This window comes from Gigantopelta aegis, chromosome 10, assembly GCF_016097555.1.
Source record: "Gigantopelta aegis isolate Gae_Host chromosome 10, Gae_host_genome, whole genome shotgun sequence".
Taxonomy (NCBI): Eukaryota; Metazoa; Mollusca; class Gastropoda; order Neomphalida; family Peltospiridae; genus Gigantopelta; species Gigantopelta aegis.
The window spans coordinates 32,598,343-32,670,431 of NC_054708.1; the positions used below are offsets into that span (position 1 = coordinate 32,598,343).

The 72,089-nt window shown below is 39.3% G+C and overlaps 1 protein-coding gene across 1 annotated transcript; it reads left to right on the top strand.

The window, feature by feature from the left end:
• The first annotated feature begins 6,055 nt into the window (after window positions 1–6,055).
• On the top strand, window positions 6,056–57,666 carry LOC121384261. Its single transcript, XM_041514575.1, has 12 exons — window positions 6,056–6,548; window positions 15,877–16,002; window positions 19,450–19,580; window positions 32,214–32,323; window positions 40,654–40,714; window positions 44,940–45,068; window positions 47,769–47,953; window positions 49,248–49,384; window positions 50,253–50,842; window positions 54,859–55,156; window positions 55,935–56,028; window positions 56,693–57,666. The coding sequence occupies exons 1-12, from the start codon at window positions 6,509–6,511 to the stop codon at window positions 57,429–57,431; spliced, it is 2,640 nt and encodes an 879-aa protein (XP_041370509.1). The 5' UTR covers window positions 6,056–6,508; the 3' UTR covers window positions 57,432–57,666.
• Window positions 57,667–72,089: the final 14,423 nt, after the last annotated feature.

Below are 72,089 nucleotides of genomic sequence, written 5' to 3' on the forward strand. Positions count from 1 at the left end.
TGTCTAGTTTACACAATATGCTAATCACTTCACCGTGACACAACACCCACACGTGTGATAATTGAGAAACGCTAACACACACACGTGCGATAATGGAGAAACGCTTCCAGGGGAACTTAATTAATAAAGGAATTACAACACTATTCCTAACTGGTTAATGTTTAATTAACCCTAACTACTCATTCAATAACCTTGTAATACAGAATTAATACTGGTACCTATCACAATAAAGACAATAACCTACAGTTTACCTAGGTCCTCTAGGATTACTGGCTAAGCTTTATATATATATATATATATCAGAACGGTGAGCCTACAGAATACTGCGTCAGATGACCGGCAGCACCGTCTAAATAATAATGGTATAATACAGTATTAAAATATTTAAAGTCACATCAATCACATCAAGGTTATACACAGAGCAGAAAATATATATTTACCAAAGTCCCGTCTGAACTAATATAGATCGTTCAGTGGACGGACAGCGATCCCCTGGAGCCTTCCAATATGTTTCTCCCCGATCTCTCTAAAACCCTAGCTATTTATTCAAAACTCTCAGAGACAGCGGATATCGCCTGGGGGTACAAGGCTGTACCTCACGTATCATGTGGATTTTCCACAACCACCACGCCGGCATATTTTTCTCTGATCGTCAGACTGGCTGTTGCCATTCCGCGAGCAATCCCCTGGCCATAAACAGCACTACCGGAGATATTACGTAACTACTAGCCACATGGCCTCCACACCTGCTCTGGGTGTGTATTAGGCGTACAGCTCGACGACCGTCGCGCAAAGGTATTACGTAACATTTTGCCCATCTGGGCTAAGTGCATTTGGAACTGCACACGGCCTTCTAAAACAATTAGTATCGCCACAGGCGAAAAGAAATTAAGAGCATGTACCGTCACAAAGGGCCACATCTAGACCTGCTCTCTCGTTCTCGCTTTATCTCTCTTTCGTTCTCTCTCTCTCTCTCTCTCTCTCTCTCTCTCTCTCTCTCTCTCTCTCTCTCTCTCTCTCTCTCTCTCTCTCTCTCTCTCTCTCTCTCTCTCTCTCTCTCTCATGAACAATCTTCAAGTCAATACGTTTTCTTTGTGTTGCAGGTGATCGTGTAATGGGAACCAGATGCGGACTTACTTTGGCAGCAGGAACGGACCAGAAATATTTCACTGGTTTCATAGACAACGTAAGTATTTCTATCATACACCAGTCAAAGTGGTCGTTGTTATGATCATCGTCATCATCGCTATCACCACCACCAGCACCATCATCAGTATCATCAACATCAGCAGAATTATCATCATCATCAACATCATCACCATCATCTATAACACATATACAGTGTGTTTATAATTTAATTACACACATCATTATCACCGTCGTCGTCGATATCATCATCACCACCATCATCATCATTATCATCATCATCACACCATTTCTTACACACGGTGCCTTAATTGTAAAATACTGTATATAATCACTATTTTCACCATCATCATTATTAATATCACCTGTCATCATCAGTGTATTTTTTATTATTATTTTATTAAAAACTTAATATTAATCACATGTAATTGCACGTATGTTCAACTATAAAGTAGTTATTTAGCCTGCTGCCTTTTATATCATTTTAATGTCCTTTCTGTAACGTTTCAGCTGAGAGTGATGAAGTTCTGCCCTAAACTCCGGAGGTAATGCGCATGTGCCGAGGACACCAACTCTCGTGATTTCTATACTAGTCCTTTAACATGTTGACGCCCAGACATCAACATCTGTATATATGTGGAAGTACACAAAACATACAATCGTTTGGATGTCATTACTGCATCAACATTCTCGGAACCCTCCAAAATTAGCCTGAAGTTACATACAGTTGCCTAAAGTATGCGAATTTTTCAGAACCTTTGTTTTAGAGTTGTTTCATAGAGGAAATAAATAGAATATTGGGAGAAAAAAATATTTCAAAAGAAGTCAGTTATGTTTTCTCAAACCTTTTTATCTGCGACGTATTCTAAATAGTTCCATTTGTTCCTGAAGTAAATAAATGGAGAAAATATAACGTCCATGTAAACCTGCCCCAAATGTGTAAATACTTTATTTTTAACGACACTTATACAGGCGACTTATACTACATATATTGACGACAAGGTTTTATTCCTGGAAACTTTTACTCACCTCATATAATGAAATCATATCATAATGTTGACAACCTGAAAAGTACGAAGGAATAACACGTTTTGCCTCGTGTCAATAAAGTTATACTACAAGTAGATGTCTTCATGTTTTTTGTTGTTTTTGTTTTTCGTTTTCCTACCGGAGGGGACTATAGGTTTCATCTTCGTCCTTCTGTCTCTCTGTCTGTCCGTCTGTCTGTCCGTACACCTGTCCTATATATAGTTTTCCGGAAATGTTTTTCGCAATGTTCCGAGATACTGAGCTGAACGTTGTGTATAGTTTATCATACACTATTATACCGGCCTCGGTGGCGTCGTTATAGGCCATCGGTCTACAGGCTGGTAGGTACTGGGTTCGGATCCCAGTCGAGGCATGGGATTTTTAATCCAGATACCGACTCCAAACCCTGAGTGAGTGCTCCGTAAGGCTCAGTGGGTAGGTGTAAACCACTTGCACCGACCAGTGATCCATAACTGGTTCAACAAAGGCCATGGTTTGTGCTATCCTGCCTGTGGGAAGCGCAAATAAAAGATCCCTTGCTGCTAATCGGAAAGAGTAGCCCACGTAGTGGCGACAGCGGGTTTCCTCTCAAAATCTGTGCAGTCCTTAACCATATGTCTGACGCCATATAACCGTAAATAAAAAAAAATGTGTTGAGTGCGTCGTTAAATAAAACATTTCTTTCATATACTATTACAGATCAAGTTTGACTCCCATGGAAATTGAGGGCGGGACATAGTCTAGTGGGGAAACACTCGCTTGCTGCGCGGTCGGTCTAGGATCGATCGCCGTCGGTGAGCCTATTGTGCTATTTCTCGCTCTAGCCACGACTGGTATATCAAAGGCCGTGGAATGTGCTATCCTGTCTGTGGGATGGTGCATATAAAATATCCCTTGCTACTAATGGAAAAATGGAGCGGGTTTCTTCTCTATGACTGTGTCAAAATGACCATATGTTTGACATCCAATATCCGATGATTAATAAATCAATGTGCTCTAGTGGTGTCGTTAAACAAAACAAAACAAAAAACCCGAAACTCATGACGATTTACCCATTTGGGACAGTTACGGCCCTTGAACTCAGGAGATACGAAAATGTGTTTTCGGAACATTTTGTTTTGTAATGTAATGTTACAGATGAAGTTTAACTTTCTTGGCGATTTACTCCTTTTTTCACAGAGCTATGTGGCTAAGCCATCGGACTACAGGCTGGTAGGTACAGGGTTCGCAACCCGGTACCGGCTCCAACCCAGAGCGAGTTCTTAAGGGCTCAATGGGTAGGTGTAAGGCCACTACACCCTCTTCCCTCTCACTAACCACTAACCAACTAACAATTAACCCACTGTCCTCGACAGACAGCCAAGATAGCTGAGATGTGTGCCCAGGACAGCATGCTTGGACCTTAATTGGATATAAAGCACGAAAATAAGTTGGAATTAAAACGAAATTGCTTTAGCAGTATTATCAGAATGCTTGTTAATACAATCATGTTTCCAACAGTCATCTGGAATAGACAAAGTATGTGATAGTTTAGATTAACGACCCTACTAGGACACATAACTTAATTAATCATAAGGGGTGGGACGTAGCCCAGTGATACAGCGCTCGCTTGATGCGCGGTCGGTCTGAGATCGATCCCCGTCGGTGGGCCCATTGGGCTATTTCTCGTTCCAACCAGTGCTTCACAACTGGTGTAACAAAGGCCGTGGTATATATTATCCTGTCTGTGGGATGGTGCATATACAAGATCCCTTGCTGCTAATCGAAAAGAGTGGCCCATGAAGTGGCAACAGCGGGTTTAACTCTCTTAATATCTGTATGGTCCTTAACCATATGTCTGACGCCATATAACAGTAAATAAAATGTGCTGAGTGCGTCATTAAATAAAACTTTTTTTTTTCTTTTTTTTTAATTAATCATCGGCTAGTGGATGTCAAACATGATTACGCAGTATTCAGAAAAAAACCCTCTACATTTGTTTTCATTAGCAACAAGGCAATACAGACTAAACTTATAGAAGGAAGGAAGGAGGGAAGGAAGGAATTTTATATTTAACGACGCACTCAAAGCATATTAATTACGGTTGTATAGCGTCACAGATAATGAGAGAGGAAACACGCTGCCGCCGCACAATTGGCCACTCTTTGCCATTATATTATTAATTAGCTACAAGCGATCTTATACATGCAGCATCCCACAGACAGGATAGTACACAAAAGGGCCTTTATTACACAGATTGTGGAGTACCAATGGGCCCAGCGATGGACATCGATCCTAGACCGACCGCGTATCTGGCGAACGCTTTACCACTGGACTACCCCCCCCCCCCCCCCCCCCCCAACAATAGCAGCAAAAGGTATTTCGTGTTGCCTAAGATGTACAACTATTGGAACACTGGTTAAGACGGGGAAAATAGCCATACAATATTGTCAAATGATTTCCGAATTCTCATTTTAAAAATCGAAATTAAGCATACAAATATGTTTCTGAGCTGTAATGGCATGGCATTATTTGAAACCAGTATTAAACACAGTGGAATGGGTCAATCCAGTGTTAAGGGTCCATCCTACGCCCCTTCAGCAAAAGCCCTACTACTAAAGCTGCACCCCGCTACTTAATGGCCCCAATACTGAGTTTAAAACTGGCTATTTGTTTTAAAACGGCATCCCAGCACGTTTTAAGCTGCGACCTTTTGATTGGATGAATGGATGACTGCATGGATGAATCACTGAGTCTTTAACGACATCCAAGCACGACAAACATATCGGCTAATGGGTGGTATCAAGTCAAGTAAACATATGAACGAACTGATGACCAATTTCAATATCAAAATTCAAAAGTTAAATGAAACATAAGCCCTTGATTATTTCAGCTCTTGGTTTAGTCTGTGATAGAAGAATCTCGAACACTGCGCACACATAGGCTACTTGAGTAGATTAACAGCAATGAATGAATCAATGAATGTCTAATGACACCCCAACACGAAAAATGCATCGGCTATTGGGTGTCAAACTATGGTAAATGCAAAACGTAAGTGATGACCATCAAGATAAAAATTCAACAGGTAAATAACAGCAATGAACGTTTGTCAAATAACAGCAATGAGTCTGATACATACTTTTCCATACATAGACAGGACACCACGATCTTTGGATACTGCCAAGAACAGAAAAAAATCCCGACCCGACCGGTAAACCGGGTGCGATCGATCCTACGATTTATCGCAGCTCTGGGACAGTCCTTGTGTACTTAATGACATGTTGTTGTTTTTGTAAGATCAGGTCAAAAGTTAAATTGGAAATTTAACAAACATTTTGTGTGGCTTTTTTTTCATTTGTTGGTGTGTTTGATTATCTACAAAGATACACAATATAAAAGCTTTAAAATGACACTATAGTCACATCTCTACAAAAGTAGTGATGATGATAATGATGATGATGATGATGATGGTGATGGTGGTGATGCTAATGATGATGGTGGTGGTGGTTGTGGTTGTGGCGGTGGTGATGATGATGATGGTAATGGTGATGGTCGTGGTGGTGGTGATCCTAATGATTATGGTGGTGATGGTTGTGGTGGTGATGATGATGATATTGGTGGTGGTGGTGGCATTGATGATCCTTATGATGTTAGTGATAATGGTGAATGAAGTATTCCACAGTAACTACACATTCCCTGTATGTCGGCTAGGACGTGACAATGGCATACATTTAGTTCAGCTGACAGCAACTGTTGACGAGAGTCACAGGACATTAATTATGTATGCATATATATCATATCTTAACGTGTCGCCCTGTTGCTTCCTTGGAAACCAACAAAAACAAAGAGAAAAGAAATAACCATCAACACATACAACACAACGTCACCAGGGAAGTAAAGCCGTTACTACGGCGTCGCTGAATGGCACCAACGTGTCCATCAACTGCCTGACTTCTGCCGTAGTCACCTGCGACCGTTTATGACCAACATATCATCGACACAATCAGCGAACACTAGCCACGGATCAATACCGGAGAACGAAAAGCCCAGCATCGTCATACATCATCAGAGTTTAGTACAAGAACCATTCTCTAATTACACCCAGTGCAGATGGTTATCGACCAGCAGTCCTAAACGGCGCGAGTTTCTGACGTGACGTCTGCTTCTGTTGATCGTGTCGTCTGCCGTGCATTATTATTGTTTTTTTACGTTTTGTTGTTTTTTTTCACCTTTTTTACCGAAGAGTCGAGGTGGCTGATGTGAGTTTACAGACTGGCTAAGAAACTGGGACGTACGGGTAGATGACGTTGTTCGTTCACACAACAAAAATCCACACGCGGATTCCCAAAGCATTATGGATTTCGGCGAAAACTACTACACTGATAAATACCAAGGTATACATGCGTTATCATTTATCATTGGCGACAAGTGTATTTGCATACCTCACTATTGTCTGTTGTATTTTCCATACTGTTTAATATGTATTCGTATATATAACAATATTATTTATAATATCCATTATTCTTATTTTCTAACAATCTGCAATGTTTATATTCTACTATATCAAAAACTTTTTTTTCATCATTTATGTTAACAAAATGCTTAATATCCCGAATTAAATATACATGTGCTTCCAAAGGTTTGCATAAACTATTGACTTAATATTTTAAAAATCTTTCACCTTCTGATTCTTGCATATTCAGAATGACAATTATAACTATAAACTTGTCTCGTTAGTCGTGTGTGACACCAATATATACTCTTCAAAAAAAAAAGTAGGAGAACCTGAAATATTAATGTTAGTATCAACTATTAGACCGAACATACGTTTTGACAACAGATATCTTAGTAAAGAACGTTCAGATCTGTTTATCAACACACCGAGACACATTCCATAGTTTGCACGTGATTCGCGCAGTTGCCCCGTACGTGTGCGTGGGGTGTCATTCTCGATTTTGACCATTTCCAGGAAGGTCGATTAATCACTGTGGAACATTATTTCCGTCAATCTTTTTCATTCAGTTGTTATTGTTTTGTTTTTAGTCATTTTTATTGTTTGAAGTTGCGATTTACTGATATAAAAAAAACCCGTCAACTTTCATATTTCACTTCTGACCCCTATCATCCTTCAAGATCTTTGGTGGTCATAAAACCTACTGTAATACTGAACTACTGGTTGTAATGTATGCCCAATTAATTCACTATTATCATATAACCATTCCCCACAGCTAATATGCCTTACAATTTTGGCAATTGTAAATTGTTATTACAGTTCCCCTACTTTTTGTGAAGAGTATAGTTGGTCAAACCGGAAAGAAAATCAATGTCAGTCCTGGTTCCCATAAAGTCTATAGCAGGTCGGCTTCGGATCTTTGACGCATCTGTTCGAAAAAGACTGTCTGCGACCAGTGGCGGATCCAGAAAATCTAGGGGGGGGGGGGCAATGACATGAGGCGGAATGCCAATGGAACTTTGGGGGAGGTTTGGAGGGGATCGTAAAAAAAATAAAATATATATATATATATATATATATATAATAAAATTGTAACTGTTGCAAAATTTAGTGGGAGCCGCTACCCCCGATCCGCCTCTGGCGACATTATTGTCGCAAAATAGTTCTTTCGTCTGCGTCGGTCGGCGACCAGCACCAGAGTTTATGGAAACCAGCCTTCACGAACACATCAAAGATTGTTTATACAACGGCTATTAATGATGCATTCATAATAGATCATCCACTTCTGTTTTGTTTCCCATGGCGTATAATTCTTCGATTTCCTTTCAGACTTTCAGTCACGTTCTAGCGGTTTTTTGGGTGGGTGGGTGGAGGGAGTATATTTAGTTATTTATTAAAGTTTTACCTAAAATTAATTAGTTATAAATTTTAACAAAATATAAAAATAAATAGCCAAAGAAAGATATAAAGCACATGGACTCACTCCTACCACGGCACACACAAATAGGTATTGCAATCGTAACTCATATACTCACTCTATTTTTATTATACGCAAAGAAAAAAGAAATGTGTTATTTAACGACGCCACTCAAAACATTTTATTTACGGTTATATGGCGTCAGACATATGGTTAAGGACTACACACATATACAGAGACAGGAAACCCGCTGTCGCCACCTCATGGGCTACTCTTTTCGATTAGCAGTAAGGGATCTTTTATGTGCACCATCCCACATACAGGATAGTACATACCATGGCCTTTGTTACACCAGTTGTGGAGCACTGGCTAGAACTAGAAATAGCCCAATGGGGCCACCGACGGGGATCGATCCTAAACCGACCCCGCATCAAGCGAGCGCTTTACCATTGGGCTACGTCCCACCCCCATTAGTATACGCAATCATCTATATTAACCGGCCTCGGTGGCGTCGTGTTTAGGCCATCGGTCTACAGGCTGGTAGGTACTGGGTTCGAATCCCAGTCGAGGCATGGGATTTTTAATCCAGATACCGACTCTAAACCCTGAGTGAGTGCTCCGCAAGGCTCAATGGGTAGGTGTAAACCACTTGCACCGACCAGTGATCCATAACTGGTTCAACAAAGGCCATGGTTTGTGCTATCCTGCCTGTGGGAAGCGCAAATAAAAGATCCCTTGCTGCTAATCGGAAAGAGTAGCCCATGTAGTGGCGACAGCGGGTTTCCTCTCAAAATCTGTGTGGTCCTTAACCATATGTCTGACGCCATATAACCGTAAATAAAATGTGTTGAGTGCGTCGTTAAATAAAACATTCCTTTCTTTCATCTATATTATACAGGGCGGGACGTCTTCTCTTTCTGAATAAATTTCTGTTGTCTTCAAATGTCAAAATGTCAAATGTCAAAATGTGTGTCACACACCAAATTGCCGTAGTTTAAACTGTGCTGAGGTGTCTTTAAACATACATACCTTTCCCTTTGTTTCTGTTAGGGGTCATCCAAAGTTTTCAACATTTTCACAGTAGTACAAAGAGTACTACCCCCACCCCCCCCCCCCCCCCCCCCCCCCCCCCCCCCCTCCCCCCCCCCCCCCCCCCCCCCCCCCCCCCCCCCCCCCCCCCCCCCTCACCCCCCCCCCCCCCCAGTACTACTTTTCCAGACCCCCCCCCCCCCCCCCTCCCCCCAAAGTAGTACATATCAACATTTTATCATGGGACATGAGATTGATCTAGATTATATGACTAACCACAGACATAAAAACAAGAATATGGAATATGTAGAAATTTATTAAAATTTGTTCAGAATTAAATTAAAATGTCATCATTCATAAATCACTGTGTGTGTCAGAAGGTGAAAACACTATGGTCATATCATCACAGGCATTCAGTCATGGATCCAGGCAATTTTACAGTAAATATTCACATCTTAGAATTAGAAGGCCTTCCTTTTTACAGCTTGTGCTGAGTGATTTGCTGGTGTTTCTGAAGTTGGTATCTCGTGGGAAACAACATACTGCATACAGGGCACTGGTGTGTTTTTTCTCCATTGTTTTTATTGTCATTATTTCCTCGTTTTCCTCCATGGACAAGCGAGATTGACAGTACTAAACATTATGGTTTCTTTCAATCCTTGGGGCTGGGAAATCATCATTTTATTAAAACGATAAAAGTCGTACATAACTGACAACCCCCCTCCCCTCTGTCGTACGACCGTGAAAATGTTGAAAACTTTGGAAGACCCCTTATCTTGGTTTATTAAACATTATTTGTAAATAGAGGAAGAGTTCTTGGTATAGGTCATTGCCCGTTGGCCAAATTTGAAATTGTTCCACGCCATTAGATTAAAACTTGCAGATTAAAACAGTTTTAAATTACCAATAAATAGGCATTTTTATTTTTTTATTTTTTATTAGTATTATTGTGGGTTTTTTTTCAATAAACAATTTACACTCTTAATTAAAATTCAAATGAATAATAATATTCTGTCTACTGTGAAAATGCTTAATTGTTTTTTTTATTAAACATGAGTAACATAATCTCTTTAATAGATTTTATTTTTTGCTTAAAAAGAGAAACTAACAACATAAAAAAAGAATCTAAAAAAGATTAAATGTTTACAGAAATCATGACGCGGTAAAAAACGATTATCCCTCAATTGTGATGGAATTACAATGAACAGTTTTCCCAACACAGCGTGCGCTTTAAAACATACGGTGGGCGGGACGTAGTCCAGTGGTAATGCACTCGCTTGATGCGCTGTCGGTATGGGATCGATCCCCGTCAGTGGGTCCATTGGGCTATTTCTCGTTCCAGTCAGTGCACCACGACTGGTATATCAAAGCCGTGGTATGTGTTATCCTGTCTGTGGGATGATGCATCATGGACAAATGTTGTGGGCTTCCTCTCTTAAATTATATGTAAAAAATTACCAAATGTTTGACATCCAATAGCCGATGGTTAATAAATCAATGTGCTCTAGTGGTGTCGTTAAACAAAACAAACTTTAAAGGGACATTCCCGAGTTTGCTGCATTGTAAGACGTTTCCCACTAATAAAATATTTCTACGATTAAACTTACATATTAAATATATTTTCTTGTTTAGAATGTCAGTGTCTGTATATTCAATGTCTTCTGGTCGTCTTAATATTTGTAAGAAGCCAAAACTGGAATTTGTCTTCAAATAATTTCGTACGTACTAAAAAATCCTTTTTAGGAAATAAAATTAAATTTAACCTAATACAAATATTAGAACTATCAGAAACACGTTTAATATACAGCCACTAATATTTTATGCAGAAAAATATATTTGATATGTAATTACAGTCGTCAAAAAGTCTCCGATAGTCGATAACATCCTAAAAATTGCAACAAACTCAGGAATGTCCCTTTAACAGTCTATGTTATACGCATCATAATACATATAGACACTACTTACAACGAATTGTTTTAAAAGGAATCTTAACGAGCGAAAGCGTTTGGGTTTACAGTTAATTTTTTTGTCAAAGAGCAATCAATTTCGTGCTAATTTCATTAGATCGTGTGGTTTTTGCGGCCTGCTCATCACATTAGAGCTGCCAAGCGGATGCCAATTCAATATATCCCACATACGAATATGATACGCGATGTTCTCTTCAATGGTATGGAAGAAAATTTAATAATAGTATATCGTATTACATTACATTACATTTGTTTTGTAGATATATGTATAATTAAAATGTGTGGAACAACATGGCACTAGGATACTTTGGGTGGGCCTTGTCCCTGCGTCCCCTGTCCCAGCCGGCCCAAACACGCGCCTCTTGGATTAAAATATGCCTCTTTTATTTGGTCGAGTTAATAGTATGAGAAATTCACAAAACATCGCAACTTTACGCCTGCATGTGGTTTGTATCCATTTCATGTAGAAAAGTATGTAATTACGAAATATGGATCACGAAAAAGGGAAGGAAATTATGTAAGCGATTACAAGAATTAATAATAATAATAATTATTATTAGTGGATTTGCACGTAAAAGCAAATGTATGACTGAAAAAACATTGCTATAATTACAAATAGTGTAGAAATACAGTTCGAAATATGTATAAAACAACATTTCTTTTCATTTCAACTTATCTTCGTGCTTATATCCAATCAAGGTTCAATCACGCTGTCTTCTGCACATACCTCAGCTATCTGGGCTGTCTGTCCAGGACAGTGGGTTAGTTTGTTAGTGGTTAGTGGTTAGTGGGAGAGAAGAAGGTGTAGTGGCCTTACACCTAACCATTGAGTCGTTAAAGCTTGCTCTTGGTTAAAGCCGGTACCGGGTTGCGAACCCTGTACCTATCAGCCTTATGTCCGATGACTTGACCACGACACCACCGAGGCCGGTATAACACAACTTTTGTTTGTCTTTACCGTTATCCTTGCAAGTCGCATATTGACATAATTTTCTGCGTGATGTAGATTCTAAATATTTGTGAATGTACTATTGCTACATGTATATTTAAAGTTACGATGGCTCCAGGACTTTACCCCCCACCCCCACCCCCTTAAAAAAAAAAAAAAAAAAAGAAGAAGAAAAAGAAAAGAAAAAAAGATAGAACAGAGTATGTACCTCTTCAACCTTTTAATTTTAATTTCCATTTTGACAGAAAGGAAATGTTTTATTGGTTATATGGCGGTCAGACATATGGTTAAGGACCACACATATATTGAGAGAGGAAACCCGCTGTCGTCACTTCATGGGCTACTCTTTTCGATTGGCAGCAAGGGATCTTTTATATGCACCTTCCCACAGACAGGATAGTACATACCACGGCCTTTGTTATACCAGTTGTGGAGCACTGGCTGCCCCATTTTGACAGAAGTCTTTTTTTTGAGTGTAACCGTCATGTAATTTGTGTTTCAACGACCTGCGGCCACGATTACCATCAATTTACTCAGATAACAGTGATCGTAGCCGTATTCGTCAGGTTGCGACACATCTCTATTGACACACCTCTAGCCAACGCAAACACGGCTGTTTTAGTCCATGCGAGATAAAAAAACGACATACGTTGTCTCTTGATACCGACAAACACGAACATGGTATAATCGATATTGTATTATACTTAAAAATTAATTATTTAGAATAACATAATATACAGGCAAATGTGCAGGAATTTATGCTGTGTGTGGGTGACTAGCCTGTGGCAAGGGAAGTTTTAAGGGGGGTGGGGGGGTCGAGCCATGCTCCCCGCCACAATTATTTAAAAAAAAAGGAGAAACTTAGAGTTGCAGTAGACGGGGTTTTCATCACCGAAATGTTCCCTTCCATACGTGCCTGATATATAACATGTACCCTGTCTGTGGGATGGTTCATATAAAAGATCCCTTGCTGCTAATCGAAAAGAGTAGCCCATGAAGTGGCGACAGCGGGTTTCCTCTCTCAATATCTGTGTGGTCCTTAACCATATGTCTGACGCCATATAACATTAAATACAATGTGTTGAGTGCGTCGTTAAATAACACATTTCTTTATTTCTTTCTTTCCCGTAAGTGTACCAGTGGTGCATCTTGGGTCAACGTAGATGTTGGGGTGGCGTCTAAATATTAAAGATACCTTTTCAAAAGATAGGTCAGGCCAGGTCATAGTCATAAGAATTTTACGTGCACATGCAGCATTAGCTGTTGTAGCGAACGCCTGTCCTGGACGCAGGTTCCGACGGTCGGCCAGCTGCTCCGTCCAGGACAGGAAAAGGGTTGAGGTGGGTGGGAGAGGGGGTTGGCCCGCGCTGGCAAATGCAAGGGAGCACCAGCAGCCCGACCGGAAACGGTAGCGGGCGGGGAGTGGGGTGGGGTGGGTGTGGGGTGAGGGGTGGGTGGGTGTCTGGGTGGGCGGAGGGGTGGGTGGGGTTAGGGGCAATTGTGGTGCTATTGAATATGTCATATGATTAAGTTAAAGAGGAAAGTAGTGCGCAATTTCTTGAAGGAATTTTGGCGCATTTTTGAACGGTTCATCGAAAGAAAAAAATTCAAAAGGTATCATAAATACTACTTATAAATGGTCATTAGCGAAAGAGATTTATTAATATGTCAAATGTACATAATTCACTAACTGCTCACAGCTGCTCAAAAGTGAAATGAATGCCAATATTCTGTTTCTGTGAGCAGTGATCAAGGATAAACACGCGAAAAATCTAATTTTTCTAATAGAAAATTTATTATATCAATTTCTTCCCGTCTTACTGTCATCATTATGAACTAATTTGACATAATTTGACAATCACAGATACATCGGTGCCTATCTAATGAAGAATACATTACTCGAAAAAGAGGCTTTTGAGAAGGTCTATGAGAAATACTTTGTTGTCATAGCAGCCCCGCCACACTAATGCACAGTATCGGTGGATATTGCTTACAAATGAAGACAGATTTTAATATATATTCTACTTACAGAACAAAAATATACTAATAAAATCGTATGTTTTTAAAGAACAATACACGAGTGACTTCTTTTTCAACATATTAAAATATGTATCCAGTTAACAGAAAACATCATATTTAATCACCTTGGTTTTGGCACATTAAAAAAATGACGGTTCAAAGACAATAAAACGTAATAATTCAAGTTAAATATAATGTTAGTATATTAAAACTGTGCTTTTAAAACAGCATGTAATGATAACGTCCTCTCGTGTGTGGGCTAGAGTGACTTGGTGTTAATTAATTAAAAGCCATGATCCCTATTCAAAACCAAGAGTATTTGTTTCAGAAGGAGATATCGGGATTTTGTTTGTAGTTAATGGATTGCGAAAACGCATAGGGTGTCGCTTGATTACGAAAATGCCCAACCGTGTACATGTGTAAATGGATTGCGGAAACGCACGAAAATTATTCGGTGAATATCGGAAACACGCGACAGTGAATCGATAGATACCGGAAATGCACGACCATGAGTCGATGCATACCGGAAATTACAAGGATTGTTAATTGGTTCCAGAAATGGACAGATTGGGTGTACTTAGCGTTTATTTTCATGTTATTATCTCATAAGCAATCTCATTAGAGACCAGTTTAATTATTTGTCATAACAGTAATATCATCAATAATCAGTGATACAGTGTTTCATTACCAAGTTTAACGCCTATTACCAAGTTTAACGCCTATGTCCTATGTCATGATATAGACAGGTGCACATATCGCAGGGTTTGAGCCTACTGCGCAGATTCGCCAAACATTTGTAAAGCCTTTCATAGAGAAGGCAAAACGTTTTATGAAGAAGGTACAGAGAAGCAGTAACATTTTACCAATTGTTTCACACCACTGTCAATGTGAAATGACTGGGTTGTAGGCCGTTAATACTAACACTATCTGTAAATATTGTATATACATATCTAACCTGCCCTTGGATACCAATTTATTTAACTCTACTTCAGTGTAGCGATGTCTCAATAGAATCAGATGCTCTGTTTTCTCGCTTCGATAATAATTTTAAATATTAAATAATAGTAAATTAATAATCACTCTTACTTCGGCATTTTGAAAACGTATTTTGCCAGGGCCATTAACCTGTATTTTTGTTTTCATTTGTTTCAACTTATTTTTGTGATTATATCCAATTAAAGTTCAAGCACGCTGTCCTGGGCACGCACATCAGCTATTTTGACTGTCTGTCCAGGACAGTGGGTTAGTTGTTAGTGGTTAATGAGAGAGAAGAGGGAGGAGTTGTCTTACACCTACCCATTGAGTCGTTAAAACTCGCTTTGGGTGGGAGTCATGGGCTGCGAACCCTGTGCCTACCAGCCTTCTTATGTCCGATGGCTTAACCACGACACCACCGAGGCCGGTTAACCTGTATTTAAGTTCACTACAATGTGGCGTGTTTACACTTGTCGCTATTGCTATGGAACTCTGTACACGACAATGGGCCTCGCGAGTCCTTTGTATCTGCATTGAGATCGGTTAAATTAGTTCTCATTAATATCTGTCTTCATATTTCTCGCAATTTTCACGAAGATCGCGATTATGATGATTGACGATGATTTTGACCATGATAGGGATGAAGATAATAATGACGATGATGATTACGATCCTAGTGATAATGACGATGTCGATGATCACCATGGTAGGGATGATGGTGATGATGAAGATGATGATGAATATGATGAAGAAGATGATGATGATGATGATGATGATAATGATGATGAATATGATGATGAAGAAGATGATGATGATAATAATAATGAGATGATGATGATAATGAGATAATGATGATGATGATGATGAATATTATGCTGATGATGCTGATATTGTTTTGAATATTTTGCCACAGACAGTGAAGATGACACGGAGTGTGATGTGCCTGTTGTACACAGGGCGGCCGCCAGGGGGGACATCGAGACCCTCGTGCAGATAGTGCAACATGACCCGAGCGTCTTGGAGCTGCAAAAAGCAGATGGTAAGAACACTCGGTCGTCAAATAATATAAGGCTTGTCCCAGATACGATTACAGGTCAGACTGATAGCAGAATGCATATGGTAAGAACACTGGGTTGTCACATAAGGCTTGTTCCAGATACGATTACAAGTCAGACTGATAGCAAAAGGCAGATGGTAAGAACACTGGGTTGTCACATAAGGCTTGTTCCAGATACGATTACAAGTCAGACTGATAGCAAAAGGCAGATGGTAAGAACACTGGGTTGTCACATAAGGCTTGTTCCAGATACGATTACAAGTCAGATTGATAGCAAAAGGCAGATGGTAAGAACACTGGGTTGTCACATAAGGCTTGTTCCAGATACGAAAACAAGTCAGGGTGATAGCAGAAAGCAGATGGTAAGAACACTGGGTTGTCACATAAGGCTTGTTCCAGATACGATTACAAGTCAGACTGATAGCAAAAGGCGGATGGTAAGAACACTGGGTTGTCACATAAGACTTGTTCCAGATACGATTACAAGTCAGACTGATAGCAAAAGGCAGATGGTAAGAACACTGGGTTGTCACATAAGGCTTGTTCCAGATACGAAAACAAGTCAGGATGATAGCAGAAAGCAGATGGTAAGAACACTGGGTTGTCACATAAGGTTTGTTCCAAATACGATTAAAAGTCAGAGTGACAGACACTCTAGTCTTTGTTTCATCACTGGTGGGTTTGCTCATATTTGTTCACACTGAACGTAGGACCACGTTATTCCATAATTGCTACAGTATGTAATCGTTTCTGGAACAACAACTGTGATGTTCTACACGTTGTTCTCGCGTGGGCTATATTAAAATGCATATTATAAATCAAGTGTTTTATTTAAAACTACCAAGTCTTGAAAGTTGCAGCCCTCTTACAGATGAAGTATGAAGGACGTATCGCCTGGGAAATAAGTTTCCTACTGTAGGCAAAACCCTTAAGAGTGAATCAAAGGAGCTGTCATGACATTGTTAAAACATCCTCTTTTTTTTTTTTTTTTAAGTCGGTAGAGCTCTCTTCTGGGATGCTTGGATCATAGGATTGAACGTCCTCGTCGGACTCATTGGATTTTCCCACGTCCTGACTAGAACCCCACGACTGGCATATCAAAGGTCATGGTGTTTACTGTCCTGTCTGTGGCACAATGCATATAGACGATTCCTTGATACTAATGACAAAATGTAGCGGGCAAACATCGCTATCATGACAACCGCATCAACTCATTGACACCCCTCATCGCCTCGTTCACATACACGCAATAATGCTATTCCTTGCACTGTAATCTTCTCAACCATAAATAACATCACGATAGCAGCTACTACATTGTCAATAGCACAACACTGATCTACTATATTAAGTCCGCAATCACTAAAATCATCACCAATGCATTACATATTTCTTCTTATATATAGACATAGCGCAATGGGTCCACCGACTGGGATCGATCACTGGCCGACCGCGCATCAGGCGATCGCTTTACCACCGAGCTACGATCCGCCCCTCCTACCGTCTGATGAGCGGTCGGTCAGTGATCGATCCCCGTCGATAGACCCATTGCACTATTTCTCGTTTGAGTCAGAGCAACACGAATGATATATATGAAAGGCCGTGGTATGTGCTATCCTGTCTGTGGGATGGTGCATATAAAAGATCCTTTGCTACTAATGGAAAAATGTAGCGGGTTCCCTCTAAGACTATGCCAAAATTACCAAATGTCTGACATCCAATAGCCGAAGATTAATAAAGCAATGTGTTCTAGTGAACTTTAACGATCACCGATACCACCCACTTATCATCCATTAAAGGCTTTTGTAAGAGATATTCTCGCTGGCACTATAATTTGCGATATCTCCTGCGATATTCTCCTGAGAGATATCGCTTCTTTTGTTATGTCACCGTGTATGTTCCAGCGCTAAACCTATCATTGGTGAAGTTACGTCAATATCGTTTTGCTAGTAAACGAGTTTACTGCTGCCAAACATAATGACATTCAACCCACATTACAATCTAATTAAAGTTAGCTCCACTATTACATGTGGATCTAAAGACAGCCAGTTGGAGCTCATGTCCACCAATCAAAACCTTACTTGCAGAATCATGCCAGTGATTTAAAAATAATTTGAAAACATTCCGAATTATCCTGAGGGTATACGACATGTTTCGTGTGAATTACGAATGCCTTAAAACATGTTTTATTTTATAAAATAAATAATTTGTAATGTAAAACTGAAGACTGATTTAGTTTTTTTAAATTTTATAAATAAATAAATAATTTTTAATGTAAAATTGAAGACTGATAACCCACCCCGTACGTATTGGTATGGTTCGCTGTACTGCGGCCACTAAAATAGACTCGCCCGATATTTTTAGAATTTGTATGCTCCCAAATAACGTTATAAAAGACGAAGTGTGATTGGTCAATATTTAAATTATTATTTACAGACGAAATGTTACCTGGACATTGGGGACTACGCAGTGTTGTTAGTTTTAAATCACTGGCAGGATTCTGCAAGTAATGTTTTGATTGGTGGACATGAGCTCCAACTGGCTTTCTTTAGATCCACATGTAATAGTGGAGCTAATTTTAATTAGATTGCCCACATTACTGACATTGTTTACAATAATTGTCGCAAATGAAAAGAATGATAATGGAGGAGGATAAAAAGAATACCCCCCCCCCCCCCATTGTCTTGTAATATCATAATTTATCAGCACTCGTTGATAAACGTATTAAAATCATTGGCAAGCTTCGGATTTCATACTTGTGCTGATAAATTGTATGATATCACAAGACACTCGGTGAGTAATTTCTATATCCCCATCACGTCAACAGCTGTCTCCATTGTCATAACCATAACAATCACAATCACCGCCGTGATAACAACGGGATGATGTCAGCACACCATTACGTCATTGCTCGACCTCATTATTACCACTACCCTTCCATACACCTAAAACGCATACCACCATCACCACCACTAGTATCACTGCCACCTCCACCATAAAACAACTACCATAACCACCAAGATCCCAAAATCACAATAACAACAATGAATTAATGCCCCAGAGATACTAAATGTTATTATCGGTCTTGTGATATAGCATTTCAGGCTTCGCGTGGGGCAGGACGTAGCTCAGTGGTGCAGCGCTCGCCTGATGCTCGATCGATCTAGGATCGATTCCCGTCAGTGGGCCCATTGGGCTACTTCTCGTTCCAGCCAGTGCTCCACAACTGGTGTAACAAAGGCCGTGATATGTACTATTCTGTCTGTGGGATGGTTCATACAAAAGATCCCTTGCTTCTAATCGAAAAGAGTAGCCCATGAAGTGGCGGCAGCGGGTTTCCTCTCTCAATATCTGTGTGGTCCGACGCCATATAAATGTAAATAAAATGTGTTGTGTGCGTCGTCAAATAAACATTTTTTCTTCCTTCTTCAGGCTTTACGCCTCTGGCCGAGGCGGTCCAGGCTCAGCAGATTTGCGCCGTAAAACGCCTGGTAAAGATGGGAGCCAACATAAACGCCCAGGACAATCTGGGTCGAACCAGTTTGTCCATAGCAGCTTATCAGGTGGGTGACATCGTGGATAGATAGTTTTCCGGTATGCTGAGTTTAGCATTAGTTGCGTTTAATTAGTTTAAATAGTAGGCTTAGCCTCAGTGATAGGATATAGTTGTTCACAACTTATGTGATATATGTATGCTGCTAAAATATATCTTGCCCAATCTTTTATTTTTCGCTATTTTTCACATCCTTTATTTCTTTTTCTTCTCCTTCCTCTACTCCTTCGCTTGGTTTTTCGCTATTTTTCATTCTCTTTTCTTCTTAATCGTCCTTCTTGTTGTTCTTTTCTTTTCTTGTTTATTCATCATCATCATCATCATCATCATCATCATCATCATCACCATCACCATCGTCATCATAACTATCATCATCATTATCACCATCACTATCATCATCACTACCACCAACATCATCATCATCACAACCATCATCATCACCATCATCATCACTATCACCACCACCATCATCATCATCACCATCACTATCATCATCATCGTCGTCGTCACCACCACCACTACCAAAACTATCATCATCATGATCATTATCATAAATCATCATTATGATCGACGTCGTGATTACCATCATCACCATAACCCCTATCAGCATCAGCATCATCAACAACAGCATCATCATCAGCATCATCATCATCATCATAATCATCATCATAATCTTCAACATCATATTTTTCTCTGTTCATTATCATTATCATCAGCGTTATCATTACCGTTTCTTTTCCTCCGTTATCCTTTGTAAACATCATAGATTCTAACTCCGATGACATAACGACCAAGGGTCGATTCCCGTCGGTGGGCCTATTGGGCTATTTCTTGTGCCAGCCTGTGCCCCACAATGGTTTAACAAAGGCCGTTGTATTTAGTATCCTGTTTATGGGATGGTGCAAATAAGATCCTTTGCTGCTAATCGAAAAATAGTAGCCCATGAAGTGGCGACAGCGGATTTCCTCTCTCAATACCTGTGTGGTCCTTAACCATATGTCCGACGCCATATAACCGTAAATAAAATGTGTTGAGAGTGTCGTTCATTAAAACATTTCCTTCTTTCCTTCCGATGACATAACTGAACAAACTCAGATGCCTTGTATTACTATTGTATTTTGTCGTCCTTTAGCAAATTTACATTGTACATTATGTAACATATAAGGGATCGGCTGAAAACTGACGAGCAAAACATATTAACATTTTATCATTTCCGTTCGGCTATAAACTACTGCAGGAAACCTTTCCATACATTAGACGTCCTCACAATACATTACCATCTCGACCGTATAAAGACATCTCATTAGCGACAGCATAAAACGTACCGTATGTGGAAAAGGATGATCATTATATTGAACTAATAGGCTATACTGCTATTAAGGGTGTAACCAAGCTTCTTTTTCATCATATAAGTATATTAGCATCAAGGCTAAATGCATATAAACATGCTTGTTTAGAATGAAATTCTGTGCAGTTTATGGCCTCTGACACGTGGGACTTTAATAATCACTTACCACTAATGCGTGTACACAAAAGTACAGACTAGAACGTAGTCGTGGACTGACAGCGGGCAACATACAACACGGGATCAGAGTAATAAATAATGCTCACGTCAGACGTAAAAAACCACAAAAACAAACAAACAAAAACGGTATCAGAAGTAATAACCTATGGTCAAGTCAGACCAAAAGGGAAAAAAAACAAAACAAAAAAAAACAGACAAATACACACACACACACCCCACCCCCAAAAAAAACAACAAACAACAACAACACCCCAACAAACAATCCCCCCAAAACAACAAAAACAAAACAAAACAACAAAAACAACAACAAAAACACACACAAAAAAACAAAACACTACAAACCTCAAAAAACCCAAGCCCCCCCAACCCCCCCCAAAAGACAAAACAAAACCGACAGCACACGCACGCACGCACACACACACACACACACACACACACGCACACACGCACGCACACACGCACGTAAATTCATTAACGATATAAAACGATATAAAACAGTGGTATGTTCATTATTGCGAACGTTCGCTAACAGGTTGTATGGATTTCATTTCATAAAACTAGCGAAGAAATGCGAGCACTCGACTTTCAGAATACGCTTCAGGTTTCCAAAAGAAAGGAAGTTTGAAGAACCTGTCAAGCAAAACGTTTAATCAGCGGCTGTTAGGTAAACAATGGTAATCTTAAGGCAAAAAGAAGGAAGGAAATGTTTTATTTACGGTTATATGGCGTCAGACATATGACTAAGAACCACACAGATATTGAGAGAGGAAACCCGCTGACGCCACTCCATAGGCTACGCTTTTCGATTAGCAGCAAGGGATCTTTTATATGCACCATCTCACAGACAGGATAGTACATGCCACAGCCTTTGTTATACCAGTTGTGGTACACTGGCTGGAACGAGAAATAACCCAACGGGTCATAAGGCAATGTCTGCAATGTTGGTGTAAGGACTACTCAGCATATTTTAAACTACAACTCCTTGACGTCTAACAAATGGTTGAAGGTTCTATTGATACTTGGTCTGGAGAATGAGGAAAACCAACCGCCTCCATATAGGTGAATCTGTCGAAATGCAGCAATGGGTCTTGTATATGCATTTTCGCATAGCCAAGACAACAGATCAGGTCACGTCATAGATCTCAACGTGCACATTCAGAGCAGGTTGTTTTAGCGCACGTCTGTCTAGGACAGGAAAGGTTTGGGGTGGGTGGGAGAAGGCACCGCCTGCACTGACAGGTGCAAGAGAGCACCAGCAGCCCGACTGGGGTCGGTAACAGACGGGGGCCAAGACAGCACATTCCACAGCCTTTTATAGGTTACAGGATACTGAAATACCGAGTCCACCGAATGCTATTGGTGTTACAAACCGTTGCGTGCGCTCTATGCGGAAGTGTATATAAAAAAGACTCCATGTGCTAAAATGTTTAGCAGGGGATGGGAGTTTAAACTGTGTGCAAGCGAAGTTTATAAGGGGGTCGAGACGTACTTCCATAGAAAATGTATTGGGAAAAATAAAACATCTGCTTGAGAGAGAGAGAGAGAGAGAGAGAGAGAGAGAGAGAGAGAGAGAGAGAGAGAGAGAGAGAGAGAGAGAGAGAGAGAGAGAGAGAGAGGGGTGTTTGAGGGGGGTGGGTGTTCAACCATACTCCTGCACACACGCCTGCACAAAATCGTCTCTTGATAATTGAAAATAAGTACAGGGGGCGGGACGTAGCCCAGTGTTAAAGCGTTCGCTTGATGCGCAGTCGGTTTGGGATCAATACCCGTCGGTGGGCCCATTGGGCTATTTCTCGTTCCAGCCAGTGCACCACGACTGGTATATTACAAAGGATGTAATATGTGTTATCCTGTCTGTGGGATGATGCATATAAAAGATCCCTTGCAACTAATGAAAACAAAATATAGCGGGTTTCCTCTTTAAGACTATATATCAAAATTACCAAATGTTTTATATTCAATAGCCGATGATTAATATATCAATATGCTCTAGTGGTGCCTTTAAACAAAATAAACTCTCTCTCTCTTTTTTTTTTTTTTTTTTTTTTTTTTTTTTTTTTAAATAAGTACACGTTTGTGTTGTCAGGAAGCTTATCACGAGTAAAATGATTATCAATATCACTTTCTGTGATGAATTTCTCTTTAATGGTTGCACCACGGTATTAGATCGATCAGCTTAGCGTACGATGCACCGTCAGTCACGTTCTGCCGTCGAGAGAAATTCAACTCATTCTAACTCATGAGATCGCTAACCACCCACCCAACCCCCACACCCACCCTCGGTCGACCCGTATAATTATAAGTATGCACTATTCACTGTTGCAAATTCACAATTATTTGCGGCTGCTATTTCCATAGACATGTACAGCTAATACTAGATGATAAAGTCCATTCTTTATCCAAGCGTCATCTATATAACGACCTTCGATATTCGCTCTTTTCCAGCGGCTACTTTCTTAATTAAAGGGACATTCCTAAGTTTGCTGCAATTTTTAAGATGTTATCGACTGACAGAGACTTTTTAACGATTGTAATTACATATCAAATGTATTTTACTGCATAAAATATTAGTGTCTGTATATTAAACGTGTTTCTGATCGTTATATTTGCATTAGGTTATATTTTATTTTTTTTCCTTTTTTTTTTTTCGTACTTACGAAATTATTTGAAGACAAAATCCAGTTTGGGCTACTTACAAATATTAAGACGACCAGAAACACTTTGAATATACAGACACTGATATTCTAAACAAGAAAATTTATTTAATATGTAATATTTAATATTTAACGGTAGAAATATTTTATTAGTAGGAAACATCTTACAATGCAAAAAACTCAGGAATGTCCCTTTAATGGTTTTTATCAGATATCGGAAGAAAACAAATTTTGTGCGCTTTTCAACGATTCTCGTATTTCTGTTTTATGCGCCAAAACATGTTACTCTTTTTGAAAATATGTACTATAGTCCTGTTGAATTGTTTAGACCCAAAGTTTTTTGTAAATGTTACGTTTAATTCCTATTCAATCCTTGTTTTCTTTACATTTGCATGAAAACAAACGCAAACCCCGACAGATTGTATATACAATTCATCATCTAAAATGCACGAAGTTGACTTATTTCCATGTTACGAAAATCTCTGTATGTTTTGAATACAGGTTCGTTCTCCTAGGCTATTTGCATAACAGAAGATTAGGATACGAGGCTACGTGAAGGACATTATAGCTTGTTTCATTGAATCAAGGTTATGCATGTTTTGGAATGTAAAATGTGTACCAACTTTGTTTAACCTTTTTTTTTTTTTAAACAACCATATACGTAAAAATACATGTAACAATTCCATGTACATGCAGTATATTGAATAGATTTTGCCAAAACATTAATTATTTTATTTTTATTTTATAAATTATATATTTACATACCGTGCTTAACAAATGGGGTGTAGTGACCAAAACAAATTTAAAAATCAGCTTTCACAAGGTCGGGGTTTACAGAGTCCAGAGTCTGGTAGACCCTCTTCTTTCCACAATTGTTTTCTTTTAATAGGGATCCCTTGTGGTCAAATCTATAGTATTTATGGTGGTGTTTGGAGGTGGGGAGGTGTACGTTTGTAATGCGCAAAGCAATTTTGTAAACAAAAAAAGCCATTGTTCAGACTTTTTCGGGGGTTTACCTGCCTCGGTGGCGTCGTGGTTAGGCCATCGGTCATCAGGCTGGTAGGTACTGGGTTCGGATCCCAGTCGAGGCATGGGATTTTTTATCCAGATACCGACTCCAAACCCTGAGTGAGTGCTCCGCAAGGCTCAATGGGTAGGTGTAAACCACTTGCACCGACCAGTGATCCATAACTGGTTCAACAAAGGCCATGGTTTGTGCTATCCTGCCTGTGGGAAGTGCAAATAAAAGATCCCTTGCTGCTAATCGGAAGAGTAGCCCATGACGTGGCGACAGCGGGTTTCCTCTTAAAATCTGTGTGGTCCTTAACCATATGTCTGACGCCATATAACCGTAAATAAAATGTGTTGAGTGCGTCGTTAAATAAAACATTTCTTTCTTTCTTTCTTTTCGGGGCTTCCACCACTTGCCCATCCCATAAACACGGCCCTGGATGTCCAAAATACGATGACATTGCTTGTACATATCAAGTCGATGGTCAATAACATATTATTTTCGAAGTATAATCTATGATTGCACGTGCTGTGGTAGCATTGTGTAAACCACATGAAATACAAGTATAGTAGGGTATATAATTACACAGAAAATGTGTTATTGGACATTCAATACATTATTGTTATTTGAGTGAAATATGGGTAAATCGAAAATTGCTTCTCTCTACCCAATCAAGCATATAACGTTAAATGTATTTATTAACTCTTTAACACTGAAAACACTTTATTCCCATGACATTCATTATCAGTCACTATGAAACAACCTATCAATTAGACAAATATAAACGTGTATTACAAAACACGGACAATCAATATAAAACCATATAAAATACACCTACATACGAAGCAAGAGGTGGGTGTGGGGTTGAGCAGAGGGCCACGCCTCCACCAATCGCGGGTATACAATATTCGGGCCACGTGAACTTCACGAGATTAAGACCTCACCCCAACCCCACTCACTAAAAGGTATGCGTGGCCTTCAAATGAACACTTTCCCGTGCATTAGTAAATAATAAATATTATATATTATTCATGGACATACAACCTGACAGTCATAATGTATCAACCTATCTTATAGTTACTGTACAGTGTTTTATCCCCAACAGCACCCAAACTTATTTATTTTTGTGCCAGTACATTACATTAATGACATAGCAGGCGCGGATCCAGAAGGATTTTTTTTTTTGATAGCGGGGGACCAAAACCCGTTGTTGCTTTTGAACAGGTGCATGGGATACGTTTTCATTTTTTGTGTATTCTGTAATATATATTGTTTGACAGAAATAGAGTGGGGTGTGTCACCTGTTTATTGACTTAGTTTCCAAATTGTTTCTTAAATATATACTATACTACTCAAAAGAATTTAAGGGTCAAAAATTATAACCAAATAAGTTTCAGAGTGTATTAGATTGATGATGTAAACTACACCAAAAATTTAATTTATTGTTCCATATTTACAAAAAAACACAAATAAACGTCACTGTATACAAGAAAGTCACATGACATGCTGTCAAAGTTGAAGGTTGTCAAACATGGATTTTACACATTAGAACATTCGTTTAATAGTGTGTGAATCCACCCCTGGCGCGAATACACTCGACACATCGTTGCCTCATGCTGTTGATTAGACGTCTGAAGAACTCTTGGGGAATGGCCTGCCACTCTGCCATAAGAAGTTGACCCAGATCATGAAGGTTGGCCGGAGGGGCATGGTTATCCCGAACTCTCCTGCCTAATTCGTCCCAGGCGTTCTCTATTGGGGCCAAGTCAGGCGAATATGCTGGCCAATCCATCCTGGCGATACCTTGTTGTCTGAGAAAGTCCGTTACCACCCTGGCGCGGTGGGGTCTGGCATTGTCATCCTGCAGAACTGCCCCACCGCCAATCTGCTGAAGGCCTGGGAGAACCAACGGCCGGATAATCTCATTCAGATAGCGGATTCCATTCAGATTGCCATCCACCACATAGAGGGGGGTCCTGTGGTAGATAGAGATGCCGCCCCACACCATGACGCTGCCACCACCGAACCGGTGACGTTGTCTAACGTTAACGTCAGCGAAGCGCTCCCCAGGACGTCTGTAGACACGAACCCGACCGTTGTTGAACTGGAGACTAAACCTGGACTCATCAGTGAACATCACTCGACCCCACTGAACACGTTGCCACCGCAGATGAAGTGTGCACCAGTGACGTCTGGCCGTTCTGTGACGTGGTAGGAGTGGTGGTCGAACAGCCTGGCGAAGGCAGCGTAGATTATTGGCTCTCAGACGATTGCGTATGGTTTGATCAGACACTCGAGTTCCAGTCGCAGTCCGCAGATTGTCACGTAATCGGCGTGCAGTGGTTGTGCGTTGACGTAGAGCCATATTGGTGATGTAGCGGTCCTCTCTATTTGTAGTGCTTCGGGGTCTTCCCGAACGTGGACGATTTCGAACAGAATTCGTTGCTTGGTACCGTTGCCACAGTCGGCTAACGACACTCTGACTGACAACAAGTCTCAGAGCAACATTTCTTTGCGTATTGCCATCCTGAAGCCAAGCAATAGCCCTTCCTCGATCTTCGATAGTCAGTTGACGTCGTACCATTGTCGAATTTGGAGTGTGCATCGTACACGAACGCAAGCTCCAATTATACGGAAATTCAGCATTGGGAACATGGAATACACATGCAAAGCGTGCAAATGAAGCGCTTTGTCAAAAAGCAAGTTATGGGCACTTGGCAGACCTTTCGCTTTCGCCCTAATTTACGTTCAAATGTAAGCATGTTTTCGCCATTAGAACTAGTCGACAGTGTCAATGACAGTGGATTTTAATTCATTTATGGGTTGCTTAGTCCCACTTTCGTCAAAATGGAACAATACCATGCGTGACATTATGGTCTAGCTAATATAATTGACATTCAGAAAATAATGTCGAAAATATCGTCTGACCCTTAAATTCTTGTGAGTAGTACAATATATTCCGCTAGGAAGGTGGAAAAGAACATTAGTTTGAAACACACTGTAGAGTGATGCTTTTGTTATGCAAATAACCTTAGTTATTTGTAGAAGAACGAACCTGCATTCAAAACATACAGAGAATTTTGTAAAATGGAAAAAAGTCATTTCGTGCATTTTAGATGATGAATTGTATATACAACCTGTAGGGATTTTGGTTTGTTTTCATGCCAACGTAAAATAAACAAGGATTGACTAGGACTTAAACGTAACCTTTGCTAAAAACCCCACTTAGGCCCATATTTATAAAGGGGTTTTAGGTAAAACATGTTCTAACCTAAAACACGTTTTAAATCCATATTATAAAAACTGTTTTAATATAAAACACTGTTTCATTTACCATGGTGTTTTAAGGCTCCGTTTTAAATCCATATTATAAAAACTGTTTTAATATAAAACACTGTTTCATTTACCACGCTGTTTTAAGGCTCCGTTTTAAATTTAAAACATGTTTTATGTCATAGATAAGCATGTAGTGCAGACCCGTATGAAGGATATTTGATATATAGTTGAAGCTGATAGATATAGGGCGTGAGTAGGCATGCTATCTTCAATCTTTTTTATCCTTGCATGGGTTCAAACACGATTTCCTAGCATAAACAACTAAATAGTAATATTTACCGGTCAATTTATCGGTGTTTTAAAGTTATTATTTTGTTTTGCACATCCCTCACCCTTCACCTCCCACAACCCCATCCTATCAGCATAAGGGGAAATGAACCATACATTTTTGTTTTCACTGCAGATGCATGTAGTAGCAAAATTATGGGAAATGCATGCATTGCATGCAACCTGTCAGATTTCAGTGAAATGGAATGCACACACAGAACGTATATATAGGTTAAGACACTACTCAATTCATCATTGTAAAATCACCTAACAATCACAAAGCTATTACATTATTGAGATAGACTGGTTTGAACATTCTATAATTAATGTCATGTCTGACAATTTTTCGAATGGAGAAAAGGCATTCTTAGTGCAATCTATAAAGCAGAGAGCTCGCATAATTGAAGACGAACGGAATGACATTAATTTCAATAAGAAAAAGAAGACGGCATGGGAAGATGTACTTAAAGATTATCATGAACAATACCCGGGACACACAGGAAAAACAATAGTGCAGCTACGAGACTGGTGGCGCCGTGCCAAATGTCAGGCCAAAAAAGAACATGCTAAACATAAACGTGACATAAACAAAACAGGTGGTGGAGAAAAGCCATCATCTCCACAAGGCATTTCCACGGATATTTGCGAAACAATACATGATGATCTGGTATCGCTAAGTAATTCCTTTGACGATGATGCCACACCAGTAGCAGATACCAGTCAGTCTACGTTGCTTATTGATGGAGATGTATCCGAGTTTGAAATCCTCAATACTCCTATGGAAACAGATGATCAGCCCTCAGATGCTATAAATGGAAGCCCATCTCCAAATGACAACACGTAGAGTACAAATGACACCATTCAGAATACAACGCTGCAGAAAGAGCAGGTTTGCTGTTTACTACTATGAATACTTTATTTCCTAACATGTAGATAATCCATTTAATAAAATGTCTCCATTTAATTTGAAAGCAAATTAGTTTACATTATATCCACAACTGGTTCATCAAAGGCCGTGGTATGTGATGTCCTCTCTGTGGGAAAATGCACGTAAAAGAAACCTTACTGCTTATCGGAAAGAGAAGCATATGTAGCAGCATCAGATTTCCTCTAAAAAAACCTGTGTCATAATGACCATATGTTCGACGTCCATTAGCCAATGATTACAAGAAATCAATATGCTCTAGTGGCATCATTAAATAAAACAAACTTTACTTTTTAGTTTACATTATAACCTTCTTTTCTATTGATAGGAAAACAATGAAAATGTGCATATATATAGGATCCCATTCTTCTAATAAATACTAAATAAATATGCTATAGTGGTGTCTTTAAACAAAACAAAATTAGTTTTGTAGGTTAAAACATGATTTAACTAATACACAAAATTCTTAATCCTCTACTATCATTGGATTTTTATTTTAACAGGTTGAAAGTAAACAAGAATCAGTTAAACAGAAGCAAAAAACCCACACCAGAGATGAAAATACTGGAATTTGCAAAAAAAGAACACGAGGCGAAAATGGAAAATTTAAGATTGAAGAAGGAAATACTTGAACTTAAGAAGCAGTACTGGAACAAAAAGTGTTCAACTTCAAGTTCCGTCATTTCTAATCATAGTTAAAGACCAACCGCCCAGTGACTCTGTGAACACATCAAGAACTCATTCATATGTACAATGCCCTTTGATTGCATAATAATCAACTTTGATGCTTCTATTCAGAAATTTATAAAAATGTACATGATGCTTTACTGGTTCAAATCTTTTATTTATTACAATTTTAAATGTTGAGAAAAATATTGCTGAACCATAGCCCTTCTGACAGCATTGACACGACCATTTTGCACCCTAATGATCCTAAGTGGAGGCTGTGGATCATCAAGGTCATCATTAAAATTAGGTTCCCTTTCAGTGACAGCAGTGTTATGCAACACCGCTGTGGCTACGATCACTGCTAGAGATGTACGTATGCCCTTGAAGCGGAGAGTGTATGTTAGACCAGGAAACCTACGTTTCCAAATCCCAAACATGCATTCCACTAAGTTTCTTGTTGAACATGGAGCTCGGATGTATCTATTGTCGGCAGCATCTCTTGGACTGAACAGAGGTGTCATTAGGTAAGGCAAACAGGGATATCCCGAATCACCAATCAATAATCCATCTATATCTTCATCTTCAAACTTCTGCTTTAGTAAACTGTTGTCAAATATTCTACTGTCATGAACTGACCCATGCCAGTGTGCCACTATGTTCACAAATGTATGGTTAGTGTCACTTACTGCTTGGACATTGATAGAAGACCAGCCTTTTCTGTTGATAAATCGTTGTCCGTTATCACCGTGTCCAATTATACGAATATGATTGCAATCGATAGCTCCTACACAGTTTGGAAAACCAGCAATATTTAAAAACCTTGCTTTAACACTGTCCAATTCCACGTTATTGGGGAATGCTATATAGTGTGGTCTCAATCTAGCAATGGCAATGGTCACTCGTTTGAGGACATTACATACAGTCGTCTGAGAAAGTCCATGAACGTCGGCCATAGTGAGTTGAAATCCACCTGTTGCATAAAATCGCAATGCTATTAGGACTTGCAGTTCAGATGAGACAGCATGATTTCAACGTGTTGGCTGTTCTATATCTTGCCTCACCATGTCAGTTACATTCCGAACTGTATTTTTTGTAAGGCGAAATCGCATTCTAAAACATTCTTCAGACAAACTGTCATAGGGATCGGCTCTGTCTCTGAAAACACGCTCACGTCGCATTGCACGGTCGTAGTTGATGTCTTGAACTGGTTGAAGATGTTGCAGTTGTCGCAACACATCCATGTTTGATGTCTCAAAATGTTGTAGTGACTGAGTCCTGACACGTGGTCAAGTTAGACATGCCCTTTCGTTGTTTTAACTAAAACAGGTTTTTAGGGTGTGTTAAAATATGTTTTAACTTTAAAACGTATCACCGTTTTAAAGTTAAAACAGGTTTGTAAATATGAATTTTTCTTAAAACATTGTTTTATCTTTTTAAAACGTGTTTTACCGTTAAAACGTCTTTATAAATATGAGCCTTAGGGTCTAAACAGTTGATCAGGACTATAGCAAATGTTTGTTTGTTTTTTATTTAGTAGTGTGTCGTAAACATATGCATTTTTATTTTCATTTTTAATTCTTACACATCCGTTTCTTTCAATAGATTTCAGGTTTCCGAATGTGCGATAATCCGAAAGCAGGGCCGGTCAAAGGTTAATTCATCCTAGAAATGGCTTGTTTACGTTGAAAGTACATTGCCGGTGTCTTTTGAATAGATTGTTCTGTAAATAAGATATGTATTTGTGTTAAATACTTGCGGGATGTCACCTGAATGTAGTAAACCTATAATAAAGAAATGTGAAAAACATTTGTCTTTACCAGAATATTTCTAAAGGTATTGATTTGTGAATCGAGGTTTGGGGTTTGATGTTGATGGTCCCGTGTTGATCATTTACTTAATAATGTTTTCGTTATACGACACTTATAATAATTTTTCTAGCTGCACTGTGACATTCGTCTCATGGACTTTCGCTGAGAGATTCGGACGACCCCACCCCCACCCCCACCCTCCCCCGCTGAGGCTAAAACATTATTTTACAGTGCAATTCCTGCGCGCCAAAATGGTCACGGGAGAAGAATGAAGGACAACTCTAGCAGAATTTGCAGAAGCGTGGTGCTAAAACGCGAATCGCGATACTCAAGTGTGATGCTAAAATATGGATTTGGATTTGCCATAAATATATTTACATAAAATAAATACTCATTTTTAACGTATACCAGTACCTGATTTCAGGTTTCTCTTTTTCTTTTGCCCAGGGATGGCATGATGGCGTCGTGTTTCTTCTCCGTAACGGGGCTAAGAAGAATACCTGTGACACATCTGGGCGAACGCCGCTTCACGCGGCCACCTACAACAAAGACAAACGGTGAGCTAAACAACCAATCTTGGCGTGCAGATTGAGGCTCATTTTGGGGGTCAAGTGGCAACTACCGTACTACCAGCTAATTTTGGTTATTTCTTGATGGTATATATACTGACTATCTCATAGGTGAAATTTACTCAGAATTCCTGTGACGTCACCAAAATGGCGACCGTATTCAGTATATTTTTCAAGTAACCCAATAAAATTATGTGGATATTCCAGATAAGAGCATCAAATTTCAAATGACGTCATCAAAATGGCGACCGTATTCAGTATATTTTTCAAGTAGCCCAATAAAATGATGTGGATATTCCAGATAAAAGCATCAAATTTCGTCCACAAGTTGTCCATTTCCTCAAATTTTAATATAAACCACTTTCCCAAATTACATTATGGCGGCTAAATTGGATTTTCAAGATGGCCGCCATATAAAAACCTATTACAATGTAGTACCAATATCCCAGCTCCCATGCCACCTACGATCGCAAGTTTTTGGTCTAACCTAATATTTGTAGGGGCAAGGCATGCAATTAAATAATTACAGATATTACTAGCTAGATGTTTTGTATAAGGAATGAAATATAGAGAAATATTATTGAGAAAAATAAACGTCTATTGTGCATCATCAGCTTCTCGCTTTATTATCGTGGTGTTTTAGATAGTGTTTAAGAAGAAAATGTACAAGGAAAGAAAGAAATGTTTTATTTAAAAACGCACAACACACTATGGCGTCTGACATATAGTTACGGACCACATAGATAATTAGAGAGGAAACCCGCAGCCGGCTCTCCATGGGCTACCCTGTTCTATATGAAATCAATTAACTCCTGAGAACTTACTTGAACATAGAGAATATAGTGTAGTTACGGCATAGATTAACACAATTAAGAATTGTAATATGTAGAGGTATATATTATTGAAGATGCTTTGCCGATTTCGTATGCCACTGTACAGGCATGGAGTTTTTACTGAAACTTTAATTCTCATAGTAACAGATACATTTCAGTGCACTCCGGTACAGCACATCTACTACCGTATACCCTCAAATTTGAAACTACACTTAACGGTTCACTTCCATTTGGTTAACATGTAATTTCGTCGAACAATAAAATAAATTGTAGAAGGAAGGAAATGTTTTACTTAACCACGCACTCAACACATTTTATTTATGGTTATATGGCGTCGGAGATATGGTTAAGGACCACACACAGATAATGAGAGAGGAAACCCGCTCTCGCCAATTCATGGGCTACTCTTTTCGATTAGGAGCAAGGGATGTTTTATACGCACTATCCCACAGACAGGGTAGTACATGCCACGGTCTTCGTTACACCAGTTGTGGAGCACTGGCTGGAACGAGAAATAGCCCAATGGGTCCACCGACGGCTATCGATCCTAGATCGATCGCGCATCAGGCGAGCGCTGTACCACTGAATTACGTCCTGCCCCATAATTGTAGAAATATAACGAGTGAATCGCTAGTCATCTAACTGTTACCTCCATTTGGGCCAGTCCACATTTCATTAATAGAATAACAAGAAAGATATAACAATAACATTTTAAAAACTATTAGATAAATATCACATTTTAAAGAACTTTTTAGTGAATAATGCTTGAGGAATAGTTTGAAAGTTTGAATGTCGATGTGTGATTAGTGTCCATGTTATCCATGTTTAATATTAATATGGGTTAATATAGTACCGGAATACACCTTGCTTAACATTATTATTAATCAGTCACAAAATATTTTTATCAAATGCAAAACAAATTAGAGACATCTAATTTAATATATTAGTTAATACAATTAAACACTTCACCTATTATACTATTATTACTAACAAACCCAAACGAACAGAAGCTTGGTCATATAATTTTAAGCAAATCCATTTATAATATTACCCACTCGTCCCAAGTAAGGATTATACCCGCAATGTCCATTATCACGCATGCAATGCTATGATCTTATCTTTTAGACAAATTGCAATCGAGACATAGACGTAATGGGAAGACACCTACTTACCTTAGCACAGGCCTTGGAGGCCACACTTGGAAAACCTGTCTTTATCAAAAGTCCATCCCCACCCCTCTAGAGTGCATGCATTTTGTCAACTCTGTTCACTGGTGAGCCATATTTCAGCTTGGTAGGCAACATGTTTTGAGTGCTGCAGTCTGGCATTCTGGTGTGAATGAAATGGTTTCTATTATCTTCCCCCTTGCTTCGTTGACAATTTTCAGGTCGCTGAACTCATCATGCAAAATAAATGTAAAACATTTCAATAGCTGGAGATGTGGACCATCAGTAAGAACGCAATGTTGGCAAAGACATTGGTCACATCAGGGTAGCAGTTCCATTAAACACCTGGCCCCGTGCTTATAAACCTTAAAGTCTAGACTTTAATAAAGTCCAGACTTTAACGTTATGGCAACGCCATTCAAATAACATTACGTTAAAGTCTAGACTTTTAAGTTTTATAAGCACGGGCCCAGACTATCCGTTTACTTTTTTCCGAGGAAAGCAGAGTGATGTAGCATCCTCAAGATTTTTTTTTTTATGAGAGGCAGCGCGAGGGATTTCACTTCAACTAGGATGCCTGCTTCCTTGAATAACCTTTCTCCTGTGGATACTTTGATTGCTGTTCAATATGTGTGTGTCCTATACCAACGCAAGGCGGTCGGCATCGGGTGCAATTATGAGTTTCTCTTGAATGTTTGATCCCACATGGGGGAATGATTACTCGACAAACACCTTAGGATCCATGTATCCTGGGCTCCGAGATAGCTTACCTGACAGAGAACACGGGACACACGGCCCTGTCAATAGTCCCATACCGCAATGGAAGTACTGTGGTTTCAACATTCATCTTATCATCACCCATATAATTAGGTTTATGTAAATAAAAAGAGAAAAAGATGTGGTCAGTATTCTCATTAAACATTAGGTTACTTGTAAAAACAAGATTCTGTGAAACTGGACTTACAGTTTACGTGATCCAACCAACAAAGAGGAATTTTTTATATCCCACTATAGGTAGTACTGAACCAAATAACTTCCGGCTGGGTCAAAGTTCGAGGTGCACCCAAGTTTTGATAGAGAGGTGAACACAATAAGTACTGTGATTGGTGATAAATGTGAGTGTGTTGGTTGTAAAAAAAAATAGTTTCATCTGGGCAAAACAAAATGTATACAATTTTATTTCATCTAGTACCACTGTGTCAAGTAGCCTTATGCTTGAAACATGTATGGGGTACCTGTAAAAAAGTACTCGAATTTTGTGCCAAAACTAGGGTAGTCATAGACTCTACCCCTTATCTCAGAAACGAGCAGCGTGACCCCCAATTTTTTTCTGATTCACTTTAAGGGTGAGGGGTGGTAGTATTTATATGCGTGGCGTTTATGTCGATTGATACGCTGCAGGTAAGAGGTTTAGCCACATATGTTACTATTGTCGTCTTTGGGATTTGATTTGGTAGTATACACACACTACCATCATGTGACTACGTTGAATCAGACACCACACTTTTAATTCATGTGCAGGACGTTATTATGAACCTGGCGGGACGTAGCCCAGTGGGAAAACGCTCGCTTGATGTGCGGTCGGTCTAGGATCGATCCCCGTCGGTGGGCCTATTGGGCTATTTCTCGCTCTAGCCAGTGCACCACGACTGGATATATCAAAGGCCGTGGTATGTGCCATCCTGTCTGGGATGATGCATATAAAAGATCCCTTGCTACTAATTGGAAAAACGTAGCGGGTTTCATCTATATGACTGTGTCAAACTGACCAGATGTTTGGCATCTAATAGCCGATGATTAATAAATCAATGTGCTCTAGTGGTGTCGTTAAACAAAACAAACTTCTTTTTTATTATGAACCAACTATGTTGTGTGCACTGTTGACACAAATTTATATGTCATCTCAATTGGAAAGTTACATCATCTGTTTACCTTTAGTAAAACAAATGTGAGAATATGGGTTGCCTTTGGTACAGGTAAATACTTTACATATCATCACATCAATTGTATATATGATGTCCTGGGTAAAGAGAAGAAAGACCTATCCCTGCATATTTTTCAGTTTAACAGGATGTAATACTGTCTCTGCTTTCTTTGAAAAAACGTAAAAGACCGCACGGGGTGTATTGAACTGCTGACCTGATCGGCCAGGGCCTTTACCTAACATCTGTGTCTTTGCTAAACTTAGAATGCACCCAGCGCCTGGAATATGGTTCGCCAGTGGACAGAATAAATAAATTGCATCTGCTCCAGAGGGGCGGGGGATGGTCTTTCAATATAGCCAGTCCTGAGTTCCTATATGTAGTACCAAACCTATGACCATCAACGACTGCAGTGTTGTTACAAGAGTCTAAGTGGATGTGGCACTAATGTATATGCTAGAATAAGCCCGATGGAAGAGCACTAAACTATGTATTTGTTATTGTGAGAAGTAAAACGTCCATTAGCAACTTCACTGGTCTGTGGAATAACCATAGCGATTTTGAATGAAATAAGGCACCTACATATTGCAATTCTTAATAGGGTTTATCTATTCCGTGACTACATTTTATTCTTTATTTCCAAAGAAAGTTCTCATGAATAAATTGATTGCCTTGTACTTAAAGGACGGAATGACACAAATCAAGGAACTAGAAAACGTTGCAGCTTGACATATACCAGAAACTCTATTATATTACTCGGTGAACATCTTTTGTACATCACACAGATGATTTACAATAGTTGTCAGCTCATCCTGAAGAAGGGGCGGGACGTAGCCAAGTGGTAAAGCGTTCGCTTGATGCGCGGTCGGTCTGGGATCGATCCCTGTCCTGGGCCCATTGGGCTATTTCTCGTTCCAGCCAGTGCTCCACGACTGGTTTATCAAAAGCCGTGGTATGTACTACCCTGTCTGTGGGATGATGCATATAAAAGATCCCTAGCCTATTAAGTGGCGACAGCAGGTTTTCTCTCTCAATATATGCGTGGTCCTTAACCATATGTCTGACGCCATATAACCGAAAATAAAATGTGCTGAGTGTGTCGTTAAATAAAATATGTTTCCTCTCTCATCCTGAAAATGCTGTTGATCTTCCAATCACATCAAAATGTTTGTAATAAGGATCTGTACAAGGGCTTCATATACCAGGATACGACCCTACTGTGTCACGATGAAACTAGCATACTAGAAACGGCGACAGGTGTATATGCTGTGTGCGTTTTGTGTGTGCACGTCGTGTGTGTATGCCCGTACGCAGGCGCGCATGTGCGTGTGTGTGTGTGTGTGTGTGTGTGTGGTAATATTAAAGGGACATTCCCGAGTTTGCTGCAAATTTTAAGATGTTGTCGATTAACAGAGACTTTTTAATGATTGTAATTACATATCAAATATATTTTTCTGCATAAAATATTAGTGGCTGTATAATAAACGTATTTCTGATCGTTCTAATATTTGTACCAGATTAAATTTCATTTTATTTCCTAAAATATTATTTTTTCGTACGTACGAAATTATTTGAAGACAAAATCCAGTTTGGGCTTCTTACGACCAGAAACACATTGAATATACAGACACTGCTATTCTAAACAAGAAAATATATATAATATGTAAGTTTAATAGTAGAAATATTTTATTAGTAGGAAAAATCTTAAAATGCAGCAAACTCAGGAATGTCCCTTTAATTGATTGCATGTGTGGGAGTGTTTGAAAGAAAGTTATTTACGTACATGTATACATGAAGCTAGATATCTTCGAAAATACACTTTTGACGAAATTAACACTAGGATATTTCTTGTAAGAATACAATCAGACACTAAATATCAGCAATGTTTTTAAAATAAATTTGTATTAGTAACCAAAACATTTTAGTAGCTACAATCAGACAAGCTGCTACGGCTTAAATTTAGTAAATCTTACCCCATGATCACTAAGAAAGAGCATTATCTGTCTGGAAGCACTCGCTACCGTTTAAACATTTATTAACACCCATATATTTATAAATGTTGTTTTTAAACTGTATTATAACATTTCCAACCTTAGTAAAGGCTTAAAATGTCATACAATTAACGAGAATGAAGACTCTATCGTAACTAAATGCAAAAATATCAAAATTGACAGAGAGAGAGAGAGAGAGAGAGAGAGAGAGAGAGAGAGAGAGAGAGAGAGAGAGAGAGAGAGAGAGAGAGAGAGAGAGAGAAGACAGACAGAGAAAACACACACAGAGAGAGAGAGAGAGACAGAGACAGAGAGAGATAGAGACAGACACAGAGACAGACAGACAGAGAGTGAGCGAGAGAGAGAGAGAGAGAGAGAGAGAGAGAGAGAGAGAGAGAGAGAGAGAGAGAGAGAGAGAGAGAGAGAGAGAGATGCGGGTGCTTTACCCTGAGCTATAGTCCACCGACATAATGGAATGGCGTAATATATTAGTATTTAGCTTCAGTTCACCAAGTTACCTTTTAATAAAGCAGGGGTGAGGGTTCGGGGGTCGAAACGCCTGCCTGGTCAAGCTAATTTTGTGTTGTTTTGTTTTTCAAATGGTGTGTGTGTGGGGGGAGGGGGCGGGGGATAATTCCCAAACTATTCAAGCACACCAGTGGTAGTCAGAACCTCAGACCTCACAAGAGAGTTCTCTCCGAGGGAGATAACCAAGGATATTCGCGGTGTCAACAATAAGTAGGATCATTCCGCGGACTGTTGCCAAGGGTGATAACAACTCTTCGATCTCGGAAGTACTGCGTTTCCTTCTCTTGGACTGACTACTTAGAAAGAAAAAAACCCCACACTAAACAATTACGATCCTACTACTCATGAACATTATGATGATTGCTTTTCAGATTCCATACTTATGTTCCATACATATTTCAGAAGTTCATGTATTAAAGGGACATTCCTGAGTTTGCTGCATTGTAAGATGTGTCCGACTAATAAAATATTTCTACATATTAAATATATTTTCTTGTTTAGAATATCTGTGTCTGTATATTCAATGTGTTTCTTGTCATCTCAATATTTGTAAAAAGCACAAACTGGATTTTGACTTCAGATAAGTTCGTACCGTACGAAAAAATAATTTTTAGGAAATAAAATGAAATTTAAACTTGTACAAATATTAGATCAATCAGAAACACCTTTAATATACAGCCACTAATATTTTATGCAGAAAACTATATTTGATATGTAATTACAATCGTTAAAAAGTCTCTGTTAGTCGATAACATCTTAAAAATTGCAGCAAACTCAGGAATGTTCCTTTACTGGTTTGTAAGATATTTTTGTATAAATAATAAATATACTACTTACCTTCGTAAAATTGTGTATCGTTGGTTAACATTTTTATGATTTTGAGCAAATGCATGCTCAGACGTAGCTCAGTGATACAGCGTTCGCCTGATGCTCGATCGATCTAGGATCGTTTCCCGTCGGTGGGTCCATTGGGCTATTACTCGTTCCAGCCATTGCTCCACAACTGGTGTAAGAAAGGTCGTCGTTTGTACTATCCTGTCGGTTGGATGGTGCATATAAAAGATCCCTTGCTGCCAATCGAAAAGAGTAGCCCATGAAGTGGCGACAGCGGGTTTCCTCCTTTAATATCTGTGTGGTCCTTAACCATATGTCTGACGCCATATAACTGTAAACAAAATGTGTTGAGTGCGTCGTTAAATAAAACATTTCCTCCCTCCTCCTCACAATATCTGTCAGGTCCTTAACCATATGTCCGACGTCATATAACCGTAAATAAAATGTGATGAGTGCGTCGTTAAATAAAATATTTCCTTCCTTCGTTCCTAATTCAATACTGTATTACAAACCGTAGCCTTTTGTTCAATGTTGTTTCATAGAGTATTTTGCCGGCTGTACATATTTGATTCTCGAACATTAAAGTAATGTACCCATTCAAACACTACGACGCATTTTTCACTATTAAAGCCTTTTTTTTTTTTTTTAGTTTAAATTAAAAGTATTTACATTTTATTATTTAGAATATTAATTTTCTTACACCTGAAGTGGTTCTGATTATCTAGGTTTTTGCAATACCCCAAAATGCATTTTTCATAATTCTAAAAACGCATGTTCCTTTGAGAAGTAACGGTTATCAAGACAAGTTCTAGTTATCTGTAGACGGTATTTCCCTGTTTAAACATCTCAGACTTGCTTCTCTCTGTTATAACTTTAGCCAACTGTGTGTTGCAAGTTTGTAGATCCACTAAACTTAGTGTACATTTTTACGGGCTGAAACTGGTGTCTGCGCCTTTAACGTAGGAATAAGCTAAATATGTTTAACGTTATGCTACATGTCACAACATTAACCGTTCATTTTTAATTGTTTTTTCTTCTCCACAGAACACTTTCTGCATTGTTGTCGAGTCTCTCTCCATCGGAGTTAAATCATGAAGATAACGAGGTATGTAACCACATGTAACTATCTTAAATCTCTCCAACGAGGTATGTAGCCACATGTAACTGTCGTAAATCTCTCCAACGAGGTATGCAACCACATGTAACTGTCTTAAATCTCGCCAACGAGGTATGTTACCACATATAACTATCTCAAATTTCGCCAACGAGGTATGTAACCATATATACCTGTTTTAAATCTCTCCAACGAGGTATGTAACCACATGTAACTATTATAAATATCGCCAATGAGGTATGTAACCACATGTAACTATTTTAAATCTCGCCAACGAAGTATATAACCACGTGTAACTGTTTTAAATCTCTCCAACTAGGTATGTAACCACATGTAACTGTCTTAAATCTCGCCAACGAAGTATATAACCACGTGTAACTGTGTTAAATTTCTCCAACAAGGTATGTAACCACATATAACTATCTTAAATCTTGCAAAGGAGGTATGTAGCCACATACAACTATTTTAAATCTCTCCAACGAGGTATATAACCACATGTAACAATCTTAAATATCGCCAACGAGGTATGTAACCACGTGTAAGTGTCTTAAATCTCTCCAACGAAGTATACAACCACATGTAACTGTTATAAATCTAGCCAACGAAGTATACAACCACATGTAACTGTTATAAATCTAGCCAACGAGGTATGTAACCACATATAACTGTCTTAAATCTCGCCAACGAGGTATATAACCACATGTAACTGTTATAAATCTAGCCAACGAGGTATATAACCACATGTAACTTTCAAATCTTTTCAACGAGGTATGTAACCACATGTAAGTGTCTTAAATCTATTCAACGAGGTATGTAGCCACATGTAACAGTTTTAACTCTCACCAACGAGGTATATAACCACATATAACTGTCTTAAGTCTCTTCAGCGAGGTACGTAACCACATGTAACTATTTTAAATCTCGCGAACGAGGTATGTAACCACATGTAACTATCTTAAATCTCGCCAACGACGTATGCAACCACATGTATCTATCTTAAATCTCGCCAACGAGGTATATAACAACATGTAACTATCCTAAATCTCGCCAATGAGGTATGTAACCACATATAACTATCTTAAATATCGCCAATGAGGTATGTAACCACATATAACTATCTTAAATATCGCCAACGAAGTATATAACCACATTTAACTATTTTAAATCTCGCCAACGAGGTATGTAACCACATATAACTATCTTAAATATCGCCAACGAGGTATGTAACCACATATAACTATCTCAAATCTCTCCAACGAGGTATGTAACCACATCCAACTATCTTAAATTTCTCCAACGAAGTATATAACCACATGTAACTATCTTAAATTTCTCCAACGAAGTATATAACCACATATAACTATCTTAAATCTCTCCAACGAGGTATGCAACCACATGTAACTGTCTTAAATCTCGCCAACGAGGTATGTTACCACATATAACTATCTCAAATTTCGCCAACGAGGTATGTAACCATATATACCTGTTTTAAATCTCTCCAACGAGGTATGTAACCACATGTAACTATTATAAATATCGCCAATGAGGTATGTAACCACATGTAACTATTTTAAATCTCGCCAACGAAGTATATAACCACATGTAACTGTTTTAAATCTCTCCAACGAGGTATGTAACCACATGTAACTGTCTTAAATCTCACCAACGAAGTATATAACCACGTGTAACTGTGTTAAATTTCTCCAACAAGGTATGTAACCACATATAACTATCTTAAATCTTGCAAAGGAGGTATGTAGCCACATACAACTATTTTAAATCTCTCCAACGAGGTATATAACCACATGGAACAATCTTAAATATCGCCAACGAGGTATGTAACCACGTGTAAGTGTCTTAAATCTCTCCAACGAAGTATACAACCACATGTAACTGTTATAAATCTAGCCAACGAAGTATACAACCACATGTAACTGTTATAAATCTAGCCAACTAAGTATACAACCACATGTAACTGTTATAAATCTAGCCAACGAGGTATATAACCACATATAACTGTCTTAAATCTCGCCAACGAGGTATCTAACCACATGTAACTTTCAAATCTCGCCAACGAGGTATATAACCACATGTAACTTTCAAATATTTTCAACGAGGTATGTAACCACATGTAAGTGTCTTAAATCTATTCAACGAGGTATGTAGCCACATGTAACAGTTTTAACTCTCACCAACGAGGTATATAACCACATATAACTGTCTTAAGTCTCTTCAAAGAGGTACGTAACCACATGTAACTATCTTAAATCTCGCGAACGAGGTATGTAACCACATGTAACTATCTTAAATCTCGCCAACGACGTATGCAACCACATGCAACTATCTTAAATCTCGCCAACGAGGTATATAACAACATGTAACTATCCTAAATCTCGCCAATGAGGTATATAACCACATGTAACTATCTTAAATCTCTCCAGCGAGGTATGTAACCACATGTAACTATTTTCAATATCGCCAACGAGGTATGTAACCACATGTAACTATCTTAAATCTCTCCAACGAAGTATGTAACCACATGTAACTATTTTAAATATCGTCAACGAGGTATGTAACCACATGTAACTATCTTAAATATCGCCAACGAGGTATGTAACCACATATAACTATCTTAAATATCGCCAATGAGGTATGTAACCACATATAACTATCTTAAATATCGCCAACGAAGTATATAACCACATTTAACTATTTTAAATCTCGCCAACGAGGTATGTATACACATATAATTATCTTAAATATCGCCAACGAGGTATGTAACCACATATAACTATCTCAAATCTCTCCAACGAGGTATGTAACCACATCCAACTATCTTAAATTTCTCCAACGAAGTATATAACCACATGTAACTATCTTAAATTTCTCCAACGAAGTATATAACCACATATAACTATCTTAAATCTCTTCAACGAGGTATGCAACCACATGTGACTGTTTTAAATATCGCCAACGAGGTATGCAAGCACATGTAACTATTTTAAATATCGCCAACGAGGTATGCAACCACATGTAACTATTTTAAATCTCTTCAACGAGGTATGTAACCACATGTAACTATCTCAAATCTCTTCAACGAGGTATGTAACCACATGTAAATATCTCAAATCTCTTAAACGAGGTATGTAACCCCATGTAACTATATCAAATCTCTTCAACGAGGTGTGTAACCACATGTAACTATCTCAAATCTCTTCAACGAGGTATGTAACCACATGTAACTATCTTAAATCTCGCCACTGGCTGGAACGAGATATAGCCCAAGGAGCCTACCGACGCGGATGTTTTAAAAGTGCGTGTGTCTCTTTAATTTTCCTTCTAGGATATCGATTGCTCGATTAATACTTAAGTGCCAAAAGTGTCACTATGTGACACTTGTTATTTTTAGGAGTTACAAATACCATAAATGACATAAGAGCATTAGGGCTAAATGGAAAATGTTTGCTTTGTTTTCGAGTTTTCAGTGAAACTCAATTTTGTGTATCAATCAATACTGGGATGGGCGGGATTCAGCTCAGTCGGTTCAGTGCTCGCTTGAGGTGTTTGCGTCGCAGGATCGAACCACCTCGGTGGATCCATTCAGCTGATTGGGGGTTTTCTCGTTCCAACCAGTGCATCACAACTGGTCAAAGGCCGTGATATATTTGTTCCTGTCTCTGGAAAAGTGCATAAAAAGATCCCTTGATACATTAGGAAAAATGTAGCGGGTTTCCTCTGATGACTACGTGTCAGAATTACCAAATCTTTGACATCCAGTAGCCGAGGGTTAATTAATCAATGTGCTCTAGTAGTGTCGTTAAACAAAACGAACCCCCCTCCCCCAAAAAAACACAACAAAAAAACAAAAACAACACAAGATGAGTAAATTACCGTTTTCATTAATTTCATTTATAGTTATTTTCATGCTTATATCCAATTAAGGATCAAGCACGCTCTCCTGGGCACACATCGCAGCTATACGGACTGTCGGTTAGTTATTAGTGGTTTGTGGTTATTGGGGGATACGTCGGTGTTGTGGTCTTACACCTACTCACTGAGTCGTGAAAACTCGCTTGACGAGAGGCGAACCCAGTACCTACCAGCCTGAAGTCCGATGGCTTAACCACCACTACACCACCCGGCCGACACGAGGTGTTCTAAGATGTACGAAGATTTGAAACCGTTGGTTGATTGGTTGCTTGGCTTCTCGTTTCAGCAAATGACAGCGCTCCACTGGGCGGCATTTCACAAACGTCCCGACCACGTCCAAGAACTCGTTGCCAGAGGTGCAAATATCCTCGCTACGGACATCGACGGCAAACTAGCTCTACATTGGGCAGCGCAAGTGAGTATTTATGTTAAACATACACATCGTGCTAATACTTTTTATAACACTGCTACTACCCCGAACGGACAGACAGCAGCAGAAGCTTGTTTTTTTTTATAATAAAATATTTAACAAATCTAACCTTTTGTTGTAAATGTTATTTATTAATGTCTAGACCATTTTGTCTTGCAATTGACCTTTTTTTTTGAATGACTAAAAGGTTTACAGTAAAACAAGTATAAGAACTTGCTGTATTATGTGATAAACGAAAACTTCATAAAATATATACATGTGTATGTGTCCTTGTATCCCCCCCCCCCCCCATGAAGGACAAATCCCATCATCGAAAAAGGTGGTGTACAAAAAAGCCTGTAGGTCATACAGAAGGGAATATAAGCTACTGACCAGGGATCTGTCCGAAGTAGTACCCTGACCAGCATCACAACATGAATTAAAAAAAAAGTTTTCATAATCTAAAACATATGCCATAAACTAGGTATCTGTCTGAGGTAGTACCCTAGCCAGTGTGATACAGCACGTATGTTTACATTATAGAACTATATAACTATAGATATGTAAACGCAAGTGATAATTTATTATTATTACACACGGAGCTACCAATTAAACTGTATCCATGTATATAATAAAATATTTTATGTATATGTGTGTGTATATATATATATATATATATATATATATATATATATATATATATATATATATATATATATATATATAGGGTTTTATATGGGGTGGAGGTGGGTTGTGTAAATTACCTTCAATAAAACAATTGCTATGCAATTTTAGCAGTGTTATAATGTGTACCGCGCCCTCACTCTCAATGAAATGTTGAAAGAATGTGAAGTTAACATAAATACAATTATTTTCCATAATTTTGTTTTATGTTTTACATGCACATCGTGCTAATACTTTTTATAACACTACTACCACCCCGAACGGAGAGACAGCAGCAGAAGCTTGTTTTTTTTATGATAAAATATTTAAGAAATCCATCCTTTTGTTGTAAATGTCATTTATTAATATCTAGACCATTTTGTCTTGCAATTGACATTTTTTAAATGACTAAAAGGTTTACAGTAAAACAAGTATAAGAACTTGCTGTATTATGAGTGAGTATCCATTTCATTTGGACTTGGTTGTCGTGCTTATATCCAATTATCGTTCTACAACGCTATCGTAAGCACAGACCTCGGCTATTTGGGCTTTCGTACATACCTATGTGAGAGATCGCCTGTTGTACATCATTTTGAGACCAGCTCCACAATGATGAACCCGGTTGTCACAGTCACAGCCACAGCCATACCATCCAATGAAACAAATACGACTGAAACTGATTGCTCTGTGGCGCATAGGTGATGAGTTTCCTTTGGTTTAAAAAAAAATCTGAGGAGTTGGATTTACGAAACTGTGTCTTTAGTCCGATGGGATAACCACTACACCACCCGGCCCACACCCGGTCTTCTAAGATGTACGTAGATTTGAAACTGTTGCTTGGTTGCTTGGTTTCTCGTTTCAGCTCCACTGGGCGGCATGTCACAAACGTCCCGAACACGTCCTAGACGGTTTTCATTACGGTTCAAGCACGCTGTCCTGGGCACACGCCTCAGTTATCTGGGCTGTCTGTCCAGTACAGTGGGTTAGTTGTTAGATGGATAGTGGTTAGTGAGAGAGAAGATGGTGTTGTGGCCTTACACCTACCCATTAAGACCTTAAGAACTCGCTCTGGGTTGGAGCCGGTATCGGGCTGCGAACCCTATAGCCTATAGTCCGATGGCTTAACCACTGCGCCACCGATGCTGACAATTTTCAACACTAATTACGATTTTGCCTATTCTCACATAAATACTCCAACAATATTAATTAAGTGTCCCACGCCTGCCTCGGACTGAACTCTCTGGCGAAGTCGCGTTGGTTTAAAGCTTAGTGGATGATGTTACATCATTAATTTTAAAAAGAGTTGGGAGATGATTATATGTAGAAGATTTTTGAAAATAGGCAGTGGTTAGTGTTAATAGTGCATCTACCCCCCCCCCCCCCCCCCCCCCCCCCCCCCCCAATCCCCAAACAAATATGTCCCATACCCAATTAAGGGCCAGTAAACCGTTTGGCTTGTCTTCGGTAACATGTTTTGATCAAAGACAATTGCCAAACGTTGTTTGAGCTTTATAAAACAAGTAACAAATGTGTATTGTACAATGAAGAGAAATGGCCCAAAATATACAGGCCTCGGTGGCGTCGTGGTTAGGCCATCGGTCTTACAGGCTGGTAGGTACTGGGTTCGGATCTCAGTCGAGGCATGGGATTTTTAATCCAGATACCGACTCCAAACCCTGAGTGAGTGCTCCGCAAGGCTCAATGGGTAGGTGTAAACCACTTGCACCGACCAGTGATCCATAACTGGTTCAGCAAAGGCCATGGTTTGTGCTATCATGCCCGTGGGAAGCGCAAATAAAAGATCCCTTGCTGTTAATCGGAAAGAGTAGCCCATGTAGTGACGACAGCGGGTTTCCTCTTAAAATCTGTGTGGTCCTTAACCATATGTCTGACGCCATATAACCGTAAATAAAATGTGTTGAGTGCGTCGTTAAATAAAACATTCCTTTCTTTGCTCCAAAACACCTACTAGACCTTATTTAATTTTGTTGAATAATAATAATACTCGAACTACAATTGCTTATATTTTTTCCCCCTCTACAGAATGGCTGTTTGCGTTCATGCTGTGTACTAGCGTCCGTCTATCACGCCAACCACGTCATCAACATGCCCGACAACTCCGGGAAGACGCCAGTGCATTACGCAGCAGCAGCCGGCCACGTCGACATCATTGAGTACCTTGCGTCGCGACCTGGGTGTGACCTTGAACCTGGTGATCCCGACGAAAGGTGTGTATTTCTAAATCAGTTACTTTGGGAGGTAAGCAGGAACCGGGGTGGGGGATGGGGGCTTGTAGCCCCTCTGCTGTGTCAGTTACATTTCTGCCCTACTACATATTATACTGTGTAAAAGAATAATATTTAAAATAGCCGAAAATTGTCCTAAAACAACAACTAAAACAATGCACTAGGTACATTATTAAGTGAGACTGTAAGTTAGTGTCATGATACAATATGTTAAAGAATGAATGAATGAATGAATGTTTAACGACACCCCAGCACGAAAAATACATCGGCTATTGGGTGTCAAACTATGGTAATGCAAATAAAGTGATGATCAACATCAATATAAAAATTCAAGGTTTAAACAAAAACAGTGTAAAGAACTGTGCCAAAAATACAAATATCACAGAATTTTACGGACACCGAATTTTACTCTAAACTTCAATTTGTGCTGTATTGGCCATTCTCAAAGAGAATGTTACACCCCTGCACCACGATGAGGTTACAGCACGCGCAGGGGCAATATGTTAAAGGGACATTCCTGAGTTTGCTGCAATGTTTAAGATGTTATCGACTAACAGAAACCTTTTTAACGATTGTAATTAAATATCAAATAAAATATTTTGCATAAAATATTAGTGGCTGTATATTAAACATGTTTCTGATCGTTCTAATATTTGTACTGGGTTAAATTTAGTTTTATTTCCGAAAATATTTTTTTTTCGTACGTACGAAATTATTTGAAGACGAAATCCAGTTTGGGCTTCTTACAAATATTAAGACGACCAGAAACACATTAGATATACAGACACTGATATTCTAAACAAGAAAATATATTTAATATGTAAGTTTAATCGTAGAAATATTTTATTAGTCGGAAACATCTAACAATGCAGCAAACTCAGGAATGTCCCTTTAAAGAAACAAATAGCACCATAACCAAGATCAACATCACTACCAACAACACCAACATCAACGCCACCACCAAACGCCACCAACACCACCACCACAACCGTTGTTGGGCAGTAACTGATAACCAAAAATATATTTCAAATGTTGTAATTAAAAAGGTGTTTTTCCGGGCAACTAATTTTATTTTTTTTACGAAAAAAAATAACTAAACAAAAACGTTTCCAAAAACACATTTTCAGTCCTAAACTATACAGATCACAGACATTACAATACCCATACCCATAAACGAGATCTGTCTGTCTGTCTTTCTGTCTGTCTGTGTGGCAGTGTCTGTGTATGTCTTTCTGTCTGTCTGTCTGTCTGTCTGTTTATTTGTTTATTTATCTAGGACTCCGTTGCACTGGGCCGCCGCGATGGGTCACGCTGACTGTGTGACGTCACTTCTCAAGCTTGGAGTCGACCCCAACCCGTTGGATATTGACGACCAGACTCCACTTAACTATGCAGTACAGTCAGGACACTTTGGTGCGGTGATGTACATAACAATTCGCTGTTGTTCTAAGATTCTGATTTATATTTGACCTGAAGTTGAGAGCAATCGGTGCTTAAATTAAATAGGAACATAAAACCCCAATAAAAACAACAACAAAAACCCCAAAACAAACAAGGAAAGCTTTTAAAGAGGGGGGGGGGGAGAGAGAGAGAGAGAGAGAGAGAGAGAGAGAGAGAGAGAGAGAGAGAGAGAGAGAGAGAGAGAGAGGGAGAAAGATAGTGTGAGGGAGAAAGAGTGTGTGTGTGTGTGTGTGAGAGAGAGAGAGTGATGGGGAGAGAGTGTGTGTGAGAGAGAGAGAGTGTGTGTGTGTGTGTGAGAGAGAGAGAGAGAGAGAGAGAGAGAGAGAGAGAGAGAGAGAGAGAGAGAGAGAGAGAGAGAGAGAGAGAGAGAGAGAGAGAGGGGAGAGAGTGTGTGAGGGGGAGAGAGTGTGTGTGTGTGAGAGAGAGAGAGGGGGAGGGGGAGAGAATGTGTGTGTGTGTGTGTGTGTGTGTGTGTGTGTGAGAGAGAGAGTGTGTGTATGTGTGTGAGAGAGAGAGAGAGAGAGAGAGAGAGAGAGAGAGAGAGAGAGAGAGGTGTGAAGATACACTATTAACACTAACCACTGCCTAGTTTCCTAAATTTTCTACATATTATCATCTCCCAACTCTTTAAAATTAATGATGTAACATCATACACTAAGCCTGAAACCAACGCGAAAATCTATACATAGAAGCATACGCCAGCTATCTTGTCATGGTTACTGAGCACCCATCCCCAGTCACTACCTTGACCTTGATATTAATTACCCGATAACCACAACACGACGACGTGGGCTCACTAACAGGCCATTGTTGTTCACAGGTTGCGAGAATCTGCTGAAGGCGAGCATTGGCACGAACGCAGTCGACAACGGCGGTGAGAGAATCACGGACGAGAATCCTCGAGAACCCGGCACAGAGCAGACGACAGCTGGTCCTATCGGTTTCTTCAAGAAGCTCTTCTCTCCGAAAGTCAAAATTGGAGTCGATAGTCCCTCTTCCGACGACCCCGCCATCACGACGACGACCAGTCCCGACATCAGCATCATCAGCAGCAACGTGCTGGTGACTTCAGACGCCACCGACAAGACCTCTGTGGTAGAGGAGCTAGCGAAATCATCGTGCCTGTTCTTTGGAGACGACCAGCTGCCTGTAACGAAGCCGTCGCTGTATTCGGACATTCAGGAGAGGTGCGAGTGTGCGGTGACGACGTCCGTGCCTGGCCAGACGGATGAAGACATGCGATCAGAGAGACACAAGATGAGGTCGGACGTCAACAAGAATACGTGCATTGCAGACGATCAGGACAGCCAGGCCGGAGCGTGTGTGATTCAACAAAGACATCCGCGTCCCACCATTCATCTCCACCATCAGAGCTTAGCTCTACCCGGGAAGAAGGTTCTCCTACACCAGGTAAGAACTGGGATGGGGTGGGATGGGAACTGTGTATACGTGCCCATAACCACTGAAGGTTGAGGCACGCCCATCCAGGGCTTAACCTCTGACTTCGTCAGTGACTAAGTCAGACATCTGCGTCCAACCATTCAGCTCCACCATCAGACCTTAGCTCTACCCGGGAAGAAGGTTCCCCATCACCAGATAAGAACTGGGATGGGATCGGATGGGAACTGTATTTACGTGTCCATAACTAGTGCAGGGCGCACATTGAGTCAATACTTTTCTTAATGTGCAGGGCGAGTTGCTTCCCTCTTCACGTTTGAACCAAATGACCACATAGGGAACCAGGCAAATAGTTCGCGAACGTAACTTAGCGTCGTCGCTCGCTGTCAACGAACATAGGCCCGGTATAATAGGTTCAAATTACCCCCCGTTTCAGGGTACCCCCCGGGTAATTTGAACCTAGGTTCAAAGTACCCCCCGTAGTTTCAAATTACCCCCACCCAACAACCAGTAAATTTTCACAAATAGGGTATATTTTTTTACATCGAAATGTTGATGTATATATTAAGTATTCCTATAAAATATGAAAATTCATATTACACGAACACATATTTTGCATAAAAAGTATGGAAACCTAGATAGAGTGGATATCAGAATTTATGTTTAAGCAAATATTTACAAAGTCCCATATTATATATGGGTAATCGACGTAATTTGATATGAAACATTTTATATGGATACTAAAGAATTTATTACACGAGCGGGTGTGTCATACTGATTTTACGAAACTCGTGACAGATTTCATACAAAGAAATCTGTCACTCGTTTCGTAAAATCAGTATGACACACCCGCTCGTGTAATAATCTCTATTTCTTGCATACTACTACCTAAGTTCAGATATAAACTGTTAATAGTCAATACGTAAATAATAGAACACATAATATGTCTGTCCTATTATATTTTACATATAGCCCCTTCCTGCGTCAACATCACGTCGTCTGTGCATATACACGGACGTTAAACAATGATTCAGTCACTCACCATTTTTCTCCCCAGGAAATATCACTATGTAAAATTAGTCTAATTCACAACACGTTCATGAATCGCCGTCTAGTTTGAGATATTAAATGGGTTAATCCGAAACTTGGGGTAATTTGAAACTACCATATATGTGCAAGTTACCCCCCAGTTTCAGGCTACCCCCCCCCCCCCCGGGGGTCGTTTGAAACTAAGGGGGGTCGCTTGAAACTAGGTTCAAACTACACCGGTGGTAATCTGAACCAAGGTTCAAACAACCCCCGGTAATCTGAAACTAGGTTCAAATTACCGGGGAGTAACTTGAATACGGGAGGAATTTGAAACTGGGACACAGGTCTCGGTGGTGGAAATTATTAACCCATCGGACATAAAAACAGAGTTAAATCTTGTTTTGTTTAGCGACACCACTAGAGCACACTAATTAGTATTCGTCTACTGGATGTCATTTGATCAGTATGAAACGTAGTCATCAGCTTCATTTTGTTTCTATTTTCAAAGGAAGTTATAAGTATAAAGGTATGTGCTGTTTATCATGATACCTGAAACCTAAATCGATTTTTTTTCAAAATAACAGTATTTTAAAAGTGTTAGCCATAGACCAGAACATGCTATTTTGATGTTTTATTGACTTTAAAGGTTATTGGTAATACTGAATGGGGAGCAGACCGAAAGGTTGTTCTCCGTCTCGTCTGTATAGATCTCTTGCGAGGTCCAAGCTTGATTATGGATGCATTGTGTATGGGTCGGCGCGGCAGTCTCACCTGCAGATGCTAGATGATATACACAACCAGGGACTTCGGCTTTGTCTTGGTGCATTTAGAACATTACCTGTAGAGAGCTTTTACGTTGATGTACCCGAACCTTGTTTGGGTGCTAGACGTGCCAAGTCTCTGTATGCCAGCAAGATTAAATCATAACCGAAACATCCTACACATAATGCGGTGTTTGGTAGCAAATATAATTATGAAGTTGTTTGATGCAAGGCCAAATGCTATTCATACATTTGTTATTTGCATTCAACATTTCTTGTCAATTTAATTAACATTTTGGAAACTTCTTCATATTTTGTTTTACCATCTTGGTGTATTATACCACCTAAACTTAAGTTTGATCTTGCGCATCTGAAGATAGATCGCACAGATGCTGTTATATGAAAAAAAAAGTTCATGGAAATTCAAGACAGGTACCGTGATTACATTCCTGTTTATATAGACGGATCACGGGATGGGAATTCTATGGCTTGAGCCACAGTTTTTTCCATCAGACACAACACTTTCCATTTGACTCGGCCTGACTCGGCATCAATCTTTAGTGCTGAAGTTTGGGCATTCATTAAAGCCTTAGAAGAAATCAAGGATTTGATTGCATCCAAATTTATAGTTTTTTACCAACTTACGTTCGTGTCTCCAAGCTTTATGCAGTATGAAGCCGAACCATCCCTTAATTCGGATGGTGATACGAAAGTGTGTCTTTTTATCCATTACCAATAAAGATATTGTGTTGTGTTGGGTGCCCAACCATGTTGGCATCAGGGGTATCGAAAAGGCAGATTCAGCTGCCAAGTCTGCTTTGGATTTGCCTCATGTCAGTGTCGGTGTGCCTTATACTGATTTTAAAAATAGTATTAACCACTTTATCTTTTCGAGACAATTATTGGGATGGTGCGGATGCGAACACGCTTCACGCTATCAAGCTAGAGTTGGGATAGTGGCAGTCCTCCTATAAGCAGTGCAGGAAGGATAAAATTGTCTTGTATCGTGTTGGCATCGGTCATACATAGTTGACCCATTCATTTATCTTGAAGATGGATCCTCCACCTCAGTGTGACCACTATCATTGCATTCTGATGGTACGCCACATTTTGGTAGAGTGTACTCATCTCAAAGAAACCAAAAAATATATATTTGGACAACGAAATTTAATGGCATCACTTCGATTCCATCCAGAACTTTTATTACAATATTTACGAGATACTGACTTTTATTCTAAATTTTAATTGTATCTATTTGTGATATTTGTATTTTTCGCAAAGTTCTTCGAGAATTTGATAAATTTGATGTAAAATAATCGAGGTCATGGCACTACGTTTATTGGCACTGAAGGAAACGTACGGTGGTGATACTCCATAACTGACATACGCATTCATAGTTATCATAGTCGGTGAGCTCACTGGGTTGTTTTATCGTTTCAGCCAATGCACCACGACTGATATATCAAAGACCGTGGTATGTGTCATCCTGTCTGTGGGATGATGCACATAAACGATCCCTTGCTACTAATGGAAAACGTGTAGCGGGTTTCCTGTCTAAAGACTGTACATATGTCAAAATTACCAATTGTTTGACAACTAATAGCCAATGATTAATAAATCGATGTACTCCAGTGGTGTCGTTAAACAAAATAAACTTTAACTTTAACAATGGAAGCTCAATACAATGTCTTAGTGTGACGGTTTGATGTACCTGAATCTCGATAATAGTGGGATTTTTTGTTAGCATATTGCAAAAACATATCCATTTGAATCACAATGATGTACTTTAATGCTTAAATCCAACTAATATCAAAACACGCATCTGGACTGTCTGCCAAGGAAAGATATTAATAGCCTAGTATGACAAAAGAAAGCCGCTGACATTATGTCAGGACGTTTTATATGAAATGTCGCGCTGGACAGCATACCATGACCATATAGTTTGTGAAGTATATCATCATTATCGTCGTCGTCGTCGTCGTCGTCACCATCATTATCACTGTAATTAGCACATCATCATTTTGATCATCATCATGATCATCATATTCATCATCATCATATGTATTATGATCATAATGATGAACATCATCACAATTACAACCACCACCATCATCATCATCACCATCACGATAACCACCATATTCATTATGACAATAACAAGTATCAATAACGCTATAATTATTGTCACCACTACCGTTGCAATCGTCCCATTGACCAACTTTCTATATTCAATTCAAGCCTACAGACAACAGAAGACTTAAAGCCGTCAAAAGATCCGCCAGCATCAGTGGAAGCAACGTTCAGTTCACGGCATGTGGGTCGAGGAAGCTCGTACAGAGCCCGGCACCACTAAGGAAGTTACTGCTCGGGCAGTCTCGATCGCAGATCCAGCTCTCTCCGGGCGTGACTCGCAAGCAGATTTCAGACCACTCGGGGAAACCGAACGCCACGTTCCTGCCAGACAAAGCAAACAAGGACAGTGATGCGGATATAGTCTCATATTTGAATGCTCTTGATTTTGAGGAAGAAATCATGGGTAAGACTCAAGTCCTTTCTTTTTTCTTTTTTTTGTTTGATTGGTTTTTTTTCAAATACATGTTTTCCCTTTGTTGTCTTTTTTCCATTTATTTGTTTTCTTTATTGTCGTTCAAGTGACCGATGACCCATTAGGTGATGCTGGTGTAGCCTAGTTAGGTACGGATCCAGAGAGGTGGATGCTGGGGGTACGCAGTCTTTCCCCGAGCTTTAATAGTGCCATGAAAATTCTGTGTGTGACTATGTATTTTTTTTATTACTTTAGTGTGGCAGTTTTTCTATACATAATATATGTTAGTTTATCTTGGAATACTGCTATTTTTATTCAAGTAACTGTTGGGTCCATCCCTAGATAAATCCGGAATCCATACTTGCTATTTCGCATTACGGGAACTGTGAATTTGTCGTCATCAGCTTCATCTTGGATGTATTTAAACTGTAGTTATGTTGAGTTTTTTTTTTAATGTATTTGCATGCTCATGCCTGCAATCAAATGTGTCAAAATGTCAATTTCTGCGCTTTAGTTTATAAAATACGAAAACACTGAATAAATAGTTATTGTCATAGTCAAAAATGTATTTTATCTGTCACGGACATGGCTCCGTATTCATAAACGTACTTAAGTCAGTGTATGATACCTAAATACATACTTAAAGTATACAGTTAAGTATCATACATTGAATTAAGTATGTTTATAATATGGAGCCTGTTATCTATACCAAATTACATTAAAAAAAATTGAAATATAAATGAAATATGATATTTTACTACCTTTATAGAAAATAGTCCAACTATATCGAGATTAAAGCAAACAGACGACGAAGGCAGGTCATCAACAAGAGACCCTACCCCTCCACCGTCCAATGAAGAGAGGTAGGCCTAAGGTGTTTTATTGATAAATAGTATGATGTACCTAAAACATCCACGGGTTTAGTAAAACAGAGGTCTATGAAGGCCCAAGAAGTAGCCAAAGAGTTTCCAGGGGAAGTAATTATGCTTCACATTTGCCACGAGTTTTATGGAATTAGATCTGCTGGTCATGTCCTTTTGAGAGACTTGTTTTCAAACCTTTGTGTAAGTGGAAACTCTAAGGGGAAAACCTTAGTAGCAGTTTTACATTTCAGGTTTTAGTTTTCAAAATTTATTTTCTGATTAAGCCCCAAACACATTTGTTGGGTGAAACACCACTAGTATATATATATAGACTTCTATAGCTATTTTCCCGTTCCAGACAGTGCTTTTAATATGTTACATTTTTGTTCCTTAGTGGCAGTTTTACATTTCAGGTTTTAGTTTTTCAAAATATGTTTTATGAATAAGCCCTAAACACAGCTGTTGGGTCAAACACCACCAGTATAGACTTCTATAGCTATTTTCCGTTCCAGGGAGTGCTTTTAATATATTACATTTTTGTTCATTCCCCCCCCCCCCCCCCCAAACTTTTAGATCCCAAACAGCCGCATTTTAAAATTTGCCGACGTGTCGTTAAATAAATGTTCCTTCACTTTAACATTTTTAATTTTTGTTCGTATTTTAGTTATCGTCAAGTTGTTTCCAGTCTGATCCGCCACAGCATCTCAGAATGTGAGAGATACTACGCGCTGCCGAACAGTCAAACAGATGGACTACCCAGACTCCGTCGAGACATAGACCAGACCTTCAAACGAGGCTACCTCAACACTCCCCTAGTCTCCATTCCAGGAGACACCATCATTTCCTTCCATAATACGCTTAAAGACAAAGACATCAAGCCGTCGGTGGAACATCTCTTGTCGAAACGCTACAATGTCGAAGAACAACTTCTGGCGCATTCGTCGTCGGTGAACTGGCCTAGTCCCCGGCGGCGCAGACGACAAGAAAAAGATTTGTGCCACTTGGACAATGTTTCTCACATAGTGCGCCCTCGGCACTTACCTCGTAGGAAAATGAGTCCAGTTCTACAGTCGAGTTTGGAGGTAGCGGACCCACTTGGCTCAGGAGAAGACGAGCCAGAATTCGCAAACGACGAGCGTGGATTCACTCCAGCCGCCAAGGGCAACAATCCGAACGTCTGTCAGTCGAGCGAAAAGACCGTGACGCTACCGGTCCTGACTGTCAAGAGTGGCCAGTTGCTCAACAAGGACACTAGTCAGTTCATGGGATCAATCTCGGTTGGGAATTCCCCTGCAATGTTAACAAGACACAGACGACCGGTTAAAGGACTGGTGGAGATGGACGTGTCGTCTGCCTCGCCGCGACTTCCGGTCAGACACGGAGATGTTTCCCACTACAAGTAGACTTAATGGAGTTCATGGGATATGATGACTATGTAGCTGGTTATTAAAGTATATTTGGAAACAAATCAAATGCATTTATTTTCAGACAGGAGGCGGAGCGTATCCCTGTGGTAAATCGCTCGGTTGGTCTAGGATCGATCACCGTCGATGGGTCCATTGGGTTATTTCTCGTCCTAGCCAGTGCACCAGGACTGGTACATCAAAGACCTTGGTAGGTGTTATCATGTCTGTTGGATGGTGCATATAAACGATCCCTTGCTACTAACGGAAAGAAATGTAGCGGATTTCCTCTCTAAGACTGTCTGAATTACCAAATATTTGACGTCCAATAGCTGATGATTAATAAATCAATGTGATCTAGTGGTGTCGTTAAACCATACAAACTTTTCTTTTTTTCAGACACGATTTTGTTGAGATAATTTGTTAAGTCATAAGTACAGGAAATCGGTCATGAGTTTTCAAATGAAACAGTACAGTTAATATTTGTTTTGTTTCACGACACGGCTAGAGCACATTGATTTATTTATCTTCAGCTATTGCATGTCAACCATTTGGTAATTGTTACATATAGTCTCAGTACTAAGGGATCTTTTATACGCACCATCCCACAGACACATACCACGGCCTTTGATATACCAATGCACTGGAACGAGAAATTATTTATGCTTGTATATATATATATATATATATGTATATATATATATATATTTGGGTTTTTTTTGTTTTTTTTTTTAATCAAAGTTAAAGTATATATTTGTAATATTTATTTAAGACTGTTAGATGTTGAATTCACTAGATTTAGCTCATTTAATTGAGGGCTCGTCTGAGGTTTATGGGTCGTAGGATCGAAGCCTTCAGGTGGACCCATTGGATCATTTCGCCGTCCAAACCTGTGCTCCACTACTGGTATAACACACGCACACACACACACACACACACACACACACACACACACACACACACACACACACACACACATTTTAAATACATACGACTGGCTTCTCCTATGCTATGACCAGGTCACCAATGCCATACCATCCAATGATAAAACAAAAGAACGGTCGAATTGATCACTCCGTGACGTACAAGTTAACATGAAATTGACTTGTCTGTTGGAAAAGGCATTTAAATTTATTTTAAAAACTGTTGTAGTTTTTTCAGGATATGTAAGAAATAGAATACAACATTCGTGTCCGTATTTACAAACATATATAAACACGAATATTTAAATCAGTAACAAAAGATCAAACAAAATTAAAGTTTTTCTCAGGGGAAAAGTGGCTATTAATAATGTTAATTCGTGTGTGTGTGTGTGGTGGTGGTGGTGGGGGGGGGGGGGTCATGGTTAATTCACAGAGCTTTTGTTTATATATATAGGTTTACAAAACTTTGAAGAGTTCGTTCATTTTAATCACATTAGGTCTGACAATTTTGTTCTTTGAATTATTACATATAAACAAATAAAGAAACTTATCTCCAATATTTATATCAGATAATGTACATGTCCTTCGTTCTCTTGATATACTTCGCCATAGATCTACATTTTTCAGTTGGTAAGAAATGACTAGATAGAGACAAAAACCAGATGACATTAATGACGTCATAGACACACATGACGAATTAACATTACGTCATGCGTTTATGGTTACTCAGGACACTTGGGTCGTGACTTCGTAACAGTCTCAGAAGTGATCTGCAACATGTAGATGGAGACGAAATTGATCTATAATGGATGATCTCTTACACGGGTATGTAAGAAAAAGAATTAGGCCTATTGTCAGGGCCGTAGCTAGGATTTTTTTTTTTTTTTTTTTTTTTTTTTTGGGGGGGGGGGGGGGCAACTGAGTAGTTAATAGTCTTAAAACTCCTTTTCTTTAAGTTTCTATAATGCTTTCCGATTTTTTTCGGGGGGGGGGGGGCTAAATTGTAGGCTAAATTTCAGTCACTATAAACCGCTAAACGTCTGCATAAAAGTACCAACATGTAATGTGAGATAGAACGTCAATAGCATATCTAGAGTAGTTATTGTTCTGATATCATGGATGTTAGTTTCGGTGTGATCCCTTATTTCTTTTCATTAATATACAGTGGCGGATCTAAGGGGTGGGAGCAGCCCCCGAAATTTTGCGACACATTATTAAAATAAAATAGATTTTCTGGATCCGCCACTGATATATTTAAGTGGATCCAACACTGATCTATTTAAGTGGATCCGACACTGATCTATTTAAGTGAATCCGACACTGATCTATTTAAGTGGATCCAACACTTGTCTATTTAAGTGGATCCGACACTGATCTATTTAAGGTTATCGGGGTATAAACAAAACACAAACAAACAAACAACAACAAAAACGAAGACGAAGAAAACAAAATGCATGCGCCAACTGTGTGTATTGGCTGAGCCGTCCACCAAAAAAGTTTGCCATGTTTTTGTTTTTGTTATTGTTGTTGTTGTTGTTGTTCATACCTAGATTAACCTAAATGAAATAGCAGACTCCTTATAATTAAATTTGAAACATAGTTATTAATAAAACTCAAATAAAATCCGATTTTCTTTTGAATAATTTTTGTTGTGTTCTTGTGCAGTAACTCTCCCTAAATACAAAGCACCGTTATAAAGTGATGTCATCACCGATCACCGAGAAATGAACGAACTCGAGTTGCTATGGCAACACCAATGAGGTGCCTTTAAACTGTAATTAATATAACGGAAATATTTGTACAATTTGATTTTTATATTGCCAGTGGGGATTTGCAGTATATATTTCCTGTCCATCTCATGTAAAACAAAATGTATCGAATAGTTATATATTTATATGTGCATAATATGTATGGGTGTGTTTGATATATATATATATATATATATATATATATATATAGAATATTAGCTTACTAAGTTTTGATATCGTGGTTATTTGGAGAGGTTTAGATAACGGTGTAATAGGCGACCTTCAGCGAGCCTGTTAAACCGTTATCGAACCGAACCAAATAACCACGATATAAAAACGTAGTAACCTGGTATGTTTTATCATGCAACCCCTTTCAAGTTCTATTTTTGTAAGTCCAAAGCGGTATAGAAACTATTAAGTTGATCGTGTAGAAACTACTTCCGGAAGTTGGACAATAGCAGGTGCCCAAAAGCATCTTGGGAATGGCATAGCCAGCCTAAAAGTTATGTGTTTCCAAATTTTAAATAAAATACTTTTATTATATTTCAAAGTCTGTTGTGTCATATTACAATTTTTAAAATCTTTTTCTGTGAAATAAACTCAAGTTTATGTGTGACCTGAAAAAGATCTATGTACATCACTGGCTGCTTGTGACTGTGACGTCAGACGCTGTTCCCAATGTAAACATTCTTTGCAGGAAGCTACTTGCTTTTTTGTTTAATTAAAAACTGTGGTTAGTTTCGAATGGGAGCGAATAATGGAGAATTGAAAACTAGAATGTAATTTGATGTTACAGGAAGTGTAAATGTTATATTTATTTATGCAGTTCAACAATTATTGCTGTAAATGGATGTTTGAAAAATGGGAAAACGATCTACTTGAAAATTGAACAAACATTCGTCATGCGCACAACTCATTTCCTAGTGACATAATAACACTTCCTACTGACATGATAACGCTTCAAATTATCAGGTAGGGGTTATCAGGTCAATAGGAAGTATGGTTGCATGATACATTGAACATGCATGTCATATTTTTTTTAGTTAAACTAAGAAAATATCCGTGGGAAAAGAAAGGAAATGTTTTGTTTAACGACGCACTCAACACATTTTATTTACAGTTATATGGCGTCGGACATATGGTTAAGGACCACACAGATATTAAGAAAGGAAATCCGCTATCGACACTTAATGGGCTACTCTTTTCGATTAGCAGTAAACGATTTTTTATATGCATCATCCCTCAGACAGGATAACACATACCACGGCCTTTGATATACCAGTCGTGGTACACTGGCTGGAACGAGAAATATTCCAATGGGCCTACCGACAAGGATCGATCCCAGACCGACCGCATCAAGCGAACGCTTTACCACTGGGCTACGTCCCGCCCTATACGTGGGTGTGTCATATTTACTTAAATGATTGTGTTGAATTCATTTGTCTAAGCATCGTCATCGTTGTCGTCATCATCATCGTTGTTATCGTCATAGTCTGCATGATATTTATCATCATAGGTCGTGGCATAGCCCAGTGGTAAAGCGCTTCCTTGATGCACATTCGGTTTGGGTTGGATCCCATTGAACTATTTCTCGTTCCAGCCAATGCACCAAGACTGGTAAATCAAAAGCCATGGTATGTGTTATCCTGTCTGTGGGATGGTGAATATAAAAGATCCTTGCTACTAATGGAAAAAAAAGGACCCAGTTTCCTTTAAGACTACATGTCAAAATTATACGTCCGTATCCCTGACAATGTTTGAAATCCAATAGCCGATGATTAGTGGTGTTGCTAAAAAAAAAAAAAACTTAATATGTATTATCATAGTCGCCCGCCTGGTGCTGCCATCATAGGCTCGAACCACGTTAGTGGATTCATTCTCTATATTGACTTTTATATCAAAGGCCTTGCTTTTGTGCTGTCCTGTCTGTCGGATAGTGTATATAAAAGATCCCTTGCTGATAATGAAAAAAAAAAAAATGTAGCGGGTTTCCTCTAGCTCTGTTTACATGCATCTATTTAACCATGGGGGAAAAACTATCCCTAGGAGGTACATGTTGTCATGTAAACACATTGACGCGTGTCGTAAAACTTGTTCTTACACGCCCGTTGGTGAGAACATCATTCGTTAGCTTTATAACACATACTGGTTAACACATATACGTGCCATAACATTTTAAAGACATACGACTGGTTGCTCCTAGGTGATGACCAGGTCACCAGTGCCATACCATCTAATGAAAAAAGAAAAGGATGGTCGAATTGATAACGCGATGACGTACATGTTAACCTGAAGTTAACTATAAGCAAGGGGTCGGTAAATAGGTTTTCGTTGAAAAAGGCATTTAAAAATAGAATACCAAATTCGTGTCCGTTAAATACCATTTATCTTACAACTCGTTGTTTAAAAACGTATTAAACTCGCTGTCGCTCTTTAGATACGTTTTAAAACAACTCGTAAAATAAATGGTATCTAACGGCCACTCATGTAGTATTCTCTATCTCCAGGGTAGCAATTTGCCCCAAGTCTTGAGGTGGAACAAATCGTGTTACGCCCGTAACAAATATGGCATGTAAACGAAAACACTTGCCATAACATAAACGTTTTAATACACGATTTATGTATACCATTACAATCTCCAATAATACGATTGTCAGGGATGCGGACATATAATTGTCGACCGGTTAAGTCCTCAATGGACAAATCGATATTCTGAAAGAATCCTCTTCTCTAAAGGAAAAATTATGCACAACCCACTTCATGATAATTTTGGTGATATATTTTATATATACGAAGGGAGTTCCCTAGCTGTAGGTGTTTTAATATATACGAACGGAGTGCCGCAGCTGTAGAAGTTTTAACATACAGTAACATACAGGCGTCGTGGTAGGCCATCGGTCTACAGGCTGGTAGGTACTGGGTTCGGATCCCAGTCGAGGCATGGGATTTTTAATCCAGATACCGACTCTAAACCCTGAGTGAGTGCTCCGCAAGGCTCAATGGGTAGGTGTAAACCACTTGCACCGACCAGTGATCCATAACTGGTTCAACAAAGGCCATGGTTTGTGCTATCCTGCCTGTGGGAAGCGCAAATAAAAGATATCGGAAAGAGTAGCCCATGTAGTGGCGACAGCGGGTTTCCTCTCTATATCTGTGTGGTCCTTAACCATATGTCTGACGCCATATAACCGTAAATAAAATGTGTTGAGTGCATCGTTAAATAAACCATTTCAGTGCTCCACAACTGGTATAACAAAGGCCGTGGTATGTACTATCCTGTCTGTGGGATGATGCATATAAAATATCCCTTGCTGCTAATCGAAAAGAGTAGCCCATGAAGTGGCGACAGCGAGTTTCCTCTCTTAATATATCTGTGGTCTTTAACCATATGTTTGACGCCATATAACCGTCAATAAAATGTGTTGAGTGCGTCGTTAAATAAAACATTTCCGTATCCATATTATACAGCGAAGGAAGGAAGGAAATGTTTTATTTAACGACGCACTCAGCACATTTTATTGACGGTTATATTGCGTCAACTGGTTCGAGAGACAAGCTTCTGTTCGACCCCAGGGGTATTCGACCAATCAGCACCAAAATAAAAGGGTTTAATAGAGAACAAACTCGGGACATTGTTCTTGGTTCGAGAATACCGGTATATATATATATATATATATATATATATATATATATGGATATGTGGCATAGTGAGATATAATAGAGAGCCAGGCAGATAGAGAACGAGGAACAGACAAACAAACAAACAAACAAAACGGATAAAGAGAGAGAGAGAGAGAGAACAGGGGCCTAATTCACAAAGGTCTCTTAGGCTCTGCTAGACAACAAAGCATCATCTTTGCAAGTATTTTAGCATTGCACTGCGAGATCGCAAAGTTGCGAGTATTTAATGAATGAATGAATGAATGAATGAATGTTTAACGACACCCCAGCACGAAAAATACATCGGCTATTGGGTGTCAAACTATGGTAATGCAAACAAATAAAGTGATGATCAACATCAATATAAAAATTCAAGATTTAAATAAAAACAGTGTAAAAAAACTGTACAAAAATACTAATATCACAGATAGATACTGACTTTTACTCAAAATAGCAATTGTATCTCGAAGAAAACAAGAGGATTTGTGCTGTATTGGCCATTCTCAAAGAGAATGTTACACCCCTGCACCACGGCGAGGTTACAGCACGCGCAGGGGATGCTGGATGGATGATGGATGGATGAATGAATACATAGGTGAAAACACAGAAGCAGAGAAGCGAGACGGAGTGAACGAAGGATAGACACAAATTAAAATTTCAAACGGGTATACTATTTTGGGGGTTATTTGCGATATTTATTTTTAATGTAAGAAAAAGATAAAATGTGATACTTTAAAAAACATTATTGGTAGAGGTTATCTCCCTTGCATTAAAATGATCATGAATTTATTCAGAACTCAAGCACGATGGATACAAGTTAAAATTTGTTTTGTTCAACGACACCACTAGAGCACATTGATTTATTAATCACCGGCTATTGGATGTCAAACATTTGGTAATTTTGACATAGAGAGGAAACCAGCTACACTTTCTCATTAGCAGCAAAGGATATTTTTATACACGATCAAACAGACAGTGTAACACATACCACGGTCTTTGATATACCAATCATGGTGCACTGGCTGGAACGAGAAATAGCACAATGGGCCCACCGACGGGAATCGATCCCAAACCGACCGCACATCAAGTGAACGCTAGTTACCAATGGGCTACGTCTCGACCAAGTTATCAATGCAGACATTTCTCTCCATCTGCCGCTCTCCTTCTCTGCCTCTGCCTCCGTCTCTGCCTCTGCCTCTGTCCTGTTTCTCTCTCTCTCTGTATGTCTCTCTCTCTGTACGTCTCTGTCTCTGTCTCTCTCTCCATCTTTCTCTCTCTCTCTCTCTCTCTCTCTCTCTCTCTCTCTCTCTCTCTCTCTCTCTCTCTCTCTCCCTCTGTCTGTTTCTGTGTCTGTCTCTCTCCCTGTCTGTCTGTCTCTGTCTGTCTCTCTGTCTCTCTGTCTCTCTCTCTCTCTCTCTCTCTCTCTCTCTCTCTCTCTCTCTCTCTCTCTCTCTCTCTCTCTCTCTCTCTTACTTAAATAGTTTTCTCTTTGCCATATATAGCACAATATTTATTATTAATATTTACTACAGAATTCATTTGTCAAAGCAAATTTTTAACATAAAACCCACTTTTGCATACTACGTAAAACGTAACGAATAAGCTCTCTCTCTCTCTCTCTCTCTCTCTCTCTCTCTCTCTCTCTCTCTCTCTCTCTCTCTCTCTCTCTCTCTCTCTCTCTGTCTGTTTCTGTGTCTGTCTCTCTCCCTGTCTGTCTGTCTCTGTCTGTCTCTCTGTCTCTCTGTCTCTCCTCTCTCTATCTCTCTCTCTCTCTCTCTCTCTCTCTCTCTCTCTCTCTCTCTCTCTCTCTCTCTCTCTCTCTCTCTCTTACTTAAATAGTTTTTTCTTTGCCATATATAGCACAATATTTTTTATTAATATTTACTACAGAATTCATTTGTCAAAGCAAGTTTTTAACATAAAACCTACTTTTGCATACTACGTAAAACGTAACGAATAAGCTCTCTCTCTCTCTCTCTCTCTCTCTCTCTCTCTCTCTCTCTCTCTCTCTCTCTCTCTCTCTCTCTCTCTCTCTCTCTCTCTCTCTCTCTCTCTCTCATAAATCTCATCCCTCCATCCATCACGCACCACCATCACATTCACCACCTCCTCCGAATAGTGTAACTCTTGATAGACTCACCGATAAAGTATGGTATTTAGCATCTCGTTAAACGTGTGAGAGGGAAATTGTGGACTGACAGTATAATCGTTCACAGTTTTACTCATCTATTATGATACAATATATTCCCATGCTTTGAACAACTAAATTCAAGCTCGCAAGCACCGTACTGAGTCCAGGACATAACCCCACTCGGTCGGACAAAAAACAAAAAAAAATCGACAAAACCTCATTCACAAATTAGAATTATAGACAAAAGCCGATTGTAAAAAACGTTATGTATAAAATGACTAAATTTCCAATAGACTAAAAGCGGTGTCGGTGGGGGTAGTGGTTAAGACACCAGTACCAGCTCCCACCAAGAGCGTGTTTAACGACTCATTGGGTAGGTATAAGGCCACTGCTCCAAATTCTCTCTTCTAATCCATTATCCAGATAGCTAAGATGTGTTTCCAAGACAGCTTTCTTGAACCTTAATTTAATACAAACATGAACATAAATATAAACAACAAACAATAGACTAAAGGAAAACGAGCCTAGCGGTCTATTTTCTTCTGTGGTATACTTAATGGACTGGCAGTCCTACCAGTGAATGAAAGTAAAGTTTGTTTTATTTAACGACGCCACTAGAGCACATTGATTTTTTATCTTATCATCGGCTATTGGACGTCAAACATATGGTCATTCTGACACTGGTTTGTTTTAGAGGAAACCCGCTGTCGCCACATAGGCTACTCTTTTATGACAGGCAACAAAGGATCTTTTATCTTTTAGAGTCTTGACTGAAGACTCTAATATAGTCTGAGACACTAATGACATGACAACGCCATACAAATTGTATACGCGTGACGTCAATAGAGATTGAGTCTGGACTCTAAAAGTTTTATAAGCACGGGCCCAGAACCAACAATATAATATGAGGGGTGGGGCAGTGCCTTCGCCAAGTTAGTTGGACATGTCCACCTAATCATCTAGATCTGGAGTCACACAGATCAATCCCAACTACTCGACTTCAGGATCAGCGAGGTGAAGCTCCTGCGAAACGTCTATAATACCACAGAAAAGCTGCAGAATAAAAATATTATGATTTGATAATTATTTATAGTTGTTTAGCAAGTAGTTTTTGTTAAAGGGACATTCCTGAGTTTGCTGCATTGTAAGATGTTTTCGACTAATAAAATATTTTTACGATTAAACTTACATATTAAATATATTTTCTTATTTACAATATCAGTGTCTGTACATTCAATGTGTTTCTGTCTTAATATTTGTAAGGAGCCCAAACTGGATTCTGTTTTAGAAAATAAAATGAAATTTAAACTAGTAAAAATATTAGAACGATCAGAAACACGTTTAATATACAGCCACTAATATTTTATACAGAAATATATATTTGATGTTTAATTACAATCGTTAAAAAGGCTCTGTTAGTCGATAACACTTTAAAGGTTGCAGCAAACTCAGGAATGTCCCTTTAAAACAAGAACAACAACTAAAACATATTTCCCCTGCGCGTGCTGTAACCTCACCGTGGTGCAGGGGTTTAACATTATCTTTGAGAATGGCCAATACAGCACAAATTGAAATTTTGAGTAAAATTCCGTATCTGTGATATTTGCATTTTTGCACTGTTCTTTACACTGTTTTTATTTGAATCTTAATTTTTTGTATTGATGTTGATCATCACCTTATTTGTTTGCATTACCATAGTTTGACACCTAATAGCCGATGTATTTTTCGTGCTAGGGTGTCGTTAAACATTCATTCATTCAAAAACATATTTACAAACAAACAAAACAAGGGTGTTAATTCTGTGACAGGGGTTCTGAAGGCCTGCCATCTGCCAAGGTTCTGTTTGGAAATTAACACCAACGTCTGGGTTGAGATAGTGAACATGGAAGGAAGATCCGCAACAATATGTCATCCTACATGTATTTCCCTGTATATGTGTTTGGGGTTATGTCCTAGTCGTTTTTTCCCCAATGGGGAATCCTATGTCCTTATGTTTTGTGTTCTTTTTTCCAGTGGAGTTTTGGCTGTTTACCATCTGATATTGATTTTGATTATTTTCGTGTAATGTGTGTGACATGTTTCCTCAGAGGGGGCGGGACGTAACCCAGTGGTAAAGCACTCGCTTGATGCGCGGTCGATTTGGGATCGATCCCAGTCGGAGGGCCCGTTGGTCTATTTCTCGCTCCAGCTAGTGCACCACGACTGGTACATCAAAGGCCGTGGTATGTGCTATCCTGTCTATGGGATGGTGCATATAAAAGATGCCTTGCTACTACTAAAAAAAATATATATAGCGGGTTTCCTCTCTAAGACTATATGTCAAATTACCAAATATTTGGCATCCAATAGCCGATGATTAATAAATCAATGTGCTCTAGTGGTGTCGTTAAACAAAACAAACGTTTGTATCCTCAGTATATATTCCAGATGATTATATGCCTTTAACTCGAGTACACTTACGTCAAACTGTATTTTTGCGTCAGCGAACATTACTAGTTAGAAGCAGTTCAACCGACATATTAATTTGCTATTGCCAGAAGACATTTACATTGTCGTTAGGTGCGCTGTGTTTGATTTTCATTTACAACAATAGATCGCCATGTATAACTGAACATCAAAGGGCATCATCAATACGCTAAATTTATCCTGACTTGCGCAATAATGTGAAAGAAGACTCGTGCATTCAATATAAGCTTTGGAGTGGGGCGTAGCCCAGTGGTAAAACGCTCGCTCGATGCGCGGTCAGTCTAGGATCGATCCCTGTCGGTGGGCCCATTGGGCTATTTCTCGTTCCAGCCAGTGCACTACGACTGGTATATTAAAGGCCGTGGTATGTATTACCCTGTCTATGGGATGTTGCATATAAAAGACCCCTTGCTGCTAATCGAAAAGAGTAGCCCATAAATTGGCGACAGCGGGTTTCCTCTCTCAATATCCTTAATCATATGTCTGACGCCATATAACCGTAAATAAAATGTGTGGAGTGCGTCGTTAAATAAAACATTTCCTGCCTTCAATATAAGCTTTATTCTAAGTGCTAAATTATACAGGATCTAAAGAAGAAGAGTTACATTTTGTTTTGTTTAACGACCCCACTAGAACACATTGATTTATTAATCATCGGCTATTGGATGTCAAACACATTGATTTATTAATCATCGCTATTGGATGTCTTAGAGAGGAAACCCGCTACATGTTTCCATTATTTACAAGGGATCTTTTATATGCATCATCCCACAGACAAGATAGCACATACCATGGTCTTTGATATACCAGTCGTGGTGTTGTGAAGGAAGAGGAAGAATAATATATTAAGAAGAAGAAGAACCGAATTCATTTACATTTATTACTGTATGTCTGTGTCTACCAATGTGCCTGATTGCCTGTATTTCTCTATCCTTCCGTCCTCTGTCTATCTGTGTGTCTGGTTCTAAGAGCATTGTTCACAAAAACAGTACTCGCCTATGTCGACCTGGGTCACAAAATGGAAAGAAGAAAAAAAATTCAAAAAAAAAAAAAAATCCGAAATCTGTGCCGATAAGACTGTTACGCTGCAAAATTGTCATAAGCAGTATCTGGGAGTTTTCCCCTCTATATATTAGACATTTTTAGGACAGTTTTCCAAAACTCTAGTTCAACATAGACCACCCCCACCCCTCCCATACACAGGGCGAAATGTCAGCAACGGCCCTGCATTCTGTAATTTACACATATCAATATATTATACATCTTGTTGACAGATTTATTGCCATAATTATTCGAAACAGTTTCCTGAAAGCGGCAGAGATGACTTCCTGAAAAGTAGTTTCAAGATAGTAACAAAAGAAAAGCGAAGTCATTAGACATAACTAGATGTAGTCCAATTTGCAAACCTGAAACAGTAATCTCAGTTTGTGTCGGTAGACGCCCGTAAACGTTACCCGGGTGTATAGAAAACAGTATAGTTTATCGTCGTGTTATAGAGAAGCCTCAGCTTATCTATTTTACGATTTATTACAGAGAAATTTCCTGTTAATGACATTAATAATACAAATTAATAAATAACCGCTTTCTGGCAGTCGTAAAGGTTTTGGAAGTATCGCAACACGGATAATTATTGTTTATGTAATAATAAACAAAATATCGTGTGTGCGAAGATTCAAGTAATATAGCCGTTAGCTAATAACAGTGATTAGGTATGCATATGTACTTCCGTTTATACAATCCAAGTCCGTTCATCCGTCTGTATTTCGTCCGGCTTTCTGTCAGTCGTCTTATCATCAATCAATTCTTCCGTTCATTCCTTCAATGATTAAACCACGCATCACTGTCACATAAAACATAAACAAAACAGGCAAGCAGCAGAGAGAGAGAGAGAGAGAGAGAGAGACAGGAACATAGACAGGAAAACAGGAAGGTAAACAGGAAGGCAGGCAGGTAAACAGAGAGGGACACACACACACGCACACACAGAGAGAAAGAAAGAAAGAAGTATTTTATTTAACGACGCACTCAACACATTTTATTTACGGTTATATGGCGTCAGACATATGGTTAAGGACCACACATATTTTGAGAGGAAACCCGCTGTCGCCACTACATGGGCTACTCTTCCGATTGGCAGCAAGGGATCTTTTATTTGCGCTTCCCACAGGCAGGATAGCACAAACCATGGCCTTTGTTGAACCAGTTATGGATCACTGGTCGGTGCAAGTGGTTTACACCTACCCATTGAGCCTTGCGGAGCACTCACTCAGGGTTTGGAGTCGGTATCTGGATTAAAAATTCCATGCCTCGACTGGGATCCGAACCCAGTACCTACCAGCCTGTAGACCGATGGCCTGCCACGACGCCACCGAGGCCGATCACACAGAGAGAGACACACGCACACACACAGACACACACACACACACAGAAACAGACACACAGACACACACACACACAGACACACACACAGAGACAGAAACACACACACACACACACACACACACACACACACAGACACACACAGAGAGACAGAAACACACACACACACACATACACACACACACAAGCAGTCATACACAAACAGTCATACATAATCCGGTTCATATACTTCTTAAGGTTGAGACATATTGCTATATTTATTGAAACTCTGTGACACCAGTTAAATACATCCGGGTGATTAACCAGCTGCGGGTAACAGGAAGTAGACGATGTCGCTTTCACTGGCAGTTAGAAATATATATCCTGATTGGCCGAGCTCTCTTTACTCGGACATTTCAAGTGTCATAATATGGTGACGCATATATACATCAATGCCATGCCCTGTAATTTAGTACATACATATACTATATCGTGGATCGATGACAACCACATTTAGCACTCCTTCCGGATATCAAACATAACCCACTGGTAAAGCGCTTGCTTGGTGCGCGGTCGGTCTGGGATCGATCTCCGTCGGTGGACCCACTGAGTTATTTCTCGCTCCAGCTAGTGCACCACTACTGGTATATAAAATGCCGTGGTATGTGTTATCCTGTCTGTGGGATGGTGCATATAAAAGAACCCTTGCTACTAATCGAAAAGAGTAGCCCGTGAAGTGGCGACAGCGGGTTTCCTCTCTCTATTTTTGTGTGTTCTTTAACTATATGTCTGAGGCCATATAACCGTAAATAATGTGTTGAGTGCGTCGTTAAATAAAACATTTCCTTCGTTCCTTCTTTAAATGCTTAACGCGAGAGTCCCGAGTTTGCAACTATTGTGAGATGTCTACATGTACGTCTAACAGAGCCTTTTTGGCGACTAAAATTACATCTTCAATACATTTTCTTGTTTAGAAATACCAGTGTCTGTATATCCAATTTGTTTGAGGTCGTGAGCTAATATCTGTATTAGTCACTGTTCATTTTACTCTGCAACATATATTTGTTCGCACGTACGTACTACAACACACATTACGAAGACAGCAAACACCTTGTTCATACAAATACTGATATTGCAAACAGGAAATTGTCTTTAATATGTAATTGTATTCATAGGCACACGGGCTCCCATTTTTTGTAGGGGAGGGGGGGGGGGGGGGGGGCGGGCATGACACCGGCTTTTGCCCGAATTAAACGAAAGTGCCCGAATCTGGATAATATAAGTTGTAGAAGCATCATGAGGGGTATATGGCTTTTTATGTACCCTCTGTGTGTTCTTTTACCCCGAGCCGAAGGCGAGGGGTTAAAAGAGC

Bases quoted from the DNA above. Each gene is read 5' to 3' on its own strand.
- LOC121384261 (XM_041514575.1), top strand. From the start codon at position 6,509: ATGGATTTCGGCGAAAACTACTACACTGATAAATACCAAG. The intron at 49,385-50,252 runs GTGCGGTGATGT...TGTTGTTCACAG, and splicing joins AGTACAGTCAGGACACTTTG to GTTGCGAGAATCTGCTGAAG. The intron at 56,029-56,692 runs GTAGGCCTAAGG...TTCGTATTTTAG, and splicing joins CCACCGTCCAATGAAGAGAG to TTATCGTCAAGTTGTTTCCA.